This window comes from Anguilla rostrata, chromosome 1, assembly GCF_018555375.3.
Source record: "Anguilla rostrata isolate EN2019 chromosome 1, ASM1855537v3, whole genome shotgun sequence".
NCBI classification, from domain to species: domain Eukaryota; kingdom Metazoa; phylum Chordata; class Actinopteri; order Anguilliformes; family Anguillidae; genus Anguilla; species Anguilla rostrata.
Window position 1 is genome coordinate 18,767,520 of NC_057933.1, and position 72,089 is coordinate 18,839,608.

The window sequence follows — 72,089 nt, forward strand, 5'->3', positions numbered from 1 at the left end:
AAGTTTTTTCGCAGGACGTGTTTACAACTTAATTGCAGAAAGAACCGTGAAGATTAGGAAGGGATGGATTTCCAGCAAGGGCAAAAAACTGGCATCGGTAATTGACTGCTAAAAAGCTCTATTAAAAGAGCTACAAAAGACATTAACATTTCGGTGAACTGCGCAGTTTAAGGGCTCGGCCTTACTCTGAGTATATATATATATATATATATGCCCCACATGGCATTGGATGTGTGCACCTGAAATGGCGCTTTACTGTTGGTGTGAGCACTAAAGAGCCCTGTTTCTATTCAGCGAAAACGCCCGCCCCCATGTTCCAGAGCGATTCAGCGAAGGCGCTCCAACACTGGAAATGATTAGCAGGAGCCAGAGGAGCTGTAATGGTGCCGGGTTATTCAATCAATGAAATCTTGGAATCTGATCAACTCCTGGCATCTGGGTCGATGCCATCTGAGTTACACAGCCGCGCATTAAACAGCTGTCAAATCTGCCAGCTTCGCTGCATCAACAGCAATAGCCCGACAGAAAAACGCTCTTTTATGTGTCAATGCAAATACAGATTCTAATTTTGATACCACTTCAGCTCAAACGAGTAGAGCGTTCTTCGAGAGAGGAGCTGTTCACACATCACATTAATGCATCGTAAAATATTTAACTGAAAGATGGGAGGCGATGGGAAAATTATATCAGAAAAGGCCTTCTGAACGTACAGTTAGACTCAAACGGTTAGGAGGCAGCCTGACTTTCATAAAAGCGACTGTGCAATGCGACCGATGAGGCGTGGCTCAAAGGAACATTAAGTTTAAGGGAGAAGAGGTTTAACTAGCTCCTAATTGCAGGGAAAGCTTTGTTGAAGCAGGCTGAATCAAGCTGCTCTGTGATTACTGTCCCATTAACAGTACCTTAGAATGGGAAACTGACTTAAGTACGTGATTCTCAAAATGCATTAAGATGCTTTAGCAGAACGCTCCAGCACAGTTCAAACCTTTAGAACACTATAGTGCTAGTTATTTTAGCCTTTTTGATCTCAAATTAAGGGACCATCTTGGGCCTAGCTAGTCTTAAATGTTGCGTTTAAGAAACAGAAAAGAATAAAACTTGCAAAAATGTGCTTCTCAAAGAGCACGTTATCAAATAGAACCTGGCTTATACTTATACATCTGTAATTACAGCAGATGACACAAGAGCACATTGGGATCTTGTGAATCAGGTCAAGAGGGTGCTGGGTTTCCTCAGGCAGGGTATGCCTAATAAAGTGGCACTGTGTTAACATTCAGCTGAGCGTACATCTAATCAAAGAGAGGGATTAATCAACACCCAGAGCCACCGGAGCCTGCAGATCTCTGGGAGTTATGGAAGCATTGCTGGTTTATCTACAGCACCAGAAAGAGCCTGTGGGACAGAGGTATTGTTTTTACAGTGGTACAAGGAGCAAGTGGGTGATGCCCTACAGAAGCAAATGTGAGCTCTCCTTATCTATGTTATACCCCCCCCCCCCCCTCATCCCATCAGTAATCCTCCAGGTCACACACCTGCACAGTTAAATCCCCCACAATGCACTGCTTTCCCAGATCTCCCTGGGGAATCTGGAGCATACCCAGCCCCTACCCTCCGGCCTCACCTCTCTTTCACGGCCGGGTATATTTACACAAGGAATATCAGCCTCAAAATGTAAGCACCCAGGCAATGCCCCCAACCTCCAATATCCCAATACCACACAAATACTTTTTTATGGCAGTGGAAAACGTTGAATCCCAGACGTACGGAACATAGTTTTGCGCTACTTTATTGAAGATTGATTCTGTCCAGGTGTCTGGTGAGTGTGACTGACAATCAATCTCAGTGGCAGCTTCTCTTGCCAGAGGTCAGGGTAGTAGAGTCCTTAGAGGGCTCTATTAGAGAGAAAAAAAACAACATGAAAGGATTGTGAAGAAATGTAGGATGCAGCAACTTATTTTACATAAAAAAAGATTTTTTTTTAAATCAATTCTTTCTTAACAATATCAAGAAAGAGAAGATTGAATTAAGTGGTTTGATATCCATAGCAGAAAGGATTAAGGGGATTATTTCCAGGATGTATTTAAATGATTAAAAGAGTTAATGGTCATTGAGGGGGAGTGCAAAAATAGGGCCTTTCAAGCTGTGGTTCCAAATGTTTACTGCTGAATTAAACAGTAGAGATAGCTCAAAACAAGTGGGCCAGGCGTTAAAAGAAGACACAGCTGAGAACGACCGATAAATGAGAAAAGCCTTTGGTGTGACAGCTTCAATTCCTTCTTCTTTAATCTATACAGGATTTTTTTTTTCTCTTTACAGCATTTCAAAAGCGCGGCATATTACAACCCCCCTCCAATTTCCTTGTGCGGTTTGTTGGCATGCTCTGAAAGGGGCACGTCTCAAGCTTGGCAAATTTCATTGTTAGTGCCGTACCCAAATTCACACGTGACAGAACACAGTACAATGACTTCCATGTAAAATACTATTTGTGTGATCCTTCGTCGTACAAATGTGAAACTACAACCGTGCAGATTATTTATTATGCTACAGATAAATTACATTTTTTGTGGACTGGGAATATATATAAAACACTTCTGATCATAAACATAAATACGTAAAAGACAGAAGGGCTGTGAAAAGGAGAGATTTAAAACAGGAAAACATTCATATCCAGCCACACACCATGCCAGCTGCACTGAAACTAAAAGGAGTGGTATACAGAATGAAAACACTGAGCTGCTAAACTAGTGAGACATGGATAAGGGCCGATTGTCTACTTTCACAGCTTGAGTATCATTTGATTGTTTTGCCCACAAACGGATTGCTACCAGACAGTGAGCTACATGTAATTATTGCACATCTAAGGAGCATTCTCTTTCACCCTGAAATCTCTACTATGTGTCATTCTGACAGACTTCTAGCTGCAGTGCACATTTGTGTGTCTGATGTCGGACAATCTCCGCAGTTCTTCTAGCTTCCCCTGCCTCAGGCCAGCGGCTCCAGTTCAAGGCATCTGTAAGCCATTGTGACTTGCTCAGTAACAATGCCATACTAATCTTTTTTTTTTTTGCATCTAAGGGAGACAGGCCTTCATCACGGCGATCCGTCAACTGCGGCCCGCTGACTCTATTTTCCTCTCCCTCCCGGTTAATATAAACTCTTTCCAGGGCGTGCATATCCATTACAGCTCAAAGAAAAGGGTGTCAGCACGTCCGTCATTAGCCTGAACACAAGGTGACTCATAGCAAAGACACAGCTCATCAAGCAGCTCGTAAAGAAGCAGCGGCCCAAGTTGCGGCCTCACGTTTTCTTTATGAAACACCCATTATGGATCCATTCATCTTCAGACGGATTTGACAGAGCCAAGCCAGTGGATAATGACCTGCAGTCATACTGCTCGGAGACAAAGTGAGGGAGGGACGTCATTTGATCAAAACATTATAATAATTAGACTGTGAACGCCACTGGAATTCATGCAACATGCAATAAGAACAGCCTGTTCAACCCATCAATGTACACCATTTACCTAAAAACTATGCAGAATTCAGTACAGCATCAAGCCTTGTCTTAAATACCCTGAGGATCTCTCCCTCAACTTCATGATCTGGCAAGATGGACATTGACCATTCTTATTTACCTTTAACTAACTTCTACCTATATTCCCCGTGTTACTGACAGAACTCAACCTGAAAAATAGTTAGTAGTTCACTTTAATTCCTTTTATGAATGAAATGAATTCAGTCATATTCCCATAATATTTTTTTGCTAAGCCTGGAAAGATTGAACTTCTCTTATGTGTTTCAAGTATCTTGATGCATGCAATTAACATCCCTAAGAGGAAGGTCACAGTTCAAATGCAAAAATTGGTTTATAAGTAATGACTAGGACTGGAATGGTGCTGAAGCACATCTGGCCATTTTATTGCAATGTTTGTTTTTTCTTAAACAAATCTTGATGACTTGCAGCCACTTGTTACCATCAAGAAACGTATTATCACCTCAGAAATATATCAAAAATAACCAACGCATAGCTTGGACCAGGAAAACAAAACAGCCAGTTATTATGCAGTCTGTTAGTAATGCATCTTTTTTGTATTTTCAGTCTTCCACACATCCCAGTCTCCAATGATTCAGATGGCTCTGCTCCAAGGAGGTATTTCATGTGCATTCTCATGCAGTCCTGAGGCAGTTGCTGCCCATGTTTCATCTTCCCCCCCTATAGGGAACTTTACCTATCAACAGACCAGTGAATGTGACTGAATTTATGAACATCTCAACTTGTTTTGGAGACCAGGACTGTGGTATAAGGAGACCATAAAGTATTGGTTTAAAAGCAGATGTCAACCTACTGGTAGATTCTTGATGACATGGCAGAAGTCTAATACTCAACTACTGCACATGCTGCACTTTTTTTCCATTTCTTTATTTATTTTTTGCATTTCACTGAATTCCAGAAGCTTCATGTTTCCAGCTGAATGCATTGTTTGTTGAGCCCCATTACAAATAACCCGGAGCGAGGCTGAATTTGCCATAGCCACCCCCCTTCACCGTGGCTGCATCATGAGCAAATCTATATTAATGTTATGTAAACACTGTTTATGATGCTAAATAGGAGCCGTGAAATCTTAAGCAGCTTATGAGGCACCCAAATTGGCAGGGTTCTGATTAATTCATGGAGTGGCTGTGAAATATTTATCAAATGAGAATTCAGAGATTTAAACAGCAACACAGCGTGCTCCTGAATTCTGGCCTTCAATTATTTTCATCTAAACCTCCTGTCCAGACTTGCATACAGAACAGTGCACCTGTTGTGTTGCAGCCCACTCAATGTCTCAGCCATGCACTTAAGCAACTATAAAAAGAATTTGATATATTTTATGTCTGCTTCCCATTTTGTATAAATACCTCCTGAAATGACATGTCAAAGACAAAGCGTGTGATTAGGAAATGCAGTGGACACTCTATAATGGAACATATTACAGGTTGTTCTCCATTTTAAATGGGCATATTCAATCCAACTGAGTGGTTTATGCTCAACTTTGGATGGCAAAATTATGCACCTTTTAATTAAAGTTACATTTATTGATCTTACGACGAATAATGTTGCGCACAACAAAACTCATTTAAACTCATCAACACTCATTTAAATTCCCTATTCAATTTTTTTTTAATCAGCTTCTTGTATAGACTGAATGTATGTGAACCAAAAGAAAATCCTTACAGAATGTTGCCTGGTTTGCCATATGAAGTGTGATGATTTTCCAACCGAAACTGTTGAGAATGTGGTACGCAAACATTGGGCCTGTTGCTATGGTCTTGCTATCATCACACTTCATTCCTTCACAGTGATGAACGGTGTTCGCTCGAGGTTCAGCCCCTAAGTCTGCCACCCTTGCCGGGTCAGTCTATTTACATTGTGCGGCATTTGCACTGGAGATATGGAGGACTTCAGTCAAACTTTGAAGTTCCTGTCATGGCGCCCAATGCACCCAGCAGCTCTTTTCAAGCATATTCGCATACATACTGTCGGTGCGCAGACCAGGCCACAGCGGAAGCATCACTGCCGTCAGAATGAGCCTCGGGGAGCCGAGGAGCAGCAGCATGCAGCAGGGCTCTGCTGTGCTCACACTGCTACACTGAGCGTTAGAGGCTTCACGGAGGAACGGAGTGCATCTCACCAGTGGTGATAATTTACTCCGGGGAAAGACAGATGCAAAGTTTCTGTCTGCCTTTTCTCCTCTTCCCATCTCCTTCTGTCTCCAGTGTGCATGTATGGGTGATGTGTGTGCGTGTGCGTGTGTATCTGAGAGAGAGAGAGAAAGAGAGAGAAAGAAAGAGAGAGGAAAAGAGCAATGGAAATAATAAAGATAGAGCTAATCCAAGCACTGAAGGAAAACGAAAATGCTCATACACCAGCTCTTATCTATTAGTGACAGCATGAGTCAGATCAAGCATTAAAGTAGCATGAAAGCTCAACTTTCTGGAACTGATAATGTACTGAAGAAGGGTTATGATGAACAGATTGACTGATATATTAAAGTAATGCATTTTTTGATGGACTCAACAGTAACATGAAACTTATTTTATAGAAGAAAAAACCTCTTCACTTTTTTAACTTGTGTGCTGAGTGTAGTCCTTCTATACCTGATAATGTTCATATCATGCTGACACTGAAATCATTATACAGTAATAAGACTACAGTGCTTCATTCTATGTACTTAATTTGTTTGTTTCAATGTTTCATTTGTCCCAAATAAAGTACAGAAGTACTCCAGATCATTTTATCCAACATTGACTTAAGCTATTTATGTTACAACTATTTTAATTGTAATTGTAACTGTAATTATAATTTTGTAGGGCTGTAGTTGTCCATAAGGAAATGCCATGTCATGCAAAATAATCTGCTTTGTGGAAGCAGGCTTTCAGTCTCAAATGTGCAAACCAAATTTTATCACAATAATGGAACTACCTCATTTGACATTAAATGCTATATAATACTGTTGCACAATCTGCAAAAAAGGATGCAAAAGCTCACTTTAATGGAAATCTACCTTGTACGCTGTCTCTCATATATTGTAAGTAAATGCTAAGCTGTCTAAATGGGCTAAACACTTTGAGCAATGCAGAAATTCCATTTCCAACCAGTAGTCCATATATATAATATATATATATACATATATATATATATATATATATATATATGTATATATAAGCTATAAACCCACGTTGACCCATAAATATAAAACCAGACTATTATGCATTACAATGACAATGACAATGAAGGATTTTATCCTATATGCATGAGATGCAAAGCTGATTTAAAAACCACTCTTGCCAGGGGTGTCGCCAGGGCTTTTGAGCCTCCCAATGGCCCCACCACCCCAAGTCACTCTATACCTGCACTTTCCCCTTATATGGCACAACTGACTCTTGAAAAGACCTTTCTGAAATGGTAATTAAATGTTTAAATTCAAGTTAGGGACAAAACAGACCCAATTACCTCTCACATAAAATCTGGAGCCTTGTGATACAGAGCAGTCAGGATCAATGTAATGGAGGAACTGTGGCCATCTGGGACCGTAGATTGATTCTGTCAGGTCAACTTGGCAACGTTGTACATCGAAACACAGAAATACTCGGTCAGAAAATATCGATCACTTTCTGTTGGTATCATTTATAACAAAAATTGACATTCGCGGTGTGGAAAATATAGACCTTTGGGCCCCTTATTAAACCAAAATAACATTCCATCTGGACTAAGGGATCAAGCATAATTCTGATGATTTCTATTTGAATCGTGAGCAGGATGAAAATACATCTCGGAGATTCACTTGATATGAACTTCATTTTTAAAGCAGTGTATTCAGACTAGAAAGTATTCAGAAAACATGGTAGTCAGTGAATGCTTACACTGTATAAACGAAGTTTATAAACGAATCGTGCGATGTTACATCTTTTTTAACGCAATGTAATATAATGTTTTTAAAAAATGTAATTCAATACGCCTACATCATATACAGCCTACCTGAGCGTAGGAAGAGTTCCTTTTATATACACAGGAAAGTTCAGCAAAACTTGAAACTGGCATTTACCAAAACAGACAAAGACAAAGACATACGCTCTTAGCTGAGTAGTGCCGTTGTTTGGCCAAGCGTGAGAGTGCTACTGAATTTTTGGACAGCTCCCAGGACCCAAACTGCACGATACACGCTGCGATGATTAACATACAGTATAATGTAAGCGTCCAACACAAACAGAAAACAAGTTCATTCAAACATAACTACTTGATATATATTTGTCAATTGCACTTGATCAGTTGCAGTGCTATGCAGTGCTCAAAAGTAGGCTACGTAAATTGCAGCGTAGCCTACTGCTCATAATTCACTATCGGTAGGCTACGTGTTAGGGTAGGGAAACAGTGGAAGAGTTCAAGGGTAGGCTATATTTTGTGACTTTTCAAGTCTAAGGAATTTGCGACAATATAGGTCGCACAAAAACATGTCTGTAGTCAAAACACACGTTGCCTCAGAAATCACTGAAATAAAACGAACTGCCTGCTTTAAAAGAAGGCTCTTGAGTCAGTTGTATCACCAAACATTAGAGTAGTACAGGAAATATATATTCACATCTATAACCTGAATATCTGTTCAGATTCATTCCAAAATATGGTCTGTGGCGACGGCATAGGATGATATTATATCCGTCCATATCAGTCGAATACATTATTAGAGGGGGAAGATGAAGCGATCAGCTCACTGGGCGTGAAGACCTGGGTGTGAATACCAGTGAGCTGAATAGTGACTTTTTTAGTCGCGCACTGGAAAGACGAAAACCTGCTGCCAAACGACAGACTGGTTTAATTTATGCAAAATAGCCATGAAGATGAGTTACTATATAATATAAATATTTTCTCAAATTTTGAGCCCAGGGCTGAAGAATGTCTAAAATTACGGATTTCTGCGTGATATTATCGCAAACGGGACACTTTTTTTCTCTCTTTAGGTAAGAAAGCATGTGTAGTTTTATCCTCCGCTTAAACACCCGTATCTAGTATGCTTTTTCTAAACCGATTTTATGTTAAAGTACAATTAAATGGGTTGTCGGTTAAAAGCACTGACGTATGTATAAAAATCTCATTTTTCCTACTTCTGTGGGACACAGGTTTTGAAACACGTCTCTCATCCTTTTCCTGTGGCATGCTGAATGCCGGTGCGTTCATACTGGAGTATTGATCATACAGAAATAGCATTTATTGCCTCGAAGAAGGATAAGATAAATGTCAATGACAATTTCGGCAGTATGTCATAGATTTCGACAAAGGGTCATTTTTACGTTCTGAAGACCAAGAAGAATACTGCTTTAAAACTGAGACATGTTTTTTTAAAGATCATCAGAATGAATGTGGACGCACATTTTCACAGTGGTTACGGCTCTGACAATAGTATATTGCATCTGAGGACAACTGCATGAAACAATCTACCGTCAAAGGAATCTTGATTTAACCGTTTTCTAATTTCCTCGATCATTTAGGCGTACGAACACTTACGAAAGAACTGAATCCCTAACATTCATCATTTTGTTTCATGCTTTAAAAATTACACGGGGATGACGGTCAGACAAACAGCAATTGGATTCTCTGGAATTAATAGGTGAGTCAATCGTTTTAATCAAACTTTATATGCTCAACATTCTTGGATTCATGTTACCAAAATCATGAATAGCTACAGTTCTATTTGGAAACTAAAATGGTATCAAACATTTATATGTTGGTCTTCATAAGTGACTGAAAAAAATAAAACTTTTCATATTTGCATTCACATTTGCTTAGTAGACAGCATGCTGTGCTGACAAGAATGAACTCTGGCAACTATATGTGACAGGTGGTAAAGAACTTCTGCACATTAATTACGTTATAAAAAGTTAATTACGAAGAATCAAAGTACACATTTCTTATCATCATTAAAATAATGAGGTGACACGAATACGCTATGAATGTCAACTGAACATAGTTATTTGGGCTTCAAAATCTTGTATCTACTGAGGCTGCTATGCCATTGTTATGAGGTGAATTTTGAACATTGAAAGGTAACAGTGGGAGAGCAGTGGGAGCTCTAAATGTACAATAAAATAAATAAAACTTGACCAAAAAATAGCAAATAAGAAAATTCTACAAAGTACAGGTCTCATTGCCGCTAATAAATTAAATATTTAATGGTTATATATTTTTTATTAAGATTTAGAATGCATTGGATTCAGTTTGGACAAAATTTTAGGTTTTAGAAGGGGATGGAGCAATCACAGTTCAACTACAGTATCTATACCTAAATCTCTTATAAGCAATACATGCACATGCAAACAGTATCTGACATCCATCCTACTGATAAATTATTTTTAGACATGAAGTAGCACTTTTGTAATGCAGTGCACTCTGATATAGAATGTCCTCATATCAAGATAGTGGTAGAGTTGCATCCTTATAGAAACATGCAATTCAATGAGAGATGTGCACCCATAGACAAAGCCTACTTATAATTTCCAAAATTATTCAACACAGGCATTTGTAGTTTGCATTGGCATTAGGCATGCAGCACACACAAACATTTAGAATTTGCATAGCAGTGCAGATGAAAACGTCCTTTAAATTAAAATTTTTTTTAAAGTTTATTTTCAAAACGATGGAAAGTGACCAGAAAGAGATAACAAAAAATCCCATTAAAAATGAACTCCAAATTTCTTCCTGAACAAAGGCAAGTGTAATTTTATAGCATTGTGATTGTGATATAATTTATTTCATTCGGCAGAGAGCTTTAGGAATGAATTAGATTTGAAGGCAGTCTTTAGACATCTGTCTCCTCATTATTGTCCAAGTCAATGAGACTTCTACTGTGTGCATGAGCTTAAATGAGTCTCTTAGAACATTAAGATTGCCTTCAATGGGAGTTTAATATAATCACCAATCCAAGCATTTCATTGTCTGTTATTGATTGCGTCTGTTAGAATGGACAAAGAAGAGGTACAGAGAATAATATTTCTCTGTTTCTGGATTAAGTGTCTATGAGAGAAAAGCTGTCATAGAGGTGCTTCAGCAAGGGGAACTATGATTGATAACCTGATAAAAGAATGTCACTGCTTGTAGTAATGGTCTAGCAGAGTGATCAGGAAATGGCAACCATTGACGGCCTGCTTTGCAGATTATTGAAAATACTGAAAGTACTGACTCGTCCCCAAATGAAAAAAAAGAAAGAAATCTCTTAATTCTGAGATCACCTGCTGGCAAAAACCATCTGAGCTGGAGCAGGTGGGGGTGGGGGCAGCTCTTGTAAAGACATGTAATACAGTAAGCTACCACTTCACCACTGTGAAGTTTTGAAAGAGGGTACTAACTTTCTGGGCAATTTCTGTGTCATGATGTACTAGGATTACTTGGGATTTTCCACTCAATTTCTATTGGCATGGGCCTACCGACACACGATGGAGAGGTCTTGGGTACCAGCAATTGTAGCTGGGCCTTATAAACCCTTGCAGTCACACAGCAGGTATAAGCTGCATTAACAAGGATTATGCCTGTAGTTTCACTGATGTGGACCCCATTAATGGGGTATGGCCTATAAATAGGGTGTGATGACATGTGGAGGTCCATTTGTCCTGAAAGAATACTACACATCAGGGATGTAATGGTGAGGCTATGCGCATGCTCCAAAAACCACATTAGAGGAGTGGATATACATTTACTTATATGACTGGAAAAGGGTGATAGGCAACAAGTGGAGCAATGATGCCAGCCACGGGCAAATTGTTTACTAGATAGGTGAGAACACTGCGTGCTAGACTTGAGGGTTTGACTCCGTTACATCCTTGCATGGTAATTTACCGTGTATCCTGTAAATAAGTCAACAATGTCACACAGCTGTCATGTTCAGCAAATGAGCGGTGTAAACAAGTGGAATTCAGGCTCAATTTGAATGAGCAAGTTTACTCTGAGGAGTAGAAGCACAAACGAGTCTCAAGCTTGATGATTTACATTCTCAAACTGGTGCTCTGCCAACGGTTGACAGTAGGTCCTTTTTATCAAGCAATTCTACATGGCAACTCATCTTTCATGTAACTGTGTCAACAGGCGCACTAAGCAAAGTGTCTGAAATCACTGGATAGAGAAGAAATGTGACAAATACAAGGCGATGATATGACAGATAAAACACGCCGGTATTCAGGTACATTGCAAGTACTTCAGATGGCACTTCCTCCTTCAGTGGTCGGCTTCCTGTTTATTAACTTGAGAAGACACCAGCTGATTGACAGCCAGCCAGTTCTGGGAGCTAATAAAGGACTGTCTTGTTTGAAGGAGCTAGAGTATCACAGGAATACTGTCTGTTCTCTCATTGAGTGTTGTCTCCTCGCCTTACCTCGCACACAAATTAAATCTTATTCTCTCAGTGCTACTCTTTCTCTTATTTCTCTCACTTTCTGTTTCACAATAATGCACATGCATGGCACAATACACACATGCATACCTAGAGTCTGTACAAAGATGAGCCCGGTACAGTGCAAACATTTTTACATATGTAAAACACATAGGTTGATGCAAGCATAAAGAGACAGTCTGGCACAGCCATGGTATCACGACAAGAAGTGGTCAAAGAGCTCATACCTCTGGGAACCGTAGGCTGAGGGCAGAAAGCGAATTTATGATTAAAATTTAATTTCCAAACATGGGCTCACTGTGTCAGACACATTTCTCTGCTCCATATTAAGGAACAGATATAAACAGGACGGCAGCCCATAAAATAACACTGAGTTGCCAGCGGCAACAAAGAGCCAGTGGACTCAGGGGGTGGAGGCACTCACCGAAAGGATATCCTCTCATTTTAATATAACAATGTCTCAAGAGGTTGAAGAAGCTCATACCTGACTTTGGATGTAGAGGAATTGTGAAGACTGAGCAGTGTGAATCAGTAGCACCTGTATCAGTCTATGCTCATAGGCATTTGTTATTATTTTATCACCCCCTGATCCACCTTGCCATTACAACAAAATCATTTTTCAATGACCGTACCATTTCTGAAACATCAACAATTCGTTTTCTTTTAAAGTGCCAGCATCGATTTAGAACCAAGTATGTAAACAAGGAACACAATCTCAATGAAATAGACATTTTCATTTTATAGGAAAAATATAATTAAGAGCTTCAATTCACCCAGCCCTATGGTGGTTTAATGCTGATTTCCTAAAATTATTCTGCAAAACATGTCAACACAGCTGCAAATCGGAGAGAACAGCGTGCTGATACAGTTGGGTGGAACCCACAGATGTTATTAGATCTATTCTAGTAGATAGGCCTCTTTAGCTCCTAAAAGCGCCCAACCACACACATCCTCTGGTACGAGAAAGAGTAGAACATGTGACAGATGATCCGCAGTGTGTTTAATTGCCTGAAATAATAGAAGGATGAAACTGAACACCTGAAGGATTAAGTGTGTATTTGCTCACCATAACCCCAGTTAGTGGGATTGAGAAAGATTCATTTGCTCAACAAGAGGCACTTTTCATGGTCCTCTCCAGAGACCAACCTGATGAGTTTCAGAGAAAGCTAGTTATTTTTATGCTAATTCTTGTCTGCCAGAGAGAGCCAGAGAGAGAGACAAGAGAGCTACAGACACACAGAGAGTGAGAGAGAGTGGGGGGGGGGGGTGTTTGCCTAAACGCACAGAACGCAAGATTAGGTTGAAAATGAGATGCTTATAACAGCAAGCTGATTTCACACATTAAGAGACGTCCCCTGACAATGGCTCTTTTTTTTATTATTGCTGATGCAGTCAGTGTTGATTTGAACAGTTTTTCTCCTGCTCTGCTTTAAAAATAATATATCCCTCTGGTGTTTATTTTTCTTTCATGAGTCAAGAGGCAAGCCTTTCTACTATTTTACACCAGTCTACACTCAGTCCTGGAAGTCTGTTGGATTTGTTTTTGCCTTAAGATCAGCAACTAATTCAGGCCCAAGAAACCAGGAACCCCGAGTTAGCTGTGTAATCAACTGCTTTAACTGATCAATTGATGTGCTACTCAAGTGCTGAGTTACAACAAAAGCCAGCAGATACTGTCGCTGTCTAGGGCCTGGACTGAGGACCACTTGCCTACACCACTGAGGTCCATTTGTATACTGAATGTAGGTCTCTCAGATATGACTCTGGGAGTGGGTGGGGGGTAGCAATGGCAACCTGGGGCAAACAACCTGGGGGACGTTGTTGAAGATGTTCAAAATGCACCTCTGAACCCCAAAACATCTGCCTTTTTGTATTTATACGTACACCTGTCTGGACATTGTGGGGAAAACAATGTGTTAACTTTGTGCTGTTGCGAATATTTTAATACAGATTGCATCCTCGGTTCATGCACCCGAGAGTGTGTGAGTGTGCTGTTAGAGTAGCAGCTAGAAGGCTGGTTCAGGAGAAGTGCTGGCAGGTCGAGTATTGATAGTGTCAGGGTCAAAGATCAATGAAATCCACTCTTGTAGTCTACATACCAAGTGGCTAGGCTGGCTGCTTCTATAATGCAGGCCTTCTGGGTTTTTTTTCTGAAAGCAAGCCAACAGCATATTTAGCAGTTTGTTTTATTGGTACAATGTATAAAGTATATGTGTGTAGGCCTTTCGCATGAAACAGAATTTCAAACATGCTTCTTGACTGCATAGACTGAAGATGTAGTAATAATATTATATCAGGATTTCCATGTAGGAAATGACTCATATACTCATATAGATCATGAACTGCATTGCTTGCACTGTACTAGATAACCAAAACCTTAAGCATAGGCTGCATTCTGTCTTACCTCATGCTCATAATCAAATAATTTATGGAGAATGTTCCAGTGCAATTATTACCAAGAGTGAAATAATCATTACCGTTTTGTCCAATTGTCATTTTTTATATTTTTTACAGCAGATTAATAGGGAAACAATCAGAGGAATACTGCAATTAAAGCAGGACCAAAATATGCTTCCCTATTTATCACGAACTAAGTCATTGTCCATTAAACAATGATCACATCAATCAGATGTCAAGCATCAACAGTGGAAAATTCATTATTAACATGTTTTGGTTTATTAGCTGTCGGCGTTTCTGGACTGCTAAGCAGTGTGTTCTGGGCATTTAATTAAATTGTCTGTGTTGCTGATTCCCCTTCAAACCCATCAAAATGTGCTATCTTTTCTTGAGGTGTAGTGACACGTAAACTGAAGTTAATTGAAATCTGGCCTGAAACTGCAATGGTCTGTACTTGACAGGTAGTGATTTGCTATGAGAGTTGTATACAGGGGACATACTGTAAGAGGATAGAATAGAGCAACAACAAAAAAAGATGTTGCTTTAGCCAGGTTTGTCAGGGTAAATATACAGGGTTAAAACAATAGGAAAGCTAGCAGAAGGTTGGCACAGCTGGGCAAAACTTGCACAATCTTACTTCCCATTAAATATTTAATTGCATCTGAAAATAGACCTAAATCACTGACGCACATCCTGGAATTTCACAAATGGTGTGCTGTTCTGTCACCATACCGTGTCCACCTGACCTCACATCACTGCCTCTCCTTACAGACAGCCTGCTTAGCTGAACCTCTCTCAGCTCTGTAGAGCCAAACATGCATAAAATGCTCTCAGTTTGAGAGATTAATCACATTCAGTAACCTCTCCTCTTTCTGTTTGCTTTCTCCTTGAAGCTCCCAGCTTAGTGACTATTGTTAGCACCTGTTGTGTCCGGTCTCAGTGCCCCTTCTCCCCATCGCTGGACATCCTGACCAGTCCTCCACCATGGAGAGCCTGAGCGAGCTACAGAACCCGCTCTTGGACAAGAACAGCAAGCACGTGGTCAAGGGCGACTACGGCTACAAAGGTGACTTCCCCAACAACCAGTACCAGGAGAACATAATCAACTACTTTGTGACGGGCGGTGGGGGCAAGGCCAAAGCCCATCAGCTGCTGGATGCTACCTCACTGCACCTGGCTGTGGAGGCCTTCTACAAACCCAACTTCATCCTCTATAAGGACGACGTCAGCGTCAAAGGCAAGGATTATAAAAGCGAGTGTTGCGAGACCACCTTCACGGAGAACAAGGAGGCAACATCCGAGTGCACGCCCACCGAAGACCCCCAAGCCAAGCTACTGGGGGAGAATGACGTGAAGATCCAGACTGTGTCCTACGAGGTGGAGGAGGAGGAGTACCATGAATATGAGGTAAGAAGAGGGGTATGCCGATTTAGGTAGGTTCAGGTAAAGAGGGTCTAGCTTTTTATTTAATGTCATCCTTATTCAATAACATCTAGACCATTACATCTAGCATTTCCAAGTCTTGTGGATTAAGAAGTTAAAATGTTACACAATTTCAAATTGACATCTTTAAGAGAAACAATTAGAGCAAATAATTCTGCATGATGGCCCCCTAGGAAGTGCTTGGCTCTGCAGTGTAAGCAATTTGTGTATTGTAAAGATCCTTGGCAATGACCCTCTCAGCTTAAAGTAATGACAGGCTTCACAATTTACAGCTACAGACTGTTATATCTTCTATTAATATGCATTTCGTCTCTTTGAATAACTTTTTTGGTGTGTCCTTGTGTCAAAAACTCTGCCAGTGACAAAATGACAATAACTTTGTGTTTATGCTTTCTTGGCAAAGAGAGATCATTCTTATCATGATACAGCACCACCCACAATCCCCACCGTTAAGTACCTGTCAAACCTGAGCTGAATGGGAGACCTGCAGATGCATTTAAAACTCCTGTTATTGTTCATTCTCTCTTGACAGAATTGTATATCCAAGCTCTTCCTGAGCCTGGTATGCTCTACTACTTTTAATGGCCAAGAGTCACATTGACTAAAATCAAGACCTCCATGTCTCCCATTAGGATGTCATAAAAGCCTGATTTTATCTCCCGAAAAACCCATTTAAAAAGCTTCGCACACTGCCTCTAAATTGCACCTATTTCTCAAGGAAACAACTGAAAAGGTACCACACAAACTAATAATACAAAAATATGGGCATGCTCTCTTACAGCATGGTGGTGTCTATAATGGATAGTATTCAGTGCTGACCACATGCACAAACCTGGATTAATCTTCAATAGACAAATTACTGTACTCTTCGACATTATTTTGATGATTATAACTTTAATGGCCACATCAGCGACATTTGAAAAGTAATAAGATTAAAATTAAGGTACTATGTGATTATTTATGATTACTCTGATAACTGCTTTCTTGTTATTGCAAACTCATTTCAAACCATAATTTTCACCCCACCCACCCACACACATTCACATTTTCATAGGCGTCTGTACGTGCACTGTACACCACACACACACACACACACACACACACTCGTACACATGCACAAAACCAAACCAGTCACAACAGCAGTGAGACCTCTCTCATAAAACCTGAAAAACTGATCTCAATCAGGAAAGGCATTGATGTGCTTCATAGAACACTGTAAATGGACTGAACCAAAACAGCTGGACAAATGTCAGGGTGACTCTATGGGGCTGTTTACCCTGGCTTTAAATACATCTCCGGATGATTGTACAAAAGAGCATAATTACTGGCCCTATTATTCCAGCTCCTTCATAAATCACCTCATTTTGTAAGTAGAAACAGCCCGAGATATATTTTTTGTTGAGGACATGTCTTGATTAAGTTATTTGAAAATACTAAAATTTTTAGACTATATATATGTGTGTGTTGTGTAGTGCATAAATATTCGGACTGTGATGCATTTTTGTTGTTTTGGCTCTTCTCCAACATATTGACTTTGAAATGAAATATGGTACAGACTATCAGCTTTAATTTAAGGGTAATTATATCCATATTGAGAGATCTGCCTGTTGTCGCCAGGGTCAGGTTCAAAGTCCTGCCCATGCCCGGTGACTTGCACTTCCTACTATCTGGGTGAATGGTTCTTCCTTGTCCCGTCCATGGAGCTCTTCCACCCTAGCTCCCCACTGGTGGATCAAACTCCCCATTCCTCAAGGAACCACTCAGTCACTGCCCATTTCCACCATGGTCTGGAGACATACAGTATATACCATACCATAAACTAACTCAACACTACTCCTCCACAAGTATCACTCTCTTATATCACTTGTATCTTGATCTTCTAGCACTTTCATGTTGTACTTGAATTGTCATCTTTATATTGTAGCTCTTTATCATATCTCTTGTAATCATGCCTCAGTTCAGGTTTGCCATAACTGTACTGACTTAGCCTGTGCTTACTGTGTGAACTAGACTTGATGTTCATGGCTATGAATAACTGATGGTATATGAAAATTGTACCTTATTCGACCTGTAGTTGTTCCAAAGACCTTCGGTATGCACTTATTGTATGCAGCTTTGGATAAAAGGGTCTGCCAAATAAAATTGTTATGTAATGTAAAGTGATGAGATCAGTGTAGGTATTACAGCCCTTTTTATACATAATCCCCCATTTTAGAGGAGCAAAGTATTCATTAGCATAATCGAATTAGCATAATCTGAAATAAAGTTTTCATATTTATTAACTGGATACAGGTCCTTTGCATTTGGTGACTGCCTGAATTCTGTGATCGACAGAAATCACCAGATGCTCGGTCTCTTTCCTAGTGATGCTCTGCCAGGTCTCTACTGAAGTCATCTTCAGTTCCTTTTTTCTGGGCATTCTGCCTTCAGTCTTATCTTCAGCAAGTGAAACACATGTTCACTTGTATTCAGGAAGTGTGATGGGAGTTGATCAGTCAAGAACATTCCACTTTTTGGCCCTGAAAAAGTCCTTGGTTTGCTTTAGCACTATGTTTGGGGTCACTGTCCTGCTGCATGGTGAAGCGCTGTCCATTGAGTTTTGGCGCATTTGCATGGATCGGAGTAGATATTTCTGAAGTACACTTCAGAATTCGTCCTGTTGCTGCCATCAGCAGTCATATCATCAGTGAGGACAAGTGAGCCAGTTCCAGTGGCAGCCATACATGTCCAAGCAAAAATACTACCTCTACCCTGTTTCACTAATAAGAGATGGTGCTTCTGATCCTGAACTGTTCCTTGCTTTCTTAACACTTTCCTCTTTCCATCACTTTGGTATATATTAATACTCATCTCATCTGCCCAAAAGACATTGTTTCAGAACTCAACAGTTTTTTAATGTACTTTGTTGCAAACTCTCACATGAGCATCCTATCAGTGGTTTGCATCTTGCGGTGAACACACTGAGGTTATGCTGGCGTAGTCTTTATCATAGCTTTTCATTATGGCTTCCTTGACTTACATTGGTGCAACTCTTGTCCCCATGTAGACAAATGCCAATAACAGACTCCAAAGGCAATGACAAGCCTAGAATCAACACTAAATGCAGAAAGCCCTCTTATACCTGCACTAAGGAATCAATTGAACATACCTGACTAATCAGAAACACCTGTGAAGCCACTTGTCCAAAACATTATGGTGCCTTGAAAAGGGGGACTGTGTATAGAAAGTGCTGTAATTGCTGCATGGTGAAACCAAAATGTATAAGAATACCCTTTAATAAAAGCAGATTGCACTTTAACCTCATTTTCATTGTTTTATTTCAAATTCAATGAGCTGGACTACGGAGCCAAGACAACAAAGTTGTATCGCCATACAAATGCTTACAGACTGCGCTGTATATAAAGAATATGTATATCCTCTCTAAGCAAAGCATAGCTGTCAATGACTGTGATGTGTTGCCAAATTCTGGCTTCCAGACTCATTAGTGGTGGATATAAAACATAAGTAAGTAAATAAATAAATAAATAAATACAGACATAAAATATGCAATGGAGCAGCAGGCACTGGCGATGGGCAGCAGGTGTGACAGGGCTCTGCCACGCCTTTCCGCCCACTCCTCTCTTAATTTGGTACATACGTATTCACTGACGCTCTTGTCGAAGGGGAGATGAAAGGGCCAAGGGATGCTTTTATCTGTGTTTTTGGCACTTTATTCGGAGAGTGAGTTCATGCTTGACGGGCTTTCAGGCGTCGCTTGAAGTACCCAGAGCCGTGAGCTGCGCTATGCTTCAGAAATGCGCAGGTCTGAGGTGGGCTGTACACCCCCTGTCCTGCGCACATACTGCATAATGACTTTGCATTATGCGTGGGAGCAGGAGTTCCTTTGCAAGACATCAAGAGGACCCGCTCGTAATGCTCATAACGCCTACGTACTTGCATCGCATGCGTATAAATATGTTCCCAACGATTTTTACTTGAGCAATACAATGGATGGCAATACAACTCCTTCGGGAGGGTGGTAATGATGAGTTATTGGGAGTCTGCAGTTGGGAGGGTGTGATAAACGGCCACAGGAAGTAGCTGGGTGCACGAGGTCCACCCTCACGGCAGGGTCGGTCCTGGCTCTCTGCTCCGATGGCATCGGCACCACGCTGCAGTAATTAATGAGGCCTCGAGGAAAGCAATTCCAGGATAATTATCACTATTGAAAGGCAGAGAAATACCATCAATTTTACAAGGTTCAGATGTAACCGTAAATCCGAAGCTGCTGGTGATGCGTGTTAACATTTTCCACGTTGTCACGCCAATGGGCACACCACAGGCTCGTACACTGGCACGCCGCTAAATGATAAATTATCAGCCAAAAAAAAGAAGAAGAAAACAGCAGGCACCAAAATGTACTTGCAGTTTTAAACCCTACCCATCAGTTTATGATGGCATCTGTGCACATATTTTAATGGCCATTAATCTAAATGCATGTACATCCAACATAAAATATCCTGTTTACAATGTACTAAAATGTTATTCTACAATCATTAACTGGATTTGCATAAATACATGGACAGTTGGTGATGGCCTGAAGACTGATGAGCACAAGGATACAGGGGCACCACTAGGGATTTCAGGCCCCATGAAAAGATCTCACGTTGAGCTCCACCATCCCAGAAAAGTCTGTTTTCTAATATTTCTCAAGGACCCCTGTCAGTAAGGGCCCTTGGAATCATCCTAACTTACAGCACGTATTTATACACAACAGAAGTTGTGACGTGCAAACTGAGATCTGCAAGAAGCAATAGATTATTGTTGCTCTTTTTTTTGAGTTTTTCATGTAGAAATTACAAAGGCAAACACAACCGCATATCAAATAGCGTGTTCATGTAGGCAACTGGTAAATTGGCTATTGTTCTCATCTTCCTGCTTTGTTTTGGTTTTGTATGCTTTGTGCACAACATTGTAGTGCTCCTCTGGTCTACGTGGCTGGCCACGGATGTCAGCATCTGAGGTTCCAAGGAGGATCTGGAGAGTGTAAAAATTAGGCTTGTGGTCAATTTAATATAAGAAATGTAATTTCAACTATTTGTTTTATTTGAACTATTAGGTCTCGCCCGGTAGTCTGTACTGAATATACTGTAGCATAGCCTTTATAGTAATGTTAGGAATTTTGGTATTTGCAGTATCAAATTTAAACCTACAGTAACCCACTGTCACCTACATGCCATCCATCATCAGTAACATCACCTGTGACAAAGCGGTGACACAAACCACATTACAATGCATGGAGTTGTCGTCACTTTATAGAATCTATAATATAGATGAATCTGGATTCAGAGGCTTGGCATGGTCTGACAACCCCAAGAAAGCTGCCTGTTGCCAGGAAACACAGACCAGTTAATCCTTAAAGAGGTTAATGAAAGCATGCCTTGAGTAAACTATTTCTCAGCTGAATTCTAGGAAGTGTACTTCCACTTTACTTTCCAGAAGTAAACTTAGATCACTTTTGAATACACAGTTTAGAAGTAGTTCAGGCATACTTAAAGTATAGTTCTAGCCAATACTTTCAAATATACTGAAAATGAGCAAATCCAGTTATTAAAAATATACCTAAAATATATTTTATAAATAAACTTGATGTATGTTCTATTTTCGTGTAAGGGAAAACTTGAAGTGAGACTGGCAGAGGCATGCTGCAATTAGTGTTTGACATAAGATTTATGTCAAGAAGGATGCATAAACATAATATATAATGCAGTGGCACTTTATATATTTTGAGCAACTCATCTCCTCGATCACAGAAGTTGTTTCTGGAGTATGCCGCAATTTCTGCACTATCAAAGAAAATCCTTATTTTCTTATTTGCAAGGCTTATTTGCCAGGAAAGAATTGGATGCGTGAGAAGCCTGTAGTCATCACACTTTTTATTTGCAATTTGCTAACCACTCTACTCCAATTCTACCCAAAATACTTTTGTGAAACTGGTTTAGACAAGATATTGCAATCCTCCCAAACCACTTTCATGAAACGAGGCCCTGGTTTCCTCGGTTCGCTAACCACTCCACCCCAATGCTACCCCAAATAGCACACAGAAGGTGTACATAAACAAGTCTGCCTCCTGGTTCAGTGTAGGCTGGTTTCATTTAGGCTTGAGTGACATCCCAGTGAGGGTCTGACATCCCATTAAAATCCAGGATGCTAAATGAAGCACAGAGGTTAATGGTGATATCTCACCCCGAAGGCATGGAGAGAGAGAGCATGTGAGGGAGAGATAGGGAAAGAGAGAAGGGGGGAGGGGAAAAGACAGGAAAAGGAGGGAGAGAGAGATAATTAATCAGGACACTGGATTTAGTGCTGTGTCAAATCAAACCCAGGGAACAGCTTGTTTATTCTATATCTGGGCTTTAGAAATGGGTCCATGATACAGGCAATAGAGAACAAAGAAATATGGAGTCATATGATCGCAGCATATTGGCTAAAAACAGCCCAAAAAAAGTCCAAACATTTTCACTCAATAATAATTAAGTCACACACAGGCAGTGGGATATTTGGTATGAAAACAGCTCAATAAATGGCTTTCACCGACTAAGTGTCCCAGCTTGACAGATGGAAGAATTGACCCAGATAAACATGCCTATATTGCAGCAAGGCTTCTCTTGTTGTCCATTAGGATGCTGCTTGAGCCAGGAACATCAGAACACTTGTATGTGAAATGCGTGTTTGGTTATAAAAGCGATGAACACATTGACCACAAAATGAAGGAAAAGGTGAGGGTGAACAAATCTCACAGTGCAGGCTGTATCACCAGCTGAGAAAGATCTCCTTGATCCACGCAAGTCAATCACAAAAGACAGCAGTTGTTTTGCAACAAATGCCAGACTGACACAGCTGGCGGGTAGGGAAGGACGCACTGCTTCTCTCTTCACATTGTTTTAATTGTCTGGAGCCACAAGCCGACTGATTACCTTTGTGATTTAATCCAGCAGCAAGAACAATCCAGGGCAAGCGAACAAAATTGCGATGCACAGCCCGTTCACTGCAGATCGGTTTTTCACGTAGTGGTCCATCTCTCTTAATCAGCCTGCACGCTATGATTACTAACAGGTCTCAGTCTAAGCTGTGAGCGCCCTGCTGACGACAAAATCCAATCAGTGTGCAGGCTTTGGCATGCGCCGTTTACGCGGTTAGGCAAGGGTAGAGAGAAACGGTGGACTCTGAGCCACGAATGGACGGTCTGTTTCTCTCAAGTCTGGAAATCAGGAGCTGCACACTGAATATCCATTAGACTGTGATGCCAGTGGAAAGGCCTGCTAGAGTCCCCAACTGTCACTAATTGGCCTTGCAGGGGGGCGGACTGAGCGCGAGCGAGCTGCGATGCCATCCCTGCTTTGGGCGATTTACTTACCCCGGCATATTGGACATGCCGGTTCAGTCACGGGAGCATCAGAGAGAGGGAGGAACAGCCAGACACGTGAGCTAAGGGTACAGCCGCTGTCTCTGCACAACGCCTCTACAGGATCAGTTATACTCAGTTACACCCATACTCATCCATCACTCACTATTTACAGTGGAGTGGTTCTGTAGATGAAAATACACACCCAACTCATAGACCAACAGGACACTGAGAAGAACACCCAAATAAACACTGCTGAGAGGCTCCCAACTGAACAAAGATCTACCGAACAGTAGCCTATGTAACCTGGGTTGCGTATAATGGTGTCATATACTGCATAAACAAATACAGGCAAGGGTGTTTAGAGAAAAGTTTTGCCAAAGTGATTGGCTATGCGTGAGGTGTGAGGCTGTGCACTGGGAAAGCAGGTTCTGCTCGCTGGCAGGCCTCAGGGCTTCTCTCTCCTTCATTATATTTCTTTCTGGAAATCATTCAAAGATAACCTCGGGATGAGAAGAAAGCAGCGGTCCGCATTTAAATTTAATGACTGAAAATATGAGAGCGAAATTGCGCTTCCCGACTTTCACTTTGTCATTCTGTAACTCGTCATATGCTTCTCCGTGGCACCCAAAGTGGGGCGTGATTTCCGAGCCAGGCCCCACCGCGACTGATCGCTCAATCACCGCGGAGCTCCTCGGACGGACTCCAGAGCGAGAGGCTCGTCATATGGCGGAGAAGAGCGCGGCCATCGATCAGCCGAACTCATTAGCGGCTCAAAGATCCGCGCATTACCCAGGGTGGGATTTCGGCTTGGCGCTGGCCGCGTGGCGTTAATAAGACGAATGAGCGGTTCGCCTCGTCCCGGTCCGCTGCGGCCGGCCTGCGAGCGCCCGTCGCCGTGTAGGTCAAGCATTATGCGCCAGAAAGGAGCGTGCTCCTCCTTAAGTTCACCTCACCGGGCCTGCGTCAGCAAGTGCTATTGATGACTTTCTCCTGTGACGCTGGGCCTCGCGCGGAAATTGGCAGGAGAGCTTTTACAGGCGGTGCACCTGGAAACCCAGCGTGCCCGCCTCCCTGACTTTCCTCTCGTCCTCCCTAAATTGCCTCATTTATTTTCGGCCGAGAACATCAATTTCCATTTATCCGCCAAACCCCTCCCACCTCGCCCCCCGGCTCCCCCCCTCCAGTCCCCTGGCTTTATCCGACGCAGAGAGTAATGAGACTAACAAATGAATTCCTCTCCCAACAGGCCATTCATTTACACAAACAACGGCGGGCAAGGGCGCGTCCCAGAGGCGGTGGCGTCTCCGCTGAAAGGTCACTGCCGCGATAACGCTCCTCCGTGTCAGACACGCTGACCCGCAGACATCATCAGCCCCTTTCGTCAGGGGAGGAACGCGTACCGTACGCGTGCGTGATCAGGGCGCCCCGGAGAAAATGTCGCCCGTTTCTTGAAATATTGGTCGCCTGTCACCCAAAACCCACCGCGGAGAAGATTTAGAGCGGGGGAGGTGCGGGAGGAGAAATCGTGTCTCTTGAGCTGAAAAAAGCAATTCGCCACGTAAATGACATTGTCTTCCCGTTTTCCCCGGCCACCTCGCAAGGACAAAACAATCAGTTAATCCGCCGTTATCTGTCAGAACGTTCAGGGGCGCTGACAGAATACAAATCCGGGCTGCCCCGCGGAGCGCGGGATGCCCAGCTGCCGAGCATGACGGGGGTACGCAGAGCGAGCCTGTCGGGACGGGTCACTCAGGACCCCTCTCGACACGGGTGCCTGCCGCAGGGCGAGCGGAACGGGGACACGTGCTACATAGAGATCGACCGCACCGCAACCAAGCTCACTGCAAAAACACAAATAGCCCGGGCCCCCTCCCTGCACAGGGACTTTTACTACCACAGAGCAGTACAGAGAGAATCAGCGCTCAGAGCTTTCCCAATATATTAAGACTAGATGCAGACTTTTTACTGGTTAAAAGACTTTTGAATAATTCAGAAATTGATTACGCAGTTGGAAATGTATATGCCGGAGAGAGGCCTGTTCTTATCTTGCTCAAAACTAATAAGATCTAAAGGGGATATTATTAAGCATGGTAGGATAGTCAGAACGCTGACCTCCTTCACATTATAGCAGTGTGAGGCTTGAATGGTCTTAGCATTTCGGAGGAAAACCTACGAATGAACAGGTCTGGTAATTATCCAGCTAGACATTGAGGATGACAAAGACGGCTGGCCTTCAAAATGTAATTGTGTGCATGGCTGAAAACATTAAAGTTGGGGTTGACATTAAACTGAATATGTGGGCAAAGGTCCTCTAATTGTACTTAAGATTGTCAATCAGAGCCTGCTGAGAAACTGAGGGCGAGCATGTGCTGACCTCCACAGAGAGTCCAGAGAGACGTAGGTGGATGATTCACTCTTCTCTCCTGTAAAGTTCACCAGGAAAAAAAACTGAAATGCATGTCTTTTTAACAAAATTCTTTAAATAAAGTTTTTTAAGAACACTTCAGTGTTTCCAGGACAGGCAGGGGAAAGCATCAACTCCCTCACATGTCAGTTAGAAACCTTATTGTATCAGATGCCATTGTTTAACTTAGATGTATACGAAGCTTCTGAAATGAATTTAAATTGCAGCCCAGAACAGCCAGCTCTCGTTCCTGGTGGTACCCTCACATCAGCCTGAGAGCATTGGGTCTATAAACAGCAGTAAAGGCTTGTGAATTTCATAGCTGTAAACCACGTCAGAACTTTCCTCCACTAACGGTTGAAATCTCACTGAGTAATGACTGCTTCTACCGCCCACACATTCCTGTTCAGGGCTTTCTGACACCTCATTAAGCCCTCCCTACTTCATTCCGCTGATGTAATGGGGCACTTTTCAATATACAACTAATGCAAACACATTATCTGCCGGATTGTCCATGGGGATTGAGAGAAAATAATGTTTAGGTGCTCTTAGTGCCACAAAGATGAAACAATAATGCTCCCTTTTTTTGTTCCTCCCAGAAGGCATTAGAGGGGTTTATGACTTAATTGAGTTGTTGAGAATCTGCCGGCGCACAAAGCATGGATGTCCCCCTGGCCTTTAAGTGCGGATGACAGGTTGTTGCGTTGTTGTGTCTTCCCAGAGTGACTGTTCCAGTGACAGTGAGAGCGAGGACAACTTCATCATGGTCCCACCGCGAGACCACCTGGGCCTGGCTATCTTCTCCATGCTCTGCTGTTTCTGGCCCCTGGGCATCGCCGCCTTCTACTTCTCTCAGGGGGTAAGCATCACAGCCCTGGCATCCACTGGCCTCCATACGGCAGCCCAAGATCAAATAAGACCAACTCTAGTCCCAAACATTGTAGCGGGCGCTTGGAGGCACAGCCTCTCTTTAGACTATCAGTACGGTGGTTGTATGAACAATCGCTGCAGTCAAAAAGCAAAAGTGATCAGCTACACCATGTAAAGTACATATTTCCTTCACATATCCCATAAATATTTGTTTGCGCCAAGACTGTTCAAAGACAGTTAGATGGCAGATGGTTCGTTATTTATTCAGGGATGCGGTCGGTTGCTTTCCTCCAATACAGCTTCCATTAGAAGTTCTTATTCACTGTTGATGAGAATTAAGAGGCTTGCGAAGTAATTATGACAATGATTATGGTGTCTGGAGCGACAGATCTGGCTGGCACTCTCACTGGGAGGGCACAGCAGTAGGAGTTAAGTGGTGGCCTAGAACGCTGGCTGCTCTAATGACGTTTTTTTCTCAGTGCTGAACCTTTTCTCATCCACTTCCTTCATCTTTGTTTTGGAGCCAAATAACAGCCAGTCCCTAATTCATCTTAAAACTCACTCTCCACTCTCCGCACCATACCTGTCTTTATGATAGCTTTATTGATATGTGATCTAAAACAACAATAACAATAATCTTTGGTTAGTTTGAAATTGACACGGTTACATATTTTCAGACTGACTTAAAAAGGTGCCAAATACCTGAAAAAGCCATTTTTCATCTTTTAAAACCTTTGTTTTTCACCAAATTTTGGAATTAAAGCTTCTGCAGTCTACCGGCAGAACTGTGCAGTTACTATCACTATCAGAGAACACCCCATGCAGCTGCAGACCAAAGGTACCCAGAAAGCCAAAGGAGTTTCTTTTGCATGTTGAAGTAGGAGAAACATAATGACTGAAAACACCCTGCCTCCTGGAGATGCTATTGGAATTTTACATCACCCCCACAGCAGCCATTGGCTCTGGATTCATGCTGGTGCTTTATTAGGACCAACCACCGGAACGCTTCACCTTTCACCTTTAACAACCGGAATTGTTATAGATATAAAATGGACAAGTGATCTTCATACGAATGAATAAGAAATTAATTACGCTAATAAAGTTGGTGATTCAGCATAGTCCCTAGTGAACTGGGCTTGTAACCTACGGAACCCTAAAACAGGGTACTTAGCATGTGTTACTATGATAAATACCTATAACTGTAAATGTAACCTATAAATGTAAGCTCATGAAGGTCATCGTGGATAAGTGCCACTACGCATAACTGCAGCAGTAATTACATTATATATAATTGTCAGGTAACATTCTTAAGAATTAGATATAATACATGCTTTACATCATCAACAGCATACATGAAAACACAGTTATAATACACCTCATTATACCTGTGTGTTTCCACAAACAGTAATGAGAATCCGGGCTTGCAGTGCAGCTGTAACCATCATTTTAATTATACCTGACCTCAGGTCTGTCTATAAATAGCAACACTTTCTGTCTGACCTGATGATGAATGTCTCATTTCCATAGTGAGTATATTAAATTGAGCTACAATTCATCACTTAGTTCTAACTGGTATTTCAGCTAACAGCAAGGACAATTATATGTAATCAGTCCAACATTTTAATCCAGCATCCTTCAAAATGATTTCAATAGTAATTGGGGAAAATGAGAATGGTGGTATTTTAAAAAATGCTAAATTAACAGTATGAATGCTAATGTCACTCTTTTCAACACACATTATTATTATTATTATTATTATTATTATTATTATTATTATACATTTTTGATGGTTCATCATTAGTATAATGTGCCATTACCTTGAAATCATAATTTTCTCATGCCTAAATGTAAATGTAATGTGAAATTCCATTTCCACATGACACCAGTGAGACTGCTCACTGTGTAACCTGGCAGGTTCAGGAAAGAATATTCTTTCGTAAGACACAGTGACGATATGCTAAGTGATGACTTCAGTTGTAGTAACACTGCCTTACTAACTAGCCTACTGGCATTCTCACTTTCTGTGACCTTATTCCCAGGTGTGATGTACACTGTTCTGATGATCCGTTTCCTGATCTTCAAACACCAAAAATTATGAATTTAGAAAGCCGTTTTCAGAACATCTGTGCTTAGCAAAAGTGAACAGTGCATTAATACGAGGTTCCCGATAAAAACAGTTACGTAACTCCTTGAATCACCGTCGAGTCAAGAGGGGAACCAAATCGATAGCATTTCTGTGGATAGAAAGGTTAGGTACTGCTGCTGGAAAAAGCAAGAGCCTCCCACAGGCACAGCCACGTCTGCCTGCGCGATATTTGCAGAGTAAACAGCGGAAGACAAAGACAAAGACCAGCGTGGTGCCATGAAAACCGGTGTGGCTCCTCCACGGCTCGGCACACAGATAAAATGCAAATGGCCGCGCGCGCATGGTGCGAGCACACAGCGGCTGGGAGAAAAGCGCCTAGAGCAAGAGAGAATATTCTCATTCAATTAATCTGACTAATGTTGCTTCATTTTCCCGTTGCTGACAAATAGCCTATTTTCCCCGACTGTGGAAATTAAATCCTTGGAACCGGCATTTTTGTTTAGAAAGCCAACATGGAGCTTGTAGACGCTAATTCAATTTTCATGGTGATGAAGAAAAACCAAATTATAGTGGAGATACTGAAATGACGTTGGTTAAAATGCTGAATTCATCTGATAGTGACAGTGTTGTAAGGTACTACTTTAGGATTGTTTGTGATGAATATAATGTTTATGGTGCTGCTTCTAACAAAGCATATGCCGTGTCTAATATGACTAATGGTCTCAAGGGGTTTGAGTTGTTATGCATGTGTGTGTGTGTGTGTGTGTGTGTGTTTTATAGTCAATCTTTAGTGAAATAAGAGCACTTCATAAAAAGGCTGTCAGTCAACTGAGCATAATGCCATCCCGTGACCCCATTGCCCTTTTCCCCCTGAAGATGATAAGCTTAATATGGTGGTCTTGTACTATAGCTCTCCTTGTCCTCGGGGAGTCTGTCAACGTTCACTGTAATTATTTATCTCAGTACAGGAAAACAAATTCATTAAATATTTAATCGTCTTGTTCATAGTAATTGAATTTAAGAGATGCCCTGTTCAAGCCTAATCCCACTCAATGATGTTAACTTCTTGCACACTGCAGACTCATGTAACTGAATAACAGGTTGTTCACAGAGCAGAGTGTTGGCAGAGTGTTGAAGGATGTTCAATTCTCTGCCAACAGTGCGCGACTTTGCTGAAAAGTCTCTACATTCCCCTGAAGACCGCAAGCTTCACTTGAAATGAGTATAAAAAAAGAGTGCCTTTTCCAAGCACCGGGAGGGCAACTAATTTCCTCTGTGAATGGATTAATGTGTTTGATGTCACTCTGCTCTTCACTTAGTTGCCATGGAAACTGATAGTTCTCATTTGTTGAGAGCTGACTTTTTCTTTTTGCATTTGTACTTGTTGTATGTTTCCTTGCCTTAACCCTAGCCATTTGGCTTTCTATTCAATGAAAGCATTACACAGCAATGCCTTCATCTGAAAGGCTATTTCTGGCTGCTCCTGCAGTTGAGCCAGAGTAGGTGAACGTAGGTGATAACAGCTGCAGCATTGAGCAGGAGTCATCCTCTGTGGGAGGCTTTCCAAAAAAATAAAACTGGAAAAACAAGAAAAACAACTCTGACCACCATGTTTCCTGCCAAGAGGCCACAAGAAACAAAAACTTAAAATAGAAGTAACACATAAAAGTAACATAGATGCTAGGACCACACACATTTGCACTTAAAAATTTTTAAAAATGCATTTATCAAAAAACTAAATTAAAAAATTGGTTCTTAAGATCGGCGAATCGACTCCCGACCCTCACCTAAAGAAGAGCCAAGCCCACCATAGCTTTTTGCAAATTCTCAAATGTTGTTTGCCAACCACCAGTAAACATCAGAAGACAGTAGCTAACGTGAACACCTTTGATGAAAAACTGTGTGTTTTTGCCAATATGTGCATTTGAATGACTCTGCATCATGATTATAGACACAGAAGTTGCTGAATTCATGGATAAAATCCCATCCCTCGCTATGATGGACAGCCTCTCACCCCACTTTTGAGTTTAGCTACTTCAGAAAAGTTATGAACAAAACTGTCCAATGTGGTTGGACAAAGTACATCGTACGAATGAGTTTGTTAGATGCATACTGAAGGAATGGCAAGGACAGTGGTTGTAGACTGGAGTGTTCTGGCAGGAGTACAACGTTTGAAAATAGATTGAATGCAATAGGCTGCAGTTCCTCTGGCTGCATCAAAAACAATGACTAGAGATGTGTATTTCTGTTCTGGTCAGAAACAGTATCCAGTGGAGGGAGAGGAGAAGAGCCACATCCTGTCTTTAAAGAGGTAGAAAGTCCTGGGGTCATAAAGTAAAAGATCTCCCCAGTATTTTGTTACAGTCCACCTGGATTTGCTAATTAGCACAGTTCTTCAGCCAGAGGGTAGAAATAATTAGTGAAATCAGCTGGCTAAGTTTATTGGTGTAAGAAACTCACAGCAGGATTTTTACTTTCTGACCCCGGGACTTTCCACCTCTGGTACTTTGGATATTGGTAAGACTAGCAGTAGCATACTGAATGGGCTAGAGGACCAGATGACACTTCCATGGAGACCAGGGTGCAGAAGTGCAGTTGGGATAGCTCAAAGGTCTGGGCAATGGCATCGGTAGCATACGTAGTAAAAAAAAGAGGAATATTGTGGATGCTGTAGAGAAATAAATCTGAAGCTCATAGTATCTGTTCCAATGTTTTTCTGTGAAAGACAGCTTGTTATCAATCATGAACATAGATTCTTAGCAGTCTGGGGTTTGGACACCATTATGATACCAAGGTTAAAGGAGAGATCTTCAAGGGAGTATGTAGCTGGCAGGTAGAATAACTCGGTTTTGGCAAGCTTGAGCATGAAATGCTGTCTGATCATCCAACTCAAAATATAATTAAGGAAAGCTTTTATGTGTGAGGCAATACATCCCTGGGAGGAAAGGAGATAAATGTTTGTCTTCAACAGAACCTTGGTAGAAACCACAGGAGGATATTATTGATCAGAGGGATGTTAATGTACAGGAAACCTAGTACGGGCCAAGAATGGATCCCAGGGAGCTCTTGTATTAAGCAGATGGGACTCAAGATAGATTCATGCCAGTTCACCTGATAAGAGTGGTCAGACAGGTATGAAGAGAACCATTTTGTGACATTACTGTCATTTTGTTAGGGTTGGCAATAGGGCCTGGTGGTCAGCTGTGCAGCACATAACACATAGGATTAAGACAGAGGACAGGGATGCTTGCTTTGACAGATAAGAGTGCCTCTGCTACAGAGGACAGCCATCTCTGTTGAATGGTTTGCTTTGACCAGACTGATTAAGGTAAAGTCAGGTCAGGTAATGGGTTAGGAGAGTGGATACAACCAATTAATGGGAGGAGGGATACCAATTAATAGTGTGGGTACATAGTTGGATTTTTGAGTAAGAGTACTACTTGTGCCAGCTTGAATTCACTGGGGACACAACCAGTGTCCAAGGAGGAGCTGACCAGTGCATAGATGCAATCATGAATGGTAATGGCAGAAGTACAGGAGCAGAGGACTGCAACATGCACAAGTGCACACACACACACACACACACACACACACACACAGTGTATGAGTGAGACCCAGAAAAATCCTGATCTTTGCTAGGGGGTAGTTCCTTACAAAACCTGCCTGAGATATGAATTGTAACATACAAGCCCTTCAGTAATGTGAGGTTGTTTGAACTGTGAAGTGAATTCTGAAAGTGAAGATAAAATACTCATTTTAATTTGAATCATTTACTGGAATGCTGACTTGCATTATGTATTGCTCTAGCCTTATTTTTAAAAGAGGTCTCATTCTGTAGCTAAAATAGCCGGTCTGAAACAGAAAATTGCTACCCGTGTTCTCAAAAATGAAAGAAAAACAACAACACAAAAATCTGCCATCAGGAAAGTAGCCAATATGTAGTTAAGAACAACTGAAAGCTACTAAAAGCGATAGTATGTAGTCTACACAGTGGGACCAGTGAGTGCCCCAAGCATGCTAGGGATGGTTCCTGCCATGATATAAAACACACGGCATCAGTGAGGAAACAGCAGTCTCTGAAAACACAGGAGGCAGCTTGTAATCACACCACTCAGCTTAAACTGCTTCTAGCACTATTAATAAAAGCATCCACCAACATGTCGAAAGTAGCATTAAAACGCATGTTTTATTGTTTTCTTTTCACTCCGCCGCTCCCTTCCTGCTGATATTAGATGGAACCAACATGCAGTCAAAGAGGGAGAAGTGTATTTCCAGTAGAGTTGTTTTTTTTTATTTCTCCGACTAATTCCATTAAAAGCATGTTTTCCCTGGACAATACCAAGTAGACCCTGGAAGTAATTAGCAAAGTGTTTAAAAGACACATCAGTGCCTGTGGAAAGAGACAAACAACAAAATAAACACTAGGGTTTTTTCTGCCTTTTCTCCCCTCTGCAATGTGCATTATCTCTGCCCAATTAACTGTCTTTTAAGATGTTCATAATTGCTTATTTAAACCGCTGCTTCAGCTTTTTGACCGTAAGAGCAAAATAGAGAGAGACACGATTTAATGATTGTTAAGGAAAAGAAGTTTCTTTGCTGTGTATTTAATGTCTGTTTCTTCACTTCTTTCTGCAGACGAGCAAAGCCATCGCCAAGGGAGACTTCCCGCAAGCAAGCACCGCGTCCCGTAGGGCTCTGTTCCTGGCCGCCCTGTCCATAACGATCGGAACAGGAGTGTACGTGGGTGTGGTGGTGGCCCTCATTGCCTACTTGTCCAAATCTGGACACGTATAGCAGCAGGAAGGGCGCTCGGGCGGAGTCTCGGCGTGGCGGTACCCCCTTGGCACTGTCTTAGCGGCTCCTCCCCATCTCTGCCTGTCCAATTGGCTTAGGGGGAGGAAGAGGGGCAGTGGAAAAGGGAGGGCGGGGAAAAGGGGGTCGTTTGTAAAAAGTTAAACATTTACCTTAGTGAAAGGATATAGATCTGCTTACATTGATCAGGCCTGCACCCTGCATCCTATTAAGAAAGCCCAATTCGGTCCTTGAACTGTATTGTTTTTCCTAATATTTTGAGACTGGTACAAAAAATAAAACACTGGGGAAATGAGCAAACCAATTATCCAAAGTTTCGGCGAACTTGGAGTAAAGTGTCGCAGAGAAAAACCTGAGAGGATTAGAGAACTTTTGTGCCCTTGTATTCACTCCCTCCTCTATACAATCAGGGCTGCATTTCAATGTAGAAAATGAGCATTTAAGCGATACTGTTTTCTTATGAAATCCATTATACACGTCCTCAAAGTTCCAGAACAATCAATCCCCAACAATTTTCTTCCCTGTGCTGAAGGTTCCATGTCCACTGTCTAATCTATTGTGTTTATGTTTTTAATATTTTTTCTTAAAAGTTTTACAGATGGTGTGGTAATATTGAAGTGTTTCCATTTGAAAACAACTCTGTATTTGTCTAAGTGCGTTATCTGGAATCCACCTTAAGGCCTGCTTTAATCTTGAAGAGACAATTGCAACAACCCCTGGCAAGTCAGTCACAGCTTCTGAGTGAAGTGAAGAGAACCAAGCTGTGATTTACAAAAAGTACACCACTCAAAAACACCCTTCTGCATTTTTCATTTGAATTAATGCATTTGGCAAGAGTTCAAAATGGATCCCTTTGCAACTTGTTTCAGAGAAACAAATAGAAGACATCATGTCCTGATTTATACAGAACAGGGGAAAAAGGATGTTTGAATAATTATGGGCAGCAATCTTAGTCTGCGGTTCACTCTGATCCTATTGTTTTTGTTCTTGTAGCCGAGAGTTTGACATCATCTGCACTGTAGCCTCTGTGACTTTACCTGGCCCTGTAAGGTTAGGACTAAAGTGGACAGTCAGTGGACATTCTAAAGTCAAGTTGTCAACAAAAAAGAGAGTTCTTATCCTGAATTCTGTAAACACTTCAACCATTTTCCCCTCTGACTTGGCATCTGATCAAGACAGGCCACAAAGCAAGGATGGTTCAAAAATTAAATTGAGAGATAGTTTTGGTTCATATCTTAGATGGGTGCTGCTGAAATTGGCTTTGGCTCTTGTGAGTTCAAACTGGGTCAACACAAAGAACAACAGTACTTTCATCATTTTACCACATGACCCAATTCTTATATCTTGAATGTTTTGTCCCCACAGGGAAGACATTATAAATGCATTTAGTACTCATTGCTATCATTATCCATAAAACAATAATGGTTTATCTATTTTTGTTGTTTAATGCAGCAATGTGCAATTCCCTGATTTGTTCTAAATCCAAGTTTTAAAATCTACCTGTGGAGAGCCCCAAGCATGACGGGGCACAATGTCAAATCAGAACTTTGGAATGCTTTCACTTTTAACAGAATTCTTGGACCTGGATCATAAAACAGTATTGATCATATGTCAGACTGCTACAGTATCATTGCCAAGGCAAAGAATCCCAGCTTGTATTCGCTTGCATTACTAGTGTGAATGGCAGCTTTGAAAAGTGTACGGCATCTCAGATGCAGTCAGAAAGAACAACAGGGCCCTGTAAATAACATCTATCATTAAGGCCCTTAGAGAGGTTATGACTGCTACCACTATAGTTAAGAACATAATGAGGATTATTTATGATTCATAAATATTTCAAAGAATCATGTGCAATTTAAATAACTGTATGTTTTTAAAAGACGCACATAAGGATGAGTGAGAGTACTTGTCTTTTTAAAGCACTAAAGTGGGTTATGCTGAACTTCACAACAAGATGCTCCATATGGCTATTAGGCTTGGCTCTTAATAGCACCGCCATTATTACTCTTGAGAAACCCACTGTGGGGAGTAATAAGACATCAGCCCAGAAAACCATGGCATCGGTTTCCATTCCAAACACTGGTGAATACATAATGCATAAACCCACATCCCTCGCCCACATTCTTACCTTGCAAGTTAATGTGTCCCTGGGAGCCAGGAGACAGACAAAGAGCCAATCACTGCGCTCATCAATCTTGTTAACGTATAGCACAATAGCCATTATACTGCTGCAGCAAGGTTGACAGACTGTTGTGCATAATAACAATGTACAGAAAAACACATTTTAGCTTCATTCTGCTGTGCATTCACAGTAGGAAAAGCAAAGTCAGTCACGCACGACCAGTGGTGCTTAGTACTGATGTGAAAGGTACAAAGGTACGGTTTGACTGTGAAATGGAGATCCCCATAAAGAGATGGTGTCAGTGCAGTGTATCTTCTACAAGAGCAAAGGCAGATTAGACTAGAAGAAGAAAGCAAAAAATTATTATACACATAGTTTAGAATAGGAAAAAAAACGAACATCCTGTAGAACGTATTGTATATAATCAAGAAATATTTCTCTCAAACTTTCAACAGAGCAGCATATGTTTACAAAAATGGTCAACGCATTAATCTATGAACTGAGTCAAGCAATGTGAGGACAAGTATACAACAGTTGGCAAAATCAATATTGAGCTAAAAGACAAATAGCTTCACAAGCCTGCTTTGTCATAAAATTCAAGGTCAAGGGTGCATTGTTCCATGGAGAATACTGATAATCCAGTACATGCCTTCCCATAGCATTAAAATCTGCATCATACATTTACAATTTCCTGCACAGGTCAGGCATTAGTCACACTTGTCAAGGATGGTTTACAATTAGCTTCTCATAATTGCTTTTTCAGATAAGATTAATATTCTCTGGAGCATAGCCTGTACATTGGAATACATGTCATCATCATGGGACCATTAATCTACATTCATCTGAAACTCAATGTGACCTGCATCTCCTACATAAAATTATTTCACATCAACACAATTTATGGTAATCAGACAGTATGCATACATACGGAAAGTAAATTCGGGGGTTTAAATCATTCTGGAAGGTTTTTTATATTCATCCATTAAATCCTAATTGGCACATACGTATCTAATTCAGCCTAATCCCAGTTGGTACAACACGCACGCACGCACGCATGCACACACACACACACACACACACACAGATAACACTGAATTTTATTTGAAAGAGGGCATCTATGAAAATGAAAGAACCGCCATCAAGTACTTAGTGATAAAAAAAAGCCTTCAGTTTGGTGTGTGGCTCATTTCATTTGAAATGAGGCATGTTGTTTACCTTCAACTATTACCTATGGGCCGTGTTCATCTTTCCACCTATTATGACCAAATGCATTCCCATGGCAACGGCCTCCACATTGTGTCTTATCACACAACTTTGAACCTAATAGCTGGCCCTCATGACTAATTACCATCAGTGAATGTACTGAGTGATTTTTTTCAAAGAAACCCGTACAACACCTTAATGTCATCTGCATTTCAATCTGTGATACTCGTGTATTTTTCCAATAACATTGTGAACACTGTAAATAATTAAGAGTGCTTGTATGTTCTGCTGTTTGGAAGTGGTCAAAAAGAAAGATTATTGTTGCTTTGTGTTTTGAGGTGAATTGATTCAAATAACATGTTATTTGCCACATACTTTTACTGTTTAATATGTACATATTCTTATTTATGATTGATGAAATGCTCATTAGAAGATATCTGTAAATACCACAGAAAGCACGTACTGTAATTACCATGACATTTACCATTTTGATTTAAGAGTCCCTGTGGATGTGTTCTAAAGCTTGTTAATACAAATGTAAGAAGCCCTACTTTCCAACAGGGAAAATTCACATCTGTTTGTATAGCCATAGTGTTTTTGTGATCAAGAGACTAAAGAAATGTCTTGAATGAATCTGAAGACACTCAAGGTGCTGTTCTAATCACAGAACATACATCTTCAGTGTCATTTATTTTAGTGGGTACATTTTCATTGTATATGGTTTGGCAGAAGGTGCAGTGGGCTAGTGCTGTACACGTTGTGGAGCAGTGGGTGGGGCATAATGTAACATAGTTAAGTGTGCTCATATTTGTCATCTGTAAATAAAACCTGAATACAAATGCTACAAGACAGTGGCCATTTCATTGACAGTTAACTCTGGTACACACTTGAACCAGCCGTGTAGATTTCAAAATATTGGACAGCATTCCATATGCTGAAGTGTGTGACTTCAATTTCTTACCACCAACCATAGTGATGGCTCCACTAACTAGTTTGTACAGGACCAGTTACCTACAAAATGAAAAGGTTTTGTAATGGAAAAGCAGGCCAATTCTATGTTGTTTGGTTTATTTCCATGTATGTTGTTATATGATTCAATTATAAGTACAATGAGTACAAATAGCTGCAAGCAGATTTGATCATTCAGTGCAGTGGTAAATGTTTTTGAAATAATATATTTTTGTGTGTTACTCATGAACAATTATTACTTATTAAACCATGTAGTTATGTACCCTAAGAAAATAGTGCAGAGCAATTATTCACCTAATAGTTTTATTATAATGTAAGTGCATACACACTGTTTATTAAGCAACAAAGAACTGGTCCCAATACATTAGTCACAATAAATAATAGCCCTTATTAACACAACTTAATTATGAATAGTACATATATAAACCAACAACAAAAAGTTAAGAGCCAGGTGGTGCAACGGGGAGACAGAGAATGTAGTGTTTACAATAGTAAACTAGATTTATTTTTTGTTATTTAACTTTTATATAACGAGGTGGGTCAATTAGGAACACATTATTATTTACAATGATGGCTAGAATTGAGGATAGATTTCAATGCACCATAGGCGGGGCTAGTAAATATTCAGAGTTTAACATTAGGTGAGCCAAGATGCAGTTTAAACAGATGTGTTTTCAGCCTCAGAGAAAGACAAACAGTGACCCTGTCATCATGATTGCTGTGGGGAGCTCATTTCACGACTGAGGACGCAGAGTAGAGAACACTTGTGATTCAGGAGGAGGGAACACTTAAGTTTTGATATTAAAAATATAGTATTTAACATTAATAGCACTTTTGTTGTTTCAATTCACCTCAGGGCAGTGACAATGCATGTCGTTTTGTACTTTAAAAAGGTAAGTCTCTGAGTTTATCACTTGTACGGTTCAATATAGGAAATATGTTTGCAGGCCTCTATAATATAGACCACTATGGTTTAAGGTATATTCATTCTGAAGGTTAAAATGAAGAAAATAAAACAACTGTTATGGTTCCAGTATGTAATAAATAAACAAGACCCAAATCAATGTCTGGGTGGGTGTATAAACTTTTCCATTTACCCTACCCATTTTCAAATGACAAACACAATCGCAGTTTTTGTGAGTTTCAATGACCCATCTGGATGTTATGGCCACACTGCTGTAAAACTTTAATCTGTCCTATAAAAATAAGGCATCTGAACCGCGGTACTTGGCCTCCTAAAAAATGTACTTACAACTTTGTAATTACTCAGCACTAGTCTAAATTTTCCAACACTTTTTGTATTGATCTTCACAGAGTTGTACTGCGTAATAGAAATATTGTGGACCTTGCATGTACAAATCATTCCTTTAGCTGGGTTTCCTCAACTGTGGGGTTTCAGCAGCTATATTCAAATACTAATCTGCCTTCAGTGAACTTATCACCATGGTTGAATGTAAAGTAAACAAGCACGGAACCATCCAGACCCAAAGTAAAGATATCATGTAACAGTCAGTTTTTTCATGTTGGGAACTGCAAAGCCTGATTATAATTATAGAGTTTATGTATTATTATTTAAATCAATAACATATAAACATTTTAACAACATGCAAAAAACTGAGAAGGGACATCAAATACATACAGCTTGATTTTCTTACATAAAAGCATATTTGGTATGACATCCTTTGTACAAGCCAAAGTTACTGTTCATAATTTGGTTGCTACAGAAATGAAGCAATCCGTGTATTTGCTTATATAAATTACAATATTTTCACATTTCACATCAATTTACTTCTGCAATCACTTAAGTGAGTAGCTGAGTATCTGACTAAGTAGCAAACCCTCTTCCTCTTGACAGACAAATTAACAACTTCACACACTATTGAAATCTGACAGTAAACCGTTTCTCCTTTACATGCAAAACAATGAGCTTGACCTCATCGCCTGAACAGAAGGGGAATTTTCTGAGTGCTGGATGATCTCTCAGCCCATATCAAGCCCTTACGTCTTCTAGAGATTATTTGGCAAGTTGCATCACGTATGTTTACAGAGAGCTGTGCCTGTGTGTCAGTATTCTTCACTTTGTGTTTGCTCAAGGGCCACTTTACAGTGCGGATGTGCATCCTTTCTAGGCAGATTGGCCTTGATGCTACTCGCTGCACGAATTCAGTTAGCATTTCAAAGATGAAAAGGGTAAGGTGTGGATAACTACAGAAATGTTACAGGGAGCAAAGAAAGATGAACAATTAAAGAAATCATGGAAGAGGATAGCGATGCTTCAATTAATATATAAGCCCACACTAATGAATTGATCTAATTCACATTTTTATCACAATTTGTCCAAGACTGCTTGCAACCGGCACACAAAAGCACCAACTAATATGTTAACGGGCACAAGCATTGCTGATGAACTTATTTAATATGTTAGGCCTACATCTCTCAGCTCCTGAAAACCACAGCCCATAATGATTACTTTTGACTATAAAAAAGATGAACCAACTCATTGACCAAATGATTGGATTGGCCTGTTGTACTTGGTTGCTAATGACAGGGGATAGCAACAAAAGAAACATTCAAAATATGACTGGAAATATTAAAGCTGCTGCCTTGAGACCACATACCTCATCTGCAGACAGGTTAATTCAAATCTCCATCTACATGTAGATGGCTGTTATCTGCTTCAGAAAGTTCCTTGGTGCTTTTGGACAGGGTTAATGGTGTCCTTAATCACAGTCAGAGGGCTGCAGAACAGGGAACAAATGGGTTGCAAACTGGGCCATGCGAAAGAATGAGACTGATGGAAAAGCAGCCAGGAGTAGGAGGGAGAGAGAGAGAGAGAGGGGGCAGACAAGGGGCTATGATGTGATGGTAAAAATCACCACATGAGACCGCAACCACTGATTGGCTGAGAACAGGTGCTCTACATTAGGAGCACCTAAAAAAATGTTGGGGGTGGGGAGGGGGGGATAAGGTAAAATCAGAAGCAAAACACTTCTGTTTTAGAAAGACTGACAGACGTCCATTCCCAGGAGCAGGAATGATAATGTGGTTTGGACGTGCAGGAAAATCTGAAACTGCAATTCAAGCATCGCTGTTCAGGAAAAAAAAGGGTTTGTTCCCCGCACAGTGGATGCAGGCCTGCACTTCAGGGCCATCTGTTACAAAAACAACAACAAATACTTACTCTTCTTCCGTGACACCTATTCCCAGACAACATGGTGATTTGGAGTCTGTTCCGTACTTCTGTCGGATGATTCATCCATATTCAAAAAGGGGTTTTATTTGTCCCTGCAGAACCTATTACAGATGTCTTTGTAAAGCCTGTCCTAAAGATGTCAAGCAATTTTTTTGACTCTTTCAAACAGCTTGTGAGAAAGCCTGAAATATTAGGTAAAATACAAGGAAATGTCTGTGACTGGAATATATGGGCATACACGTAAGCCAAAATGAAGGTTCAGAAGGGCTGGGAAGAAGAGAGTATATTAAGTATATTCTGCCCTTAAAGGCGACAGACAGCCAGAGGTCCTTATTGTTCTGATTTATTTATATGGTGGACTCCTTTACCCAGGAAGTTCAGGGTTTAACATTAGTGCAGGAATAGTCAGAGAGAGTGCATGGCAGTCTGCAGACAGAGCAGGTGACGGAATTTCCTGTCAATCATCCCAACCCAGCAGCAAACGCCCACCAGATGTCTCTCACTGGGGAAGCACTGATGGTAGATCAATATTCTTCCCAAGGAAGAGGCAGGAGACCAGCCATAGCTAATCTCTCTATTTTAAAGGAATAGTGTGTGTGTGTGTGTGTGTGTGTGTGTGTGTGTAAACACATGTGTGTGTGTGCCTGTGTGAACCCGTGTGTGCATTCATATTTGTGTGTTTTAAGTGTAGGAAAAAGATTATGACAAAGAAGCCAGCAAAATCAGATACCACTGTATAGACCTCCAGGGGGAGAATCGACTTCATAGTGCCACATGCATCACCATCACAACCTAATAAAAAAACAAATGACACCTTTTTATATTCATGTGTGCTTAAATAAAAGATAAGCCATGCATCCACTGATATTTACTCAGTTCTCAGGAAACACTTTGTGCTCAGCATGAACACCTATGAGACGGCAGCCGAAATGGAGAGCCAGTAAACAAGCTGCTCGCCTTTATTCAAAAAGACCCTGCATGCGGCCTGCCTTCTCCCCGCGTTATTTTATTCACATTCTTTTTTTTTTGCCGTGTTTCTGTGTCCACATGCCGATGTTTAACACACACGAAGTGACAGAGGATTGGCGAGTCAAAATATTGCAACGACAAAAACATTTCATGGAAAAGACTACCCCGTCGTCCTTTGTAGTGCTTCTGAGCGTCTTTGGGCTGTGAGGCAAACAACCTGGAGCCTCACAGCCGCTAAATACCTTTGGTGCTGAGCAATACGAGATGCAGACCGATAAAGAAAATAAAAAGGGGGGGAAAAGGGGTTACATTGGTTAAATCAATGCATTAGCAATCATGAAAAGCCCTTTTCCACATGACATCCCTAATCTATTTGTTTCCATTTCAATTCTATTCAAATTGTTTCCCTTTGGGGGACTGCTAAGCTAACAGTGTCACTCAGCGGGCCTGGCCGAAACTGATTGTTGCGTTGAATTTACATCGAATGGCTCTGAAGGGACGTGCAGAAATGAAAGTGTACACCGGCGCTATCCCGGGAAGCAAACAAGAATGGCAAATTTTCTTTTGCGGCACGTGGCCGAGTCAGTGTTCTTCACAGCGAAGCAAAATGGAGACCATGTCTATAGGGGACTGTCAAAAGTGATCTTCAGCTTCTAGATTCCTCACGCTGGGTAATGCGAACGGGGAGGATTTTGCTGATATGTTCGGTCCCAACTTCACAGCTATCCGCATCCCATCGCCTTCGTTTCCCCAAATGCGAAAAAAAGTTCTGTCAAAGACTAGCAGCACAGGCACATCGCTTTGAAAAAGCAGATTTAAAGTTTTGAGCGTGTTTATTGCAAAGATGAGATTGGGGCTGAAGCCAGAAAACTGGCGGGTCTTTAATGCACCTTTCTACAGCGTTAGCACAACTCCGCTAGGGCATCAGTCAGAGAGATACCTCAGCAGCTCCGCCCTGCAATCTCTCACATCTGACAAAGTGTACGAGCTGAATAAAAATGAGAGGCCCAGAGAGTGCCCACTTGTGTTCCACCGTGGCTCAGTTCAAACCGCTGTAATGAGCAACGACACAACAGTTATTCAACACGGAGCCTGGATAACTTCCGGCACTTACTGCTGGCGCTTATTTGCTGGAGATTTGGAGATACCGTTGGAAGCACGGCTCCCGTTACCAGGCACCCGCAATTAAAATGAAAATAAATATAATTAGTGCGCCCTGAAAACAATAATGATGGAAATAAATGATTGGAACTAATATGCACTGCACTAATTCAGCAAGCGTGACAGGTGAGGTTATGTTCAATTCAATGGGGAGTTTAAATTCATAGATGAGTAACAGTTCACAATAAAATCCTCCTCGTCCCATAATCTCTCCCTGAAACAAGATCCTAAAAGCAGTCCCTCAGTCCTTTCATCACATTCCAATTCCTTTAATCTCATGTTTCCCTTGATCCCTCCACTGCAATTACTGTAAAATTACCGCTCGGTATTTGGACAGAAAAGTAATTGTTCATTTTCTTTTGCTGAAATTAACTGACAAGCTGGTTAGTTAGGTGAGGTTAGGTTAGTTTCCATATATGGTCATTAGACACAAGCATACAGCTAATGGCAGGTGCTGGTATTACATTAAGGTCTATTATAAAGAAGATTTTTCATAATATCATAGTCCAATTCTTTCAAATATCTTTGAAATTGACTAGCAAGAGGAAAGTATTCCAGTATTTATTGTTCTTAGAATGCTAGCTAACTGGTTACTTGGCCACATACATGCCTCAATAAAAAATATGCTTACACTGGAGTCCTGTTAGGCCTGGAAGGTTATCAGACCTCCTCTATCATATACATTAGCCATTATAAGCAAACACTTTACTGCTAGCTACATTTCACTTGGCAATCAGCAAACTGCCAGCTATTGATAATATCAGGGATATATTCAGTCTATAATACAGGGATTCAGTCTGCGGTTCATTGCCTGCCAGTGACCCAATCTGGTCAAGAGGGCACCCACAGCCTGCTTGATCAAACCAAACATGAAGTGCCTTCCTCTGTCTCATGTCTATAGCAAGGTGAACTTGCAGAGTGCTGGTTGAAAAGAAGTGGCAGCTGACATCACAGGAGAGGGAGTGGCCATCTTAACTCTCCCAAATTGACAGGAGAGCACACAATGGCTTTATGAAGGAACAAGAGACATATTTATTGGACTGGTACAGGACCAGAATTTCCCTTAACGCCCTGAAGTAACAATTGTGCCATGTCAGAGCTGGCTCAACTCTGGTCCTCAGGGTCAGATGATAGAAGAATCTTAGCAGGAGGAAAGGCATCAGAAGCTGACATTCAGCTGATGCACTTTCAGAGTGAGACCCCCTCCCACCCAGCACACGCCCCTTGGGGTATTTTCCTATCTCACATTAGCTGGTACCACTCCAGTCTGGCTCAGGGATCAGTTCTATTTTCAGAAAAGTCCCAGCATGATCCAGGCCTGTAGCTGGCGGGTAATTAAAACACTTTGCGACTGTCATTTGGAAACGCTCTCACCACCTCCCTGAAAATCCTGTGTTAACAGCATAGCTTCTGCATTAACCCCCCGTGTACCTCCATTGTGGGATGAAGGGATTTCCCTGGTTTCGTTATGTGCGGTTTAATTGAAAAGCATAAAGGGAATGCGTCCAGGCGAAGCAGCGGGAGATAAGGAGAGTTTACGCTGTCGAATTTGACTGGAATTTTGTCAAGTGAGAGAAAATGGTTTGCGATGCTCTCGGGTTCTTTTCAGAAAAACGGGAAGATTATGTTGTGCAGATTACATAACCATGAGTGGCTCCCTTTGCACTACTTTACAGCTGGGTGCATTGTTAACAGCATCGCATCATCATATGCACGGACAAACAAATATGCAAGCACACAGTGCAGCATCTCATTGATTAATAAGAACATAGCATGCTCTCAGTGTGGGTCAATGTGAGGTGCATTCTGGTATTGTTTGTTTAGACCAGGCACAGAATTAGAATATATAAAATATCATGAATGAGATAATCAAACTGATTTTTAGTGGCCTCTGCACAATACTTTAAGAATGATTTCTTAGAAGAAGCCAAGTTTGTAGATAAAAGAAAAAAGAACCAGTCAAAAAAGTTACCATGGTAGCGCATACCCAGAAGATGTGACGACAAGCCCTTAAGAAGCACAAGTATTTTAAAATAAAAAGACGTCTAATCACATCAAAGATTCTGTGTTCATCTGTAGGTGTTAGGTAAGGGATTCAGATTGAGCTGTGGTTCCCAAACTGAGGAGTCCCAGAGGTCCCAAACAGAATCTCTTGTTTACATTTCCGTATTTTAGAGTTTCAGATAAAACAAACCTATTTTATGTACAATAAAATTGGCTTACAAATGATTGATAATCGTGTGATCATTGTAAATATTATTTCCTCTTTTTTGAAAATAGTACTGGTGTGGTAGATAGTAACGGCATTGCAGTTGTTGGATTGAGGTGCCAATTATGAACCATTATTGAGGTGAGGGTATGCAGCTACACGACAGTCACTTTAGGAGACCTCGAGGCCTCTAATATTGTAATTGTAATTCCGTGACATATATTCCAGATTCTATGTGTCTGGCTGAATTTTTAGTAAGCACATGAAATGTATTTGCTCATCAAGTTAATGTGGGGGCTCAGAAAGCTTAAAAACATCTACAGAAACCATTCACAAATTGAGTTTGTTTTCCCTATTACAAGCAGTAGAGAGTGTGACCTTTCAATCAATAAAACCAGTTTGCGCAAGTCATCAAAATTTTGGCGAAGAAACAAACACTTCACATTACTTAAGTAAGTCAAAGTTAAGGATGCATTCTAAATCAAAGCCTAAGTTTGAGCAGAACCCTATCCATATGTGCTGCTGTTATCTGGGCTCAGAAAATCTGTAGGACCCTATATTGCCCACCGTGTGATCCGATTTCTTTTCACATGGCAGGAATGGCCAATGCCGTTCCTTCTAGGGCCAAGTCAGCCACCGTTTTTTATTGTCTCCAAGATATTACTTTTGAATTGCCAGGGTTAAACACTGCAATGTCACTTAGAGTACATTATGGATCTTGCACCTGCAGAACTCTGGCTGTGGACAGCTGGAGTTGTCTGTGGCTGTCACAAGGCCTGCTGGACCCTCAGTCTCTGGCCAATGTCCCTGTGTAATGCATCATTAGCAACTGAATAGAAACTCTTTTCCCTGCACAGTGCAAAGAACATAGCTGCAGACCATACTGCACAGAGGCAGTAGAGTGAGGCTCTGAACAAGAATTCTTCTCCATCCATTTATTTTCACACAAAAAAGCAGAAAGGCAGGAAATTAGGAGTAGGGGTGTAAAGATTCTCCGATTCGAACCAATAGACCGATCAATGCGCTGCATCGATTCCAAAATGCCAAACCAATCCAAATTAAGTAGGAAGTTGGTCAAAAATCAATATGGTCCTCAAAACCCAATAGAACTGTCAAAGTAACATAAACATCGCACCCAGCAATGTATGCACATGCTATTGCGTAAGTGGTGTTATTCCTTGTTTATAATGAAGTGAACATTTTGACTCTGATAGGAACAAAATCGGACAAACAAACACCCTATTTTTAGCTAAGATCAGCTATTTCCATTGCACCAACCAAAAACAAGAAAATGCGTGCACTTGTGAAATTTTAGGATTTGACTGAAAAAGTGTGCAGGCTATCTAAGTAGCTACACTGTGAAACTACTGTACCTCAGGTGCAAATAAGTTTACTGGCACTGCAAATTAAAAAGGCCACAAAATCGACCAAATGATCTCACTCTGGAGCCACAAACATTCACCTCAAATGTATTAATGAGATTAATATGTTTCTGTCATATCTTATGGGAATAATATGTTGTCGGCTGCATACACATAGCATATAATGGGAATCATGTACAAATGGGAAATTGCCACTATGATTTCATGATCTAGAATAAAGAATTTCTACTGACAATGATGGCAAATGCATGTTAAATTAAACTGATTTGCATCTCATCTGAACTGAATTTAATGGGAGCGAAAAGAAATTAGTGTTCAGGGGTGAAGATAAGGAGTGAAATGTAAAGCAGTTTACAGTACGTTCTAACAGCAAGAAAGCTCTTCAGTAACGGAAGGTCTTGCTTTCAGCTGATTCAAGATTACATTAGAGGATTGTTTATGATTTCTCTTTTTCTCATTTCATTCACGAAGTGTCAATCACGCTACTGTGAAACTATTTTTCCAATGTTGCTGGTCACTCAAGTCATCTCGCTCACATGAAAAACATTGGTGGGAGAAACTTGTGCTTTAAAGTTGGTAATAAATGAATTCTCTGAAGCCCTGTGAATACCTTCTCTGTGGCTGTCAATTAAACCCCCAGCTGTCAGAAACAAAAAGGGAGAATGAGACTAACAAAATGTTTAAAGGTGCCTAATACTGGCAGAGCACAGATGCTAGCCCTTCCGGCAAACCTGGCTTCAAAAGCTTCCAGCAATGGGAAACCATCAATTAAACACAGTAATTCCGGACAAATGACTTTCAGATAGGTTTTCCATCTGGTAAAAATGCTGAAAATAGAAGAACAGAGGAACTCATAATGACTTTCTGGCAGATTCGCATTTCTGACAAATTTTGTTCCGTGGTTCGAAAATGTGTTGTAACTCAATTAAAATTTTATTGTTATGTCAGTGATTTGATAATGCACACAAGTAAGATCTGTGGTAATATGGTGCAGAACAATGGCTACAAAGAGTTTAATATCAGGCATCTAATCACAAACTGAAAAAAAAAAAAAATTTGGTGGAAAAATGTAGGCTAAGTCTTTGTTTTTGAAAATAGTGTTCCTATGGTAACAGTAAAGAAACAGAGGATTCAGAATAGACAAGGACAGATTTCTATTTTTTGTGGATGTAAACACATAAACTCATGTTTTACAAAGAAGAAGAACTGGGCAATTTTCTGTATGTTTACAGCTAACCTTGGATCATTATACTTCTCTTTATGCTTTTCTCTTTATACTTTCTTTTTTACAGAAAATATATGAAAAGCATTATGATTAAATTATCAGCCTAACCCAACATATTGTTAAAAAAATCAACTTACAGTCAACCAAAATGTATTTTCCATCCAAAAAAAAAAAGAATCAGAACCATGACAATCTTCTTGAAATGAACCCCAAAGGTCAAAAATGGCTGCATGTGATGAGGCAGAGTATGTCAACCTGTCGATTCTCAAAAGCCTGCTTTCAGCTGAAAACTCTTAATATTTATGCTATATAATGTTCATCTTCCGGCTGCAACCAGCCAATTACTTCCCCAGAGGCTGCAAGCGTGATTTTGTCCCAGGGGGGCACCAAAGGCATGAAAGGGCCAATAAATGCCACCAACTGTCCCCATTACCAGCAAGACAGGGCATTGACCTTCTCATCCCCAGCATCAAAGGGCAAGCACCCATCTCCCAGGGGAGACCCACCACCATTGCTTAATTAGCTCTCATGTGCAATGCCGTGGGTGCATCCATTGCTAATCAAAACCATCTACAACCCATCTGAGCAGTTATACTTGACAGTTACTGCAGACCGTGCTTTCTGCCCACTTTGCTTATCCATTACCCACCGGAGGTTCTGGTAGTTGAGGTATGTGCAGCTTGTGCATACTTTGCCCCTGTAATCAATTACCAGCTTTCAGAAGAAGCACTCTTGCATCACATCTTTTAACTTATCATTTGCATGACTACCCACGTCTTACATCTTCCAAAGGCTGACAAGCTTACTGGTATTATAGCAATTGGCTAATTGCTCCCTTAGTTGGACAATATGGGCCTTGTAAAGATTGTGGCCCTGCCCTGGTAACTCTTTATATCCATCATCCATAAATTTTATCTTGCCAGGCAAACTGAAACTTCTACATTGCTGGCCTCCCTGCCCACACTATCTAATTCCACTGATTCACCCAGCACTCTGCCTGCCTAATTGGTCTTCTCCTTTTCCTTCCCATCCCTCTGGTCTACTCCCCCACAGGCCATTTCACAACTGTAGCCTGCATTCATTTTCAAATTGCTAGTCTTGGAATGGTGCCCCTTCAACCCTTCTCTCTCTGCTCCCTACATGAATGCAAGCAATAATATCTCCCCAAAACACCTGCTTTTCTTCTTCTGCTCCTCACTGTAGGAGGTCTCTTAAGTTTAATCTCTGGCTCCAAATCCAAAAAGTATTCATCCACTTCCCCCTGCTGCCTCCGGAACAATGCACTTCACATAGTAACAAGCAGCAAGCCAGATCAGTTTTGAAACTAAATGCTTGCGCTAAGACACCGCAAAGTCTAAGACTCCGAGCATACCACAAAATCAGCTATTTTAAAATGTTCACCAACAACAAGGCTACCCAACCCAGTTCCTGGAAATCTACTATCTAGGTTTTCAATCGAACCTTAACAAAGCTTGCATCATCCAACAACTAGAGATCTTGTTGAGCTGCTAATTAGGAGAGTCAGGTGTTGAAAATTAGGGTTGAAATGAAAACCTGCAGGACAGAAGATCTCCAGGAGTAGGGCTGGGCAGCGCTGGCCAGGAGTTTTAAGCTGATTCAGCTGATGGTGCTGTTCTTTTTCATGGAATATGCCAGCATGACCCATACCAAACCAAAGGACTATGCAGTCAGACCCCACAGGGCTATCCAACTAAACCCCAAGGGTTATCCAAACTGCACAGGACTATGCAATTAAACAGAGCAGGGCTATCCATTCCAGATAATAATGTGCCTTCCAGCTGAGTTGCATGAGATAACTGGTCAAAGCTGCATGATGCACTTGAGTTAGGACAATCATACTGTTTCAATCAGTTGGCTCACAATAGCAAATCCACAATAGTAATCATTAACCGCTCACATGATGTAATGATGTAAATATGATTACTCATATGATGTAAATGACACAAAACAGAAACAATGACAACAGAAACAATAATTAATTGCAGAAACACTGCACTTTACAGCCCAAAAATACTCTTGACTCCAACAGGGCTTGTGACCCACGATATGGGACAAAAGTTGTTGGGAAACTGGGATTTTAAAGAGTGATATCTGTCGTAATTGAGGGAGATATTGCCGTATTGATTCAGTGTCGAGTACAAAGAATAAAAAGAGGGATGACATGACGTTGGGTGCCGTTCAAAAACCAGTGGTTAATATTACATTTATATTGAACTCAGCCCTCACTATTTGAATTTCCTTGCCTGTGGTTCCAGTCATCTGCTCAAAGTTTTCAATTTACCAAAGCACATCTACCTAGATTCCAAATGATGTTCCTGATTTGCAGATAAAATGCTTGCTCACAAACAGTGCGTGAAAAATAAATTACATGGAAGCAAAATATACTACTTAACAAGAAACCTAACAGCTAATCAACATCTTTCTTGGGGATTTATGTTATTTTACTGAATCATATAGCAAGGCAGTAATCTTTGCAAAATTAAGTAGGTAAACTTTTCCATAATTCCATAATTGAAAATTGGCATAAATTGAATGTAGCTGTTTAAGCCTTCGCATTTAATTTTAGAAATTACTTTACAACATTATTGAAGACCAGAAAAGGTGATTGGAAGGACAACAAGGACTAACTGAAAAAAGTAATTCATATTAAGGGACATAAAGCATTTTGGTTTGTTTCAATCAACATTTGTCCTGACGAGCAATTAAATGCAGGTGGTATTGTTTTTCTTCACAAACACATTTAAGCAAGTTTAGCCGTTGGCAAACTGTGTTTTTGAAAAACGAAAACACAATACTTGTATTTTTTTAATCATGAGTCAAAGTTTGGGACAAATATTGATTGAATCCAAGGACTCATTCATTAAAAAGTTGTACCAAAAGCCATTTCAAAATAAGTTCTGTTCACCAAAATAGAGGGCACATTTAAAAATCAATTTCACACTGACATGAGAAAGCACTTGTTCACATAAATAGTTACTAACACATGGAATAGCTTGCTAGATTTTTTTTAGAAGAGTAAGAGACCTAGGTTTGCTCAAGGACAAAAACTAGCTGATCATTTCTCTCTTTGGAAATTTCTTGTTATACTATTTAACTAATTTAATTCAAGGCTGTCTTTCATTTACTATTTTAGTCATTTTAAGTAGAAACCTATTACATTACCATATTATTTATCTTGGTATTGCAGATTGGCATTAACTGATTGAATGCATGATAAACACAACAAATATGATGCATTACTGTTTTACAAACAGGTAAATAACAAGCCACCAAACAGACGGGAATGAGTTTTTCCTGAATAGCCTGTTCCCTTCTGTACACTTTTATGACGGTCTTATCCTTGAAAATATTTTCAAGGTTTACAACATATAAAAGGAACATGATTACACGCTGGAAGTGTGTTTCAACTGGATTTAAAACAGATGAACTCTGCTCAGCGATCGATATGTGCGGAGCCTGCCTTGGCGTTTGTGGCTTCAGAGCATTACGAGGGAAGACAGGCACAGACTGACGGACAGCATGACCTGGAGAAACCTGCCGCTCTGATCACCACCAAATCCATATTTAATGACGCCACAACAACCTGCTGTCAGAGTATTTATAGAACACTCACTAGAGGAGAAAAATGTTTTTTGTTTGAAAAACAAAAGGTTTATTGTTTGAGAGGGATGGCAGTCACATTTAACACGCAATTGGAAACGTGAGGCAATTAAGCACTGCATCATTACCAACCGGACAAGGGGAATTGTGTGGGCTATTTATTTTTTTTCTTTTTCGTGTTCTATTTTGTTTTTGAAAAGGGCTACACAAGATTCACCTCATATCCGTAGCACTGCCAGATGGCAATGGGAGATAAGGGGGGGTGGGGGGGGTTTATGATGCAATAACTCCTCTCATCAGTGAAAACTTTATGGGGTGCTAAAGCGATTTCCCTCGGAGCACAAGAGGGGCACGTGCTTTCCGAGACCTGCTTTATGAAAAGAAACGACGGGCAGAATTTTAACTGCAGCCAACCCACCAACCTTCAAGACAGAAACCAGAAGGGGTCCCAAGTTTTGCATCCAGCTGGTATTCCGAGTAGTTTGGTCCGTAGAGAGGCGTCTGCTGCATCAGGTCATGACGGGCAGGGTGGCCATAGCATCACGCAGTGTGGGGCTAACGGGGTATCCTCCTGCCTTGTAACCCGACTGTGACTTCCCTGGTCACTGTGCAGCTGAGCTGGCAGCTTGCACAAAGAAAAGCAGCTGCAACTGGCATTTCAGAAGACACACACCCTTGAAAAAAGGTGTGAAACAAATTTGTTAATAACACGTTGGAATTTATACTTTGTATCCCATCCTCACTTAAAAGTGCTCTGTGAACAAAGCTGCAGAAAAAACAATTGCAATCCATTAATGCTTGTTGCTGTTGCTATCAGCTTATGCGTTTGGGGTTTTCAAGCTAATTAATCAGTTTGGAGGTGATGACTGGAGGTTCTCTATTTATGGAATAGGCCAACTGAAAACAAAACTCAGTTCCTTCCTTTACATAAGATTAGTCCTCTGGAGGACAAAATAAATTCAAATTGCATTTTGTAAATTGGTTTTCATTTCTACATGTTAAAGTGCACTTACTTTGACCAATAACTCTATTGTGCACTGTACCTTGAAAGTAATCTAAGGTTCTTGTTTCCCTCTAAGCAGTACTGTGATTTTTTTTACATTTTCCATCATATTAATATGTAATTTCACAGTGATTGCCTTGTACATGTTGTATAGAGAGAGCCAAGGAAAAGAGTCAAGGAGAAAGAGAAAATGTCAGCATTGTTCATATTTCACCTTTGCCAATACAATCAGATCTGGTGTCAGAGAAGGATCTCAATAGGATGATGTTTTTAATGGTTGTTGTGTTTTTCAATGCTGATCAAATAATGCACTGGGCACATACTAATGTCCTGCCTTTGTCCTGGTGGTTATGATATACATATGGCAACTTTCAATAAAATGGTGCTTTCAATTTGGATCAACAAGGCTGGCTAACAGCTGTAGCTCAATGCTTGTCCTTGGTTGATTGTTACACTTTGTGGCACTGTGGCAGTAACATCACTTTTTTACATCTTTTTCTGATCATTTTGTCCCATACAAATCCAGTCAGATGTGCCAATAACTAGTGAGGTAACTGTGAATTTGAAGGCGCATAATGCTAATCATCAAAACTATTCAGAAATATTGTTTGGAAATGCTAATGAGAAAAACAGATTGAGTAATTTCATCTGAATAAAATGTGTTGCTTGTGACTGAAGTTCTGAAGCTCTGCAGCTGCCATTATAATATGCCTGAAATGCAGATGATTAAGCTTTATGTCCATTTGGTTTTCATCTGTGTGTTAAGAAAGTAGGACTTTTTCCATAGATACCAAGAGGGATCACAACCAGTAGATTTCACTGTGTCATTTAATTTGTAATGCTTTCTATTTTCTCATATTCCTACAGTACTAACCCTCAAAAGAACGCAATTCGCTAGACTACTCAGCACATCAAAGGAAAATACACTGACTAGGGATGTCTGTACATCACAGACTCTTTAATGCGTTTTATTCTAGGAAGCAGAATGCATTAGGATTAGGTCTACAAACAGTTAAAATGTCAGATTCCTAGTTTAATTTTTCATGTGTAATATGAGCGTCTAGTCTTTCCAATTCCCTTCTTGCCAGCACAGAAACCAGTTTGATTGATTTGTAAATATGCACACAGTCAACTGAGAATATCATTTTGTGGAAAGATTTGGCATTTCATTACTGCCAATTACTGCTACTGTAACATTCTAAATAATATAAATGCTGTCTTAAAAGGTAAAATGGTATTCAGCCTCCAAAAATTACTTTGTGGCTCATTAAGATGAAGGGATGAAGTGGAGACCACCAAAGCAATCGCATTTGTGACTGATAAATGGCCTTAGTCAATTCATAATGCACAGTGAGAGCTATGAAAATTTTGAACGAGAATGAGATGTAACTGAAGATAACCAAATGTACATTTGCCCATTCAAACAGCCTTGCTTTATAAGAGCAGGGCTTAAGCTTCCCCAGATCCGCCCGATTTTGCCACCGCCAGGCTGTGAGGTTCTGGTGTAACTTTAAAAACAGCCCTCCCATTTTCCCCTACACAGTATGCCATGCAGATTTGGGGGCTGGGACGAGTGGAGAAGCAAGGACTGGCAATTGCATAATAAGGCTGTCATCATTCCGGCAAAAAGAAAAAAAAAATTGTCCCATTTGATCCAATCGCTGCAGGACGCAAACCGCAATAACCCCAGAATAATTTGGAAAGCCGCCTCGGTGCCGGCGGGCCCGCGAGCACCCTGCCGGGTCAGTTTTAAAGCGTGGGGCGATGGGGCAGGACTGACAGCTTGTGCCAGCGGGGGAGCGGGAGGATCAAAAGGCAGCGCTGTAGCTCAATTCGGCGCGTGAGCCGCAGCCTCCGGACGCGATTCATATGCGGAGTGTTTCATCGAGCGAGCGCGCGCGTGCGGAGCCTTCAGGTGTCTGCTCGAGTGCGCTAATGAGACGGGAGACCCGTCGATATTACAGCCGTGCCAAAAACACCGCCCCGGCAGCGCCGCTGGCCCGGGTCACACCGCGGCACGCGGAATCCAATCAGCTAGAAGGTAAACAGACAGGAGCGAGCGCCGTGCGGTTTTGTGAGCCACTCTCTCCCCTTCAGTGTGAACGGGCCTCTGGCTTTTTCCCCCCACTGATTCCCTCCTGAACTAGGCAATTGAGCTACAAGGAATCATTACTCTGTATAGGACAGAACACAATCCTGGTCCTGACATCTGCCTTCTCTGGAGAAACACCATATGGGGCCTATCATGTTTACCGTGCCTCATATCTGCTCCCGGTGTTGACTGGTAAAGACTGAGGGCTGGGAAATACAAGGGAACCGGCGCTCTTGCCATTATCACTTCTGAGAAGAGGGAGCAATCACTCCAGATGGGGAACACAGAAACCGTTTAAAAAGTGAACAAGGAAATAAAATGATGGGATGGCAAGAAGCCAATCAGAGACCATTTTACATCCATTTTGAGACTGCATATATGCCACAGAATGAGAGGGTAGTGGGGGTAGAGGCTGATCTGAACCTCTGATGTCAGGGGAGATGATCCGGCAACGCTTGGACGGAATCTGAAAACAGGAGCATCCTCCTCTTTCCCTTTGCCCCATCTTTGCTCTCGTCTTTATTCCTGTCTCTCTCAATCTATTTCCATCTTCCTTACCTTCTATTTTCCCATATGATTTCCCCTCTAATTCCCCACCCCCCTCCCTGTCAGTTTTTTTTGCCTCATCTTCTATAGCAGCAGGCCCAGCCATTAATAAGAGTTGAAAAGAAGGGCTTCATGAGAACACCTTCCAGTTAGCATGCCGCAACGCAATGGTCTACTGCCCATGAACATGTACATCAGAGAGATGGAGGGAAGATGGAGAGAGAGAGATAGAGAGAGGGGGTGGTAAAGCTAGGGGAGCAACAGAAAGAAAAGGTGACAGAAGGGTGAATACAGGCAATGCCTCACCAAACTCTCTCATAAGACTTCACCGCAGAACTAATTCACATGCTGCTAGAGCTTCACTGGGCATCAGAGCCTTACTCTACAGACTGGCCTCCCACTGCTGGAAACAGAGAGGAAGCTCCCTACACGCTCAGTTTGACTGTCATAACACAAGTCAGCCACCCACGACTGTTTCTGCTTCAAAAGCACAGGGGCCATTTAGACTAATGACAATAATTAAAAGGAAATATAATTACACATCCAGTTACCGCGTGTCATCCACAATCCTGAAAGGACGCCTGAACCTCGTCTAACGGCCAGAATGCAGCATGCTAAACCAAAGCCGTTAATCTGGAGGCGAGATGGAGCAGAGTGCCTGCAGTACAGCCAGTGTGCCGTTCAGTGAAAAAAAAAAAGAGAAGGCAGATCCTGTCAACAGCAATAGCATATGGAAGCAGCGACATGCAAATATGGGTTTACATAGCGCTGCAAAAACCATCCAGAGAATCAGTGCTGCCGTTCTGGTTCTAAAAACGCCTGCGCTCCAATCAAAACGGCATCAAAATCATGACATTTATACTGACCCCCTGAAAATGAGTTCTCGCATCTCACATTGAGCAGGCAAGAGGGCGCATTCTAGATGCTCGGAATGCACCGGAGGGGAAATGTGAAGTGATTCTGAAAACCCCCAGCGAGCAGAAACAACAAGCAAATTACCCAGGCGCACACTGACAGGCAGGTCAACCCATCTGTCGTCCTGAGTCAGGGGCATCGAGATAACTTTACAGCTGACGAGACAAGGTCATTTATCCCACAACCTAACGTCACGGTAAGGTTCAGTGTGTATCTGCTGGGCCAGTCAGAAATTGCCCCGTTTACACATTCGAAGATGCTCCGTGCCTGAACAATGCAGATTCCAGGAAGCGGAAGCTCACAGTTCCAGGAAAGGCAAAAGGGACTGCGGGCACATAAGCAAGGCTGAGTGCAACTCTGACTGCGGGTTTGACAGCCTACAGCTGATGCTGTGGAAGGCTCTGGTGGTCGCTGAAGGAAAGAACTGGTATAAATTATGCACTTATAAGACACATTTTACATCATATTATATTCTTTATTAAAGGGGAATTCCACCATAAAATGACGTTTTACTTGTAGAAGAGTATATGTCCTCGTGACTAAAATGAGCTCTCAGCCAGCTCACTAGCTGTAGTTAGGGCAGAGATATAGCTCCAAACCACGGCATATGCTCCAGGTAGCTGCTTTACTGAAGACTACTACAATAGACTGTAGACTGTATGGACCAGCTCACTTTAACATAACCCATTGACATTCCATGGGCTTGGTGAGAAGCCAGAAGTGCACGTTTGTGGGCGCCAACAACAAATTGGAGCAGAAGACTGTGCAGTAGCCTATATTACAAAATATTCCAGAATAACACAATAACCTAACAAATCTGCACATGAGGAGACAAACAAAGAAAAAACATCTATTGTGACTACATTTTTTTATAGAAAAATGATTGACTTCATATTTTTATGTATTGTTACCAGTGGAACGGGTGGCTGAACCACCTATACTGGAGCCACGCTAATGAGAAACGTCTCTCAACAAGACCAGGAAGTGAACTTCAAAAGCAACTTGACTGCAATGGACAAGCACTTTCAGTTCAAGGGTGGGCATCAGACAATTACATTCCAGGCATTTAGCGGACACCCTTATCCAGAGCAACTTACACAACATTCTACATAGCATTCACTTTGCATCAATTTATACAGCTGAACATATACTGAAGCAGTGCATCTTGCTCAAGGTAACAACAGCAGTGTCCTACCCGGGAATTGAACTTGTGACCTTCAGGTAAGGTCAGACCAGTTCCTTACCCATTATACTACACTGTAGCCCCATACCAGTCACAGGTTGCCACTACTACTGAATACAAATGTAGGTGCTGGGAATTGCTACTAGAGAGAGGGTAACTAGCACACTATCAAATAAAACAGAAAATGTTTATACATTCAGTTTTCTTTACTCCTCTACTAAAAGAAAATGCTGATTCATTTGGGCAAATTGCATGGGTTTAACCTGACTATGTCTTGAATAACTGTGTTTTAAGCAGTTGACATGGCAAGCTATTTCAGACACGGTGACGATTTGTGGAATATTTGATTGTTATAATAAATCTGGCTAGAACAGACACACCTACACATTTATATAAATTATCGGACAAAGAATTCACGCTTGTCTCTTGTTCCATTTAGGCTATTGCCGTTTTTCGTTGCTTTTATAAACGACGCATCAACAGCAAAACCTGCTTGGCTTGTGGGTCTAAGAAATCAATTTGCAGTAGGCATTAGTTTTACTGCCAGTTAAAGGTGTTATGCGAACGTGAAATATACAAGTAATTTTGTGGAGCTTACCCAATTTCATTTGCATCGCGTGAATACTAGCGACATTGTTGACCATTAACAGCAGCTCGGTTCCGCAGTTGCCATTCACCCCCGTTCATTTTCGCAACCTCGCCAAAATTAAGTTTAAAACACAAACTACAAAAGAATAATATGTAAATGAAAGAGAGTATGCCTACTAACGTCATGAGGTCCAAGGTTTTACGAGCTGATTTAAACTGTTTTCAGGTTTAGGTTAGCTATAACAGATTATCTATTTTGAGATTGGTTGTTGCATATAGGCCTAATTTACAGCAAGCCGTAGTTTGATTTTTGTAAAAGCAGGCGGCCATATGAAGTATACGTTCAAGGATACATCTCTTAGTTAAATAAACATACCTTTTTCCGGATCTTTTTCTTTTACTAGGCAATTAAGCGTCAAAAATACTCCAGATATTCAGACTTAATATCATTACCTAGCCTGTGTGATTAAAATGTGGAATCAAACACGGAGAAGCACGCTAGCTTGCAATCTAATTAAGAATAGTACATTTTGTTTTTTCAGTAACTCAGTGTGGATAAACTTAGCTTTGGATAAAAGCGTCTGCCAAATAAATGTAATGTAATGTAAAACATAATGGATGTGGCTAGTGTTGGGTTTAGCCAACATTTTTTTGCTGAATGGTGATTTCCCTGTGGCCGCTGGTGCTAATTTGCTCCTGTTTGGAGGCCTCCACATCCCCGTCAAAAAAGGCCCACAGAAGCGCAAGTCTGCCCTAGCTAGCTTGCAAGCTACTACTGTTTCCAGTTGGAAAAAAAGCTACCCAGAAATCTCTCTTTGACCTCAGCTTTGCCTACGTCGGAGGTAGGTCTATATCTCCAAATTCATTTGTAGCTCTTCAAAAATGTGAAAGGGGGGAGGTGATTATGACGTATACTTCTGACAAACTTTGCACCTTGTTCTCAGTAAGGATTGGTTTAGCAAGCCACACAGAGAGAATGAATTCTCCTGATCTGTTAAATGAACTATTTTGTTTTGCGGAGGAATTCCCCATTGACACACTTCAGCAGACACAACAGGCATGGCATAGCAGGCTTTTCAGATTTTTAGCATTTCAGCTGCACAATTGCTGCGTTCATTGGGCCAGTCAGTTTCCTGAATATTAAATCAGAGAAGGGAACAGAGAAGGTCCCATTGAACATAAATGTAATCCAACAACACATTCAGTGTCAAAATGTGACAGGTTTGTGTATTATATTATTATAAATATTACAGGTATTTTGTCCTTTATTGTATTTGGTATACCCTCGATAAACCATGTAATAGTGTTTTTCTTTTTTATAATTTATTCCTTACAGCCAGTGGATGTCCTCTGCTTTGGGAAAATATTTTTTTTCTCTTTCTCTCTTTCCTTTTGAAAAAATTGTGTCTGTGTAGATGGGATATTAAAGCATTCCAGGAAATCAGGCATGGGAGCTTTTCATTTCCTGCATGGGTCTCTCATTCTTTCATCGGCTCTGCTATCAGTGTTCGGCGGAAATTGTTTGCATCTGGTCTCCCTCTTTCGCACAACACTGTTTCTCAGATAAGAGCTTTTCCAAGCACTCAGGTACTCATGAATGTGCGATGTGAGGCTTTCTCATGGTTTTAAGGATTATTTTTAATATGAAAATGAAATTTACAAAGAATTAAAACCATATATAGACTACTTTACAAACATTATATTCCATATTTGAATTCCCTTTCAAATGAGGCACAAATCAGCGCATGCCCGGTGCACCATACCACACTGGTGCAGCACTCAGATAAACATTTTGGTCAGTAAATCTAGCCAGCAAAAAAAAAAGGCACTGATATAGTAAGAAGGCATAATGGAAATCAACGCACACAGCCCCCCACCCTCCCCCTCACCCCCATACATTTCAGTTCCATTTGCGTTTTAGACACCCTGGATGTCACAGGAAATTCAGGCAGCAAGAGAGTCTTCCCAGTCCTGCTCAGCTCCAGCCTCCACCTGTCAAAAATAAGAGAAGAGCATCTTCATCTGCAGGCCTATGCTGAGCGCCAAGCCAGATGCTTAACAAAGTCGCCAAGTTCCCCTCCTCTCGCTCACTCGTGATGCGGGCGGCCAATCTGGGCTCTCGTGGCATGGTACCTGTGCCCACCATTCTGGGCACGGATACAGCGCAGTTGGGCAACACACTGGCACACTCTGCTTAGTCCGTACTATCCTATCACTGACAAAATAAGGAATGTGTTCTCTTTTTTAGGATTCCTTTGTCCCCGGAACACAATAAATGTCCTTACCTCAGCAAAAGGAAAACACACAAGGAAAACCACGTCTGTATAGCACTGCTGCATCCATGGTAAAGCATTTATTTTCAGGCTTCTCAAATAATTGTATTATACTGTTGCCAAAAGCACAGAACTGGCTTTGTTTATGCAGTGCACTTATGGCTACGCAGCCAAGTTTATTTGACGTGGTTGCTGTTTTATCCTAATTCAAATGTTTACTAAATATGGCAAAAAATGTAACAGCTTGTCAAAAGATTGTTGATCTTTTTTATTTTTTCCATTACATTTATCATCTGTTACTATGGTGGTAAAATTATTACCATAAACATGAATATCTTTTCATTTTTCAGACCATACAGAGGGAGCAATCCTGTTCCATTAAAATAAATACTTCAGCTGCATTAATGCATGGCAGAGAGGGAGAGAACACAATATCTGCTGTTTTGTTGTCTGCTGTCCTTGCTGGTGTTGTCACGATGTTTTGGCATAGCCAAATGTCAGAAAGTTCAGCCTGCCTAGGAGCCAGCAGGCTATAAAACTCACAATCCGTCATGAGAAAGTGAGAAACAACAAGGAGACCTGACAAACAGCAGGTGAGCTGACGGGCAGCTGAGCCATTTCTCCGACAGGGAAGCAAACAAAAATGGAGGAGGGAGAAAAGGCTAGACCGCAGCTGTGGGCTATGGCTGGTAGCAGTTTTTTTTTGTTTGTTTTTTGTTCTTTTAGCACCAAAAACATTTATCCAGAGAGCAAAGAATAATTGTTTCTAATAAGACACCACCTCGCTTTGTTTAGCTTTTTAAATCGGTCTGCCCACCTCCAGTTAGCAAAATTTGTACATTGTTTTGCACAGCTTGTCTAAGGCCACAAAGTGCTGACTGACCAGTCCAACAATCCAAAAAATAGCATACAATTATGTTGTCAGATGATAGATCGTATTACCTCTTAAAGGAACAAGAAACTGACAATGTGATCTATGTGCCTTCCGAAGGGCTTAGACTCCATCCTCTGTAGCTCAAAACTGCTTCCCAGCTCCAGATTAGCAAATAGAGATGACCTGGGGCAGGTTGTATAGCGTTACTAAATCTCATGGAAGCCACTGCATTCTTCATGGAACCAGTCTGAAAATCAAATTTATCGGAAGCTGGCTGCTGTGTGGCTCATTCAGCCAAGGTACCATGCTGTCGTGCAAGGATGAATCTCATGGTCTGAAATCGAATCCAGACAATGAGAGTGCCAACTGTGGCCAGTAGCTGTATAAGGCTCTATGCTTAGGGTAATGTCTCCCTGGGTATGGGGGGGTTTCGGTCAGTTAGAGGTTGACGTTGCATTGCTATCTAGTGACCCCCACTGGCTGATCAGGTGCCACTCTATGCAATCTTAGCTGTAGTCTGCAGTATGAACAAAAGCAGGCCGATGACATCTCGTGTTTTGGTCGAGCTGCGGATGTCCGTACTCTTCTGAAATGGCAGTGAAGTTCATGTACACGGCTGCTGTTGCAAATAATTGAACATTCCAAATTAGGGTGGGAATTGGACTTGTTTACAACCATGTTGGGTGGCAAAATGTCAGCAGCAACATGAGTGCTTCCCTGTCGGCCTTTTTTAACGTTGATAGTCTAGCAGGGGAAGTAGTGTTGTACTAAACCCTCCCTTAAGCCTTCCTTATTCCCTTTTTAATCAGAAGGCATTAATCTTTCACCCCCATTACATTAGTGCCTCTCACCAGATTATGCCACAGCAGCATCTGGGGGCAGGCCTCAGAGCTGAGCTCGATTTGTGGGCCACATGCAGCTCCCGTGCACCTCCAGGTCCATCAGATGGGACATAAATTCAAACAACTGACGCTTAGTTATAACATTCAGCGGTAATGCAAGACAGTTTACTGGAGCGCTAGACTGTAGGCACGAGGGCCCGTATTCTCAGTGGAACAAAAGCTGTTGCACTCTTGATTAATGCACTTGGTCTCAATATCCAGGGAACATCCAGCCGTTAATGGTTACTGAATGGCGATGAAGAAAAACTGTGAGCATGGTTAATCATCTGAATGGGATGCGGATGGGTGGGTGCGTGTCTACAGAGTGACCCAATTTTGCAGTCTAATACAGGAAATGAAAGTAACATAAAATAACAGCTCCTCTTTGTTCGGCATTCTTAATTTTACCTGACCACATCTCTTGGTTATAATGCTCTTGAGTGTACACTTTGGTTACGGTTGCACTTTAAGGATTGGTTAATACATCGAAGTGCAGAAGACATGCGTACGGATGTTTCCTACTGGACATTCTGCTTTAATCAGTTTATCTGTTCATCAACTTCATAACTATTTCCTACACATGTATTATTTAATATGAATCTATTTCAATTTGATTTAAAAACAGAATATATTTACATTTATAATGAGATCTGGTGCAAGGGGATAATGACAATTGTCACAAATTCACAGCTGGGAAAAAAACATTGCGTCAAAAATATACATACAAAAAAAAATTCCTGAAATGCCACTGTGGTTTCACAAGAACAGAAACAGGTACAATCTTGAGATTTGCAGAGCTAAACCTTCAGAAATAGAGTTGCCGTAACATGCAAATGTTGTTCAGACAACTGGGAATTTTAACACCTTTCTTAAAATAGAGATATCATATTTTTGATAGTAATATAAGACTTCAGCCAACATTCTTTGTATCAACTCACAACATCCGTTGTACCAACCACCTGAAAAGAACAAATCCAAGGAAACATTGTTTTGTGTGTGTAGGGGAAAGCAGGCAAAAATAAGCTAACACAGGGTAAAATGTAACAACATTCTCCAGGTTAAACATGCAGAATTACTATCTCTTTGTCTTCAATGAATATTCAATAGAGTGTTCAATAAATATTTTGGGAGATATTGCCAAAAGTCTGTTTTGGCTATATGGAAGTTAATTTTTTTCATCTAAATGTATGTAATCATAAACAGTTCTTCTGTGACTAACAGATCACATAGTTTTGATATAGTATGCTGACCTGTTGGGATTGCTAGCCAGGCAAAAGTGCAGGTGTATGTGGTGTATCTTAAGGTTTCATAACCTGGGCTGCAGAAAATGGTTTACAAAATGCATTGAAAATATGTATAAGGAATCAACATATAGGTGTTAAAACGGTGCTTAAATCACTGGCATGTACTTTCTTTGTGAGGCACCAAGAAAGGCTCTTCCTTCAGAGCGGTCTCAGTGACTGACCCATTGTTTATTCAGAAAAGTATGCAGCAGGAAATGAATGACTCTTTAGCTTGGGCAGAGAGAGGGAGAAATAGTCCACAAAATAAAATACACAAACAGTTCCAACCCCTTTTCACAGAGTTAATGAACCAAGCACTCAGACAGGGCTTTCTAAAAGAGCTGTCATAATACAAAATTGAAAATGCACAATTTCACTGAGTTGTGGCAATGTGGCACTCCACATTATATTTCCCCCTGTGAGAAGCTCCCTTGAGGTAAACAAGCCAAATGAGAGATTCTCTTTGGTCTCTACGTATTCTAATCAGACAGATGCAGGCTTGCGCTGTCCATACAAACTGCGCATTCAACGGGCCTCAACAGCCCTCTGCAGGGCCACCGGACCTGTGCCTTCCAGAACTGGGAGTGATGGTTTTACAGTCGCCAGGACGCTCCATCAGTGCACAGCAGAATTGACTGGCTTGGGCCACCCAGTAATGAGAATCGATTCCGAGATCAGCGCTCCTCAGTTTGTCTGCATGACAATGAGAGCCCCCAGCCACAGGCAAGAGCGCAGATCTCTCGGCATCGCCCGTCCCCCGCAACAGCACCGAAGAAATCACTGCTGACGGATCCCCTGCTGCTCCTGTGTGCCGTAACGGCCCATTATCCCTGTAAAAAAGATTGAAGTGGCGAGCCAGAGATCCAATTCTCAAGAAAAAAGCAGAAAGTAGAATGATAATAGGCATGGAGGTGAATAAACAAAATGAATGGGAGGGAGAATACGTGTGAACCAAGGCCAGAAGGCTGAATCAGTGAGTGAACAGACAGACAACAGATCAGACACAAGCGCCTGTAGTAAGGTATGCAGAAGAGGAAGGGTGGAGTCAGAGGATGCTCAGGACTTGAGAATGGACAAGAGGCTGTTCCTTAAATTTCCATTATTATAGCCCCTCTCGAACTATTCAGTTGCCATCAGTGTAATGTTTAAGGGGCAGTTTGCCCAAAAATGAAATTAAGGTGTTTCCACATACCTAGAGTACCATTTATTGAGATTTGATGAGTATATCAGTAACATATATATATTCTCAAAGAAACCGTACACAAATTAAGCTCTGCGGATGTTTGTGAGTAATCGTGGCATTATATTTGGAAAGAGACATTTAAAAATTTAGGTTCATTGTAGCAAGGTGAGCTGCAGCTGATATGCCCATCAGATCTCAGCAAAACTAATCTGGATGGATAGATAGTTCTCTGGGTAAGCGGAAACATACATTAGCTTTATTTTTGGGTGAACTGCCCCTTTAAATCAGTGAGGAGTATAATACTTATGCTGAAGCAACAGAGAAAAACAATGGTGCTCAAGCAAGGAACCTACACCTTCAGGCACATAATGTACAGATAGCAGGTAGGGGCACACATCAGTCACCCCCATTGCCCCTCGGGTTTAATACAACACAGTTGAAATAAAACGTGACATATCCATGCATGTGGTGCTAAAGCAGGTATAGGCGGCTCTGTTTGTATACATGGCAAGTTTTGGCACCAAGTGGATAGATGCATCACCGTCTGTATTAACCATGTTTTACTGATCTGGCTACACTTGGGAACAAAGGAACAGACTTGTATTATAGCACCATAACAGCACAATAATAAGGAAAACATCACAATGCATTTTCTACCAAGGATATTCACTGATAATTAATTTAAGGGAAAACTAAACATAAGTGCATGAAAGTAAAAACATCTTGTGCAAACGAAAGACACACGTGTAAAGCCTCTCGGCAGTCAATCCATTCCACAGTTCAAAATGCAGTTGAGGGTTGCATTTCATCCATGTTTACCTCAAGCTTTTTTTCAAACTGGATTCTACACAAAGTTGACAGAATACATTATTGAATTCATTTTTTCAGAATAAATATTTTTATCAAAGTGCTCCTCAAACTTTTCAAAAACAAAATAAAATTGTGTGGGATGGCTTATAGAACACACAGCAAGCAATAATTTCTGTGTATCATTCAATCAAACCAATCAATGCCAATGCGCCAGGGACTTTAACGTACTTAGCACTGAATGCATAAGTGCATTCAGTTTTCAGCCTCAGCTCTTTAATCTTTATGTCGCTCTTTGCCACTGTGTGGAGATATTAGTTCTTAGATTAGTGATTAAGAACCCTGGGAAATCCTGATTTTAAAATGCTAATAATGCACCCTCATTACATTCAAATGAACAAGAAGCCTAGCTGATCTACAAGTCTCTTCAATGCCTCAATCTTTAATTACACCTCATTGCAAGAAAAAAAACAGTCCAAATTTCAGGTTTAATTTGTGCGCCTTCACTCTGCTCTGTAAATTAGGCAAATGTATTTTATGCACAGATTGACATTTACTGACCAGGTCATTGCGGGGATTGTACTGTATGTCACTTATGCAAATACTTGACAGCTTAGTTGTTTATTTCGACAGCTTTCATTGATTAATTTTCCTTTTTGAATTTACCTCAAGAGTCACACTAATGGGTTTTGCGCTTGATACTAATCTCACTGATGTTTCAGTTGCAAATTGGGGTCTGCAAATTTCCTCTTTATGTGGACATGAGCAATTAAAATGGTAGAATCTGTGGTATTCACAGTTTAAAGCTAGGCACTCTGTACTGACACCTGAGGCCTTCTGTTTGCCCTGATGCCTGTTTTGTTTTGTGCGGGGGATGCTTTGCTGCTTCAGTAATGTGTGGCCTGCCTAGACTTTACAGTGATTATTCTGGAAACAGAGCAGAGAGAGAGGTCGGGAGGGTTCCCTGTTGAGTTCCCTCTCTCCATTTGCTGCTGACAAAATACAAGGGTCCTTTTCAGCAACCTCAGGCCTCCCGGTAGTTCTGAGCAGCAAATGTCAAATGCCAGACATGGCTGACTGTGAAATTATAACAATGAGTGCACCCGTGCCGGCTTTTGAAGCCAGCTCCATCTTGTCTGTTTCAGGTAATACTTCATCTTTTTTATTCTTACACTGCCATGGAAACAGTTCCCCCCCCCCCCCTTCTCAGCGTAGACATGATCAATGTTTTTGTGATGCAAGCGCCATCGCGTTGCTCTATGAAAACCATTACGGGAAATGTAGAGGTGCTTGACCTTATTCCATCACGCCTCCTCCGGCCCTCATATTTCATGTGCAAACACCCACAATTTCTCCATGTAGATCTCTGCGTTTACATTACCGGATCTTTCCCGGGGGCTGTTTTTGATTCATTGCTGTGAACTAATCGGTTCTCTCGCTGTGCATCGCTCCTCTTCCCGCATAGCAACGCCACCTCCTCGCCCACGCACCCCTGGCCGAAACGGAAAAGCTAACGCGCTCGCATGTTCACTTCCACAAGGGTGTCAAATGTGCCATTTGTAACGGCACTCCAGTCCTCACTCACACTGTGTATTTACTCCGTTCCAGACAGCTGTATTACAAATGCAGGCTCTCAAACATGCTGTTTATGACATTCCTGTCCTTGCTGCTACTCTTTAGGGCAAGCTTATCCTCGCACACACTGAATATGTATGTCAGTTTCAGACAATTGTAGTGTAAATACACAGACATCACCAGTAATATTGTGTGGCCTTTTCAGGCCTTTTCCTCAGCAAAATATTTCATTTTGGATGTAAAAAACTCAATCCAATCCACCAGATGGTTCTCAAGTAAGTGTCATAAGAAACATGGAATGGTAGCTTTGTACAGCATTTTTGTAGAGCTAGCTCTCAACCCTCCCCCCCCAATGTGGCTGCAATTCCCGAAAGCAATCAGCCGAGAGACAAGTGATGAAAGTTGATTCCCGTTATGTCAAAGCCACTTATCTTGACTTCGGCAGGTGTCTGGGGCTCTCTACGTTCAAGAGGGGATTGTGTGACTTTGTCTTGACCAGTAGGCTTGACTGTGAATAAGGTGGCAGTCCAGCACCTATGACCAACACTCTTCTGTAGAAAATTACGCCCCCTGCTCCCAGAACCAGAGAGCAGAGTTCAGATCTGTTGGGACAAAGAAGTTCCCTCAAACAGAATTCTTCATATAACAGTACAAGTGGCACAGCTTAAATGGTTTCTGTAAAAAAAGAAAGTGCAAAATAAAGAATCACAGATAGCAATGTGCAGTAATGAAGAGGATACGGATTTACAACATGGGCAGTGGTTCTTGTGGCTCAAATCAAACTTCAGAACGTACCACAAATGCTGCCTGGTGCATCGTTCACAATCTAGGGTGCCTGTCATGCAAATGAAGGAGCTGATTACATAGGCGCTACACCCAAGGTACATTTGCAGACAGGCAAAGCCATACAGCTGAGGGAGAAGAATGAATATTGTCAGAAAGCTCCTTTCAAATGCACACTCTCAAATGTGCTAGTAAAAAAAGGGGGATTTCAAATTCTGCAGTGCACTGGAAACCATGACAGACATGATTGGGAGTGACTCAGTGTGTGCAGAGCCTATCAGTGTAAGTTACAAAAGCCCTGTGAAATTTGCAGTCAGAAAACAATCTCCTTCAATCAAGATACTTTACCATTGCAGTGTGATCCACTCCCTTCACTTTCTACTAATACCTTTCGAACAGTGAAGAACTCTTCACCTTGTCCAGAGATGGACCCTGAAGTACCACGACTTAAGACCCACACATCTTTCTGAACAGAGTGTTCATCTAATGGATGAAAATGCTCACGAAAAACCATCTGAGACAAATGAAAAGGAAAAAAAAGAAATCAACAACATCACATGATCAGCAGGAAACAAAATATTTGCCATATTACCAATCTGTCTTGGAACACCCATAACTCAAAGTCATCTGAACACAACCATTATAATGAATGGAGTATTTAGCATGAATCATCGAATGAAATTGAACCAAAGATCAGAAGAAATGAAACCTGACTTTTCAGACATGGCATTTCAGTACTGGTGCTGCACAGCAGACAGAAAGCTTTTTCATGCTTAAAATGACAGTGCATTTCTCTCGCTTTTCTTTAGTGACATACTCCAAACTGACATCGCATGAGGAGGGTTCAGTCTCGATTATGCCCACTCATAATCCAACAAAGAAATGATCTATGGTGATGTATCATTACTGAACACTACATTTGTGTTGGCTGTGAAGATCAGTATTAGTAGTGATCAAATTGAAAATGAATGCCATAGGTTATTGAAATGGCATACTGTGTTAGCACATAATGCGATTTGTGAATTCTGATGCTTGCAGATACTGAACCATCAGTACACCTGGAAGCCACTTCCCCACATTTTGGCTCACCTTAATCTGGTAGCATGGAATTACAGCATTTCAATCACTTAGCAATCACTCTCATCCAGAGTGTACAAAAGTGGAAAACATCAGTGTAACTGTCACAAGCACAAAAATACAATACCATCAAGAAGGCACAGAGGACCATTAACTATTGCTAATAATGTTAACCTAACAAACAGCAATTTGTATTGTAACTCAGGAAAGTAGCACAAGATGGCTCACCTATCTATACACAGCTATAACATAATACAAAGTAAAATAAAAAAAAGCAGAAAAATAAAGGTTATTTGAAGGGGGCAGGAGAGACATGGTGCAATCTGAAGTGAGCCTTCCATCTGCATTGGAATATGGGCAGACTATAGGTGCCATAATACTACTCAACTGGAAAAGCAAACAAGCCCTCTCTATTACTCAGCTGACTGACCTGCCCTCTCACTGTATTTCACTCTGAAAGGTAGGAGCATCTCTATATAACTAGACCAGACATCTTAATTAAGCCTGGGTCATAATCCTGATTTACGTACATACAGCTTTGGGGGACAAAATTAAGAGACCAGTGGCTGAATAAGTGAATTGCGCTTTACTAGAAAGTACAACACTTCCTTTTCTGAACAGCTATTAATTGGGTTGTACTGTATGTTCTCCCCACCCACCCCTGTCCTGTTCACTGGAGAAATCGTACGCGCCTGGCAGCTAACAGTGGCCTGCTGCGTCTTCCATGTGGACAGGGTGCATGTCGGCGCGTGAAATCGATGTCGCCAGCAGATCCGGGCTGAATTAATCAAGCGAAGCTTCGTTCACGCCGAGCCGGCGGGAGTGGCGATCGGGAGACCACCGCTGCTGTCAATACGGCCCGGCTGAGAGGGACTCCTCCTATCTGCGGACGCGGGGACGTGACAGCTGCTCACGGCGCCTCCCTTCTTTCCCCCCATCTCTCACGTTCCGCTGCCGCGCTTTCGGGAGCAGCACCTCTGTGCCACCGGCGCTCGAGTTCCCGCACGCGAGTGATCCGCACCAGGCGAGCCTGAAAGTTCTCATCGCTCTGCTTCCTGCCTCCGTCTCGTCCGCCCATTAATCTCGCGGCAAGCCTTTTCACAGACGACGTAACGCAATCCTGGCTCCGTCAGAAACATCCCGCGCCGATGCCATTCTGCGCCGGCGGCGCGGAGCAGTGATGGCTGTCGATGTCTGTGAGGGATCTGAGTGCTGCCGCGGACGAGCTGAGATCCTGTCTGCAGCGTCTAAGGGCACTCCAAGGGCAGTCACAGACTTGGCTTTCCCTTTCACAGCGTGTCAAAAACGATGGGTGTTTCACAGTGCGTGCCGTAATGTATCCACCGTACACAGGCACTCGTTTTTGAAGCTGGTGGTTTCAAAAGCAAAAAGAGAGAGACTGCAAATGCTAGCATGTCTAAGTAGCATTAAAATAATACAGTGAAAGTGGCCACTGAAATGATGTAATGTATGACCTGTCAGTACACATCTGATCTCTGTGTCATCCAATATAAATCATTTTGGGCCACCTCTATATTTAGTTTAATGCAGGTGAGCTTTACCCCCATCCCCCCCCCAACACACACACACACACACACACAATATTTATAGTGCAGTTTGCAGCATGAATTTCGATCACGAGTAGAGCCATTAAAGACAGAACGTAAACAGAACCAAGGTCATTCAGGCACTGTCAGTGATGGCTTTTAATAAGGCCTACAGCGATTAATGCATTGGTCATGTGGATGAATCAGCAAAAGCTTTGACTGTCTTGAAATTAATGAATCACATTTTACTTGGCATCGCTCTCTCCACAGAGCACTTAGCAAAGCACAACATTAAAAGTGAAACAGGAGGTTTAATATCATCATATATCAAATATGATGACATAAGCTTGATAAATTATTAACAAGAATGAAAACATGTGGTTAAATTACAAAACACAGACATCCAAATAAAAACAACATATGACAAACACAAAATTATGTATTGAAATCGCATACAGTAGTACAAGATGAGATATTTAGCAAACATTTAAATATTTAAGGGTCAGATGACTGTAGGAATTGTGCTGAACCTTTTGACAGTTAGATAGAGGCTATAAATATTTTATCTGCTGTCGGTTTTACTTCTTGGCAATTCTCCTATTTCTCCAGAACAGAAGAGTCAGAGATGGTTACGAGCTATATTAGGTGAGCTGGGGTTTTTCTGCTAAATATCTCCTAAGTTAACTTTTAAATCAGGACGCTGGAGGACTTGGGCTGGAAGAGGATCGATATGGCTTTTGTTTGTTTGTTTGTTTGTTTTTTTGTCTAGACAATAGCTCCTGCATTTTGGTGCAGTTTGGGAGCCCCCAGAAAGAAAGCTATTGTAAACTCACGATAACCCTGGAAATAGCAGAGGTTTTTAAACATATTCTCACTGACCACATACCATCTGCTGCCAGTTCACCGCAAAATGAAGGTGAGCGCTAGCTTGGTACCAGAGCAATGGCAGCAGGAGACTCCACAGGATTTGGCTTCAGGCAGCTGCTGAGTTAGGGCGGAGGTGGGGCACCATGGAGACGTGAGTCAGATGCCTGTGTTCAAAGGCTAAAGGTTTTTTTTCTGTCTCTGGTGTGGGGGATGGGGACCAGTTGTAATGATTTCAATAATGGTACCGGAAGTATCGATGTTTATCCAATACAGTCCAATGGAGAGGGGGCGGTACAGTATTTGAGGGCTTGTTAAAGAAAAACAACATTACGGGATAAAAGACAGACTAGATATGATAAATTTAATCACACCGTTTATTAGTATTTATTTTAGGAAGCACAACTATGACTTCTGTTGCATACAAATAAAAACCAATTTCACACCTTCATATAGTTTATGTTGCTTATTGTAGGCATGCTTATACTGAGGCAAACAGCAATGCATTAGCTTGTTTCCCTGAGATATGGAGCAGCATTTATTCTAATTAATTGAGTTTTTCCAAATACATTATTTCATGCCAACGTGAGGGCAAGGCTTGCAGCTGGCTCAAGGAGAAAGCTTGCGCATATTTTATGGGACAATAACGAACAATAAATAACCGATAACTTTCCAAGAAAGACGCTGAATTGAAAATGATAATGAGTACACGGTGCAGAATGCATAATAAGCATGCTTCCCAGTACCACTGCAGCCAGTGTACTGCTCAGTACAATCAACAAGGAAATACATTGGCAATAACTGAAATGAACCAGTACATTGGTGTATTAATCAACACATTCATTTATGGCATAATTCCTGCTTCGCTGATATGAGGTGGAGGAGCTCTGGCCCCCTTCTGCCCTTCTACTTCGAAGGCACATGAGATCACTATTCTTCAGCGAGAGAACAACAGCTTTTCCACTCCTCCATCTCTGTCGCTGCTCAACAGTCAGGATACGCTACCGCAGTACATCAAGCTTAAGTTCAGTCTCAGAGAGGAACCACTGTCAGGCATCTTTCTCAGGCTTTAACAAAAAATGTTTTTTTTTGTTTTTTTTCCCCACCCTGCGTGTTAGTGTGAAGTGAAGGTGCAGCCATTTCATCAATGCAGATTTTTCAGGGAAGGCAATAACTTGGTAAAACTAGACTAAGATATTATCAGTGGAATTTCAGGTCAGCAAGCTGCTGCACTTGTGCGTGACC

At 41.3% G+C, this 72,089-nt stretch overlaps 1 protein-coding gene and 1 long non-coding RNA gene across 5 annotated transcripts; one reads left to right on the plus strand and one right to left on the minus strand.

The window, feature by feature from the left end:
- The first annotated feature begins 7,905 nt into the window (after window positions 1-7,905).
- Window positions 7,906-33,298, plus strand: LOC135250736 (synapse differentiation-inducing gene protein 1-like). 2 transcript variants are annotated; one of them, XM_064327355.1, is made up of 4 exons: window positions 7,906-9,145; window positions 15,208-15,721; window positions 26,270-26,407; window positions 33,140-33,298. In XM_064327355.1, the coding sequence occupies exons 2-4, from the start codon at window positions 15,299-15,301 to the stop codon at window positions 33,296-33,298; spliced, it is 720 nt and encodes a 239-aa protein (XP_064183425.1). In that variant the 5' UTR covers window positions 7,906-9,145; window positions 15,208-15,298. The 2 variants fall into 2 exon arrangements, with proteins under 2 accessions (XP_064183425.1, XP_064183433.1); XM_064327363.1 differs by having other exon boundaries at window positions 7,906-8,498.
- On the minus strand, window positions 32,476-58,562 carry LOC135250747 (uncharacterized). 3 transcript variants are annotated; one of them, XR_010328999.1, is made up of 3 exons: window positions 58,518-58,562; window positions 51,793-52,044; window positions 32,476-33,391 (listed from the first exon to the last, which is right to left on the minus strand). It is a non-coding gene; the product is annotated as an uncharacterized LOC135250747 (long non-coding RNA). The 3 variants fall into 3 exon arrangements; XR_010328993.1 differs by lacking the exon at window positions 58,518-58,562 and adding an exon at window positions 58,074-58,468; XR_010328995.1 differs by lacking the exon at window positions 58,518-58,562 and adding an exon at window positions 57,708-57,985.
- Window positions 58,563-72,089: the final 13,527 nt, after the last annotated feature.

Excerpts from the sequence above, each read along its gene's own strand:
- LOC135250736 (XM_064327355.1), top strand. The coding sequence starts at position 15,299 with ATGGAGAGCCTGAGCGAGCTACAGAACCCGCTCTTGGACAAGAACAGC. Across the intron at positions 15,722-26,269 it reads AGGAGTACCATGAATATGAG|AGTGACTGTTCCAGTGACAG; the intron begins GTAAGAAGAGGG and ends GTGTCTTCCCAG. Across the intron at positions 26,408-33,139 it reads CCTTCTACTTCTCTCAGGGG|ACGAGCAAAGCCATCGCCAA; the intron begins GTAAGCATCACA and ends TTCTTTCTGCAG.